The sequence below is a fragment of the Pseudopipra pipra genome, chromosome 3 (assembly GCF_036250125.1).
Source record: "Pseudopipra pipra isolate bDixPip1 chromosome 3, bDixPip1.hap1, whole genome shotgun sequence".
NCBI classification, from domain to species: Eukaryota; Metazoa; Chordata; class Aves; order Passeriformes; family Pipridae; genus Pseudopipra; species Pseudopipra pipra.
Genome location: NC_087551.1, coordinates 19,769,295 through 19,841,383, shown reverse-complemented (window position 1 = coordinate 19,841,383; position 72,089 = coordinate 19,769,295). Strand labels below are relative to the sequence as shown.

Here is a 72,089-nt window from a genome sequence, read left to right as displayed (position 1 = left end):
GAACAGGCAGTGTATCCCAGAGCCTGGTCACCCCAGGCACCCATGCACACCACTCACTGCACATCTTAGGCAAAATTCATGCTTGCATTTCAAAGGAATCTCTGGAGGAATTACTAACATCTGTATCTTCTCACAGTCCACACTAGGAAGAGTTTTCAGGATTGAGTGAAGTTCCACAAAGCTGTGCTCTGGGCAGCCAACCCTTCCTGTCCCTCCCCCTCCATCTCCCCTCTGAACTGATGCTCTTCTCACTCACATACCAGAAGTTTTCTTTATATCAGAGAAATTCTCCCATACCACATGAAAAGCCTTTGTTCTCTCTGCAGTGTTTGTTGAGAAGGATGGATTGCATCCATAGAAAGATCGTGCTAGACATGTGAAAACATACCTTAAACTTAACTTAAGCCTACATTCATTTATAGTAGAGCTCGAGGCTTTTCTATTGTGGATTTCAGGACTTGGTACTTGCTTGCTTGCACGCTGTCAGTTAGTGAAACTATCACATGAATTTGTGAAAGGCCACACTTAACAGGTTTTCTCACTAGCTGGGAGTACTAGCTAAATGTTTTGGGTTTCCCAGAATATATCCTTTTCCTTCTGCCTGGAAATGTTCTCTGGGTAGTAAAAGATAATTTTTCCCATTTGTCTGGATAAGTGAGCCCAGAGAAAAGGTAGCTCTCTGGCTGCCAGATGTACAGCAGCCCCAGGCAACTGTATGTGCAGATCACCAGGTGGATGTACTGCTTCATGTAGTAAGTCAGATGGACTCCAAATGCATAGATTCTTTTGTGCATAGTATCTGTGCCACTCCTCTCTTGGAAAATCTGGAAGAGAAATAATTGAGCCCTATTTAACCTTATTAGCTAAAAGTACTTAGGTTTACATTGTATTGTAGTATAGAAGTGACATCCTGTACTTTTTCGTCTTAACATACTTGTGCCTGATTTTCTGCATCGTCATCATCTCCCTTCCACTTGAAATTCTCAGGCTCATCACTCCCTCTTGCACTGAGCATTTGAGGCTGGTATGATGGTAAGTATTAGATTCAAGTGATCTCAACATGGAAAATCCCAGCCTATGTGTTTGGGCATAAAGTGTGAGAGGGTCTGGTAGTGCTGCTGGGATGGCTCCTACAGTGTCACCTAATCAAACCCATCCACTTTTGTTTGTCTGGACAGCCTGAAGTTGCTGGGAACCAGGCCAATGGTTGACCCACTGAAGGCTGAGGGTGGAACAGCAAACAGACCTCTCTGCTGAATGAAAAGCAATTCAGATGTTGATCCACAGGCTGTGTATCTATGGAGATGGAGCCGGTCGGTGGAATTTGTGAATCTAGCTGTCTATAAGAGTTATCTTGTGAACTTTAGATATTGCCATAAACCCATTTAACTTGTACTCCTAGTTTTGATCACAAACTCACCAGTAAGTAATTGGCTCACCATATGGAAGCAGAGGCATATAAAAAGGAGACAAATGCAAAATGAGCACTAGTGCTGCAGAAAAGGAGGCCTAAGATGTGATGCCAGAAGCAGTTTTTTATGCTTTACTGTGACCACAATTTCAGCCAGCGGGTGAAAGTGTCCACTGTCATGCAGCTGCTGTAATGCACTGGTGAAACCTCCTCATCCTGCCCTACACAGTTCAGCTGTGATCTCATTGCTCTGTCCTTTTTCCAGTGAAAAACAGTAAGTGCTTCTTTTCTTTAAAGCAATAGAGTCACAGAATCTACCTGCCTTCGTTATCAGATTTCCTTGAAGTTGTAGATCAGGCTCTCAAATTTTCTGTCCACACCAGGAGCTAAATGAGCTAACCTTCTGTCAAGCAGCGAATTCTGGGACATTTTTTCCACTTTTGCAAACGTTAGTCAGTTTAAGTGAATCAAGTACTTAACATGGCATGGTCAGGAGGAACCCTGGGGAAAAACTAGTGAGCTCATAGTCCAAAACTGATGCAGTCATAGTACTCAAAGAAAAAGAAAGAAAAAAGCACTCAAATTTTCCACTATGATAAAACCAGAAGCAAGTGCTAGAATAAGTAGTTTTTGACATCCATTGTTCAGTGTCACTAGAGTGTTATTTTTTTCTGTATAGCAGAACAGTGGTTAATTCATAGCTCTTGGGATTTTTTTTGAGCATAAATCACTATAGGGTTTTTTTTCTACTGTATCAATAAGTGGTTTGTAAAAATCTGCAGGGAGAAATAAACCATACAAGCTGGCAAGTAGTTCTAGTGGCATTTAAAACAACTGCGGTAGTTATAAACAGTAAACAAAACATAGTAACCAATTTAAACACTAGAGATTGTTGTATCATAGGAGCATAAATCATTAACTTAATAATTTCAGCAGCAGTGACTCAAATACAAAATTAAGCCAACAGTACCCCCTGTGGCAATAATGAAGTACTGTATTTCTTACAGAAAACAACTGACAAAATTTGTGGTTGCAGTTTGGAAATCCTCTGAATTTGATCCTTGGAAGAGAGATCTCCAAGTAGTTTTTGCACAAAGTAGTTTTAGAAGGAATTATATTCCAGACATATTTTTGTAAACACAATCCAGAGCCTATGAGCAATGGAGATGAGGTTAGAGCTGTTTCGAGAAGAGATGCACACATATAAATGTGATGGAGACCACTGCTGGGATTCAGGCAGTTCTGTGTTTTTAGACAACATTACAGACTATTTTTTTGAAGAACCTAGTGACACATCAGTTTTATGAAGCTGGAGATTAAAGCATAGAAGGGCCTGAAAATGCAATGTTCACTCTGGCTAAACTCCTATTTCGGTAGCACTGACGGGTTCAGTTCCAAATATCCCAGCTGGCCATTTACGAAACACTGAAGCATATCTGAGAGGAAACTACACACTCCTCCCTTCAGCCAAATACATGCTACATCTCCTCTGAATGCTTGGAAATGAAGCTTAGAGTGACTAGGCTTCTCTCTAGGCATTAGTCATGGGTCAAAAGTTATGTGGTTGAATCTTAGCTTTAAATCTCCTTAATTTTCCAAGAAAATTGCAGAACTTCTAGGATACATGAATGTTGCTCAGCCAAAACTTCTTTTAATTATTGTCTTCAGATTTTGATACCTTTTCAAAGAGATGAGAAAATTCAAAAATTGCTGTCAGAGTTGGTAGGGAATGTAATTCACTTTCTCTCTTTTTTAATTTCTTTGCTATCAGTCTTTCCAGTGCAGCATTTTGGTGATGGAAACAAATCATATATTTCTGACGTTAGATGATACTACAGATGGGGGGAAAAATCATGTGATAATACCTCACTTCAGAACTGCCTTTTATTTAAGGATCTCGTAATTCCTGTTCCAAACTTCTACATACAGATTAACACATTTGAAAATATACAGAAAATTAGTCTTGGCTTTGGTCAAAGCTCGGGTAGCAAAAAGTAGGAAATATCACTCTTGACGCATAGAAAATTTTCAGATGGAAGAAACATAAGACAATATTGGTGCCTGTTCACCTTTCAAATAGCTGAAGCAGTTCTACAGTATTTTCTGCTATTTCTGGCTCAAAAAGAAAGCACACATTAGAATTGAACTTATTTTTAATATATTTAAAATGGAAAAAGTAAAAAAAAAAAAACCAAGAAAAAGAAAAATGCAACCATTCAAAAAGGAAAAGACAATCAAATGCTATTACAATAGGAATCAGACAGAAGCTCTGATCTCCTTGTCCATGTTATTAACACATGTCCCAGTCTAAGTGTTGTCTTATTCCCTTTGCTTCAGTGCTATTTATATAGCAGGAACCTTGTACAGCATGAAATAAGGTAACAACCAATGTCCCAGTGAAGTTATAACCTAACGATAAAGCAAGAAACGAAAAGCTGAATGAAAATTTTCACTTACATATGTACATTTTCTCGAGTGTTTTCCTCACAGAAATCACTTGAGTCAAACCTCTCTTCCTCAGATGTCCTTTGTGAAATTTCAGGGTGGTGCTCTGTAATTTCAACCCAGTCCCTTATTTAACACAACGAGATTTTTGTTCTGTTATATATGTGCTCTGACATACATCTATGTTCACAAGAAATATGAAGCCTTTCCCTAAACCCTAGGGAAGACACAAACTGAAAAATAAGGGACTGATTGCAACATTCCTGAATGAGAATCCAGACTATTAACTCAGGCTTACACATCACATGCAATGCATAGGTTAGCAAATAAAGGAGACAAAAGGAATTTGTAGAAACAACATGCTACAGTGCTCTTTTATTCAGGAGTTTCCCCTTCTAAGACTCAACCTTGAAAAAAAATAAAAATTAAGAAATAATAATTATCTGCAATAGTTTTAAGAGTATTACCTTATCCCCTTGTCTGCAAAGTGTAGAACAATATGAGGTCTTTTTTCTCAATGTATCAGAGAAGAGAAGATGCAGCAAAGCACCTCTACTGCTGATAAGCAATCTGGATAATTTCTCTGAGTAACCAGCAGGGACTGAGTCAAGCCTCAGGACAGCCTTCTGAGAATTAAAGTGCAGAACAAGGAAAAGAGACAAGATTCGGGATGGGCACTGTGAAGCTTTAAAGAGAAATTTCTGTCAGGATAAGCAGGCAATGGAAAAGCTGGCCTCCCAAAACCATGACAAAGCCATATCTGCAGGTGACACAATTGCAGTGAGTCCACACACCAGAAGAGCCTCTGGGTTAACTGCGATGGGCAAGTGCCAAGGGCAAATGGGACCCAGGACTCATGCCAACAAGCCCAGATGGTTGCTAAGAACTGAGGAGTCATGCAGGGAAGGGGTACTTTGGTATTTTTGGTGCCTTTAAGATGGTGTCATTTACATGTTAATAGGTAACAGGACAGAATCTTTCATTCTCAATGATCCAGAGTCTCAGGTCACCTTCCAAGGTGATCATTGAAACTTATATCCATTTAACACTACTTTCAGAGTAACCAGTTGCTGTATACATTACCAGTTATCACTAAATCTAAACTCTGTGTGAACTGTGGAAGTGAGATGTGCCAGACTTTGAAAAGGACGAATCCAGTTCATTACACAAATACCTATCCATCATGTTTACCAATAACATGTATGAAAAATATCAAGTACCTTGCCGGAGCTGAGGTTTTTTTCCTTTCAGACATGCCTTAGTGTTTGTTTTATTTCTGAAGCTGCAGTAGCCAAGAAAATCCCGACAATGGTCAACTATCATTGCTGTGTAGCTGAACTGAGGATTAAAAACACATTTAGCCAAAAGCAGAAGGTTTAAGGATGTTTCCCAGCTGAAATATTTTTCAGGTATAAAACTATGCTATAGAACTTCACACACAGAAGGGTTGTGCATCACTCACTAGGAAAAATCCCATCATCAAGAAGATTCCTTGGAGATGACTGAAAACCACATAGATAGCCTGACCAATTACTCAGCTCTAGCTACTAGTAAAAATCTATTTAAGAGGAAGATGTGTTTTGTGGACCTTTGTACTGGACAATACACCCTCGGTTGGGGTTCTTGAGTGTGAGACTCTTGGAATCATTGGTTATCTGAAAAATCATAGATACTGACCAAGACTCCAACTGTGACCCCTTAGGGAGACTGGGAGAAACAAATGCTCTGGAAGTGGGTGCTCCATCCCAGAGTACACCTTAGCCTCCTGGAATTAGTGGGATTTTTTCACCAGGGAAGGCTATATATTTTTGACAGCAGAAGCCAGCTCAGCCTCAAAAGTCATGGTTAGCTAGCACTGAGTAGGGCACTATTTACCTACAGTCAGCTAAGAAGTTTCTTGAGTTCACAGGTTTGTAAAGCATTGTAAATGACAGTCTTTGCTTCAAAATGTAGGCTAAAGTTGATCACAGAAAAATAAGGATGCCTTGTTTTGATGTACATAGGCAGCAAACATTTTCCGACTCTTGGGTCCAGTTTAATACATATCCTTGCAAGAAAATAATTAGGTTGTTAAGTGTGAGTCAAATATCACTTACATTATGAATAGTGCATGTCTGCGTGATGAAGAAATGCTGACTACATATGAGTTCAACCTCTTAACTAAATTTTTAGCCAAAACATCTAGAAGTTACTTAATATGTGTCAACAACATAAACTGTAAACAAAATTAAAGAGGGAAATTTGGTCCCTGAAATACACCCTTTTAGGTCCCAGAGATTATTAAATCAGAAAGTAGGATCTATGATTAATCTATTTTGAATTAAAGTAGTTTGTTTTTGGCCAAGTACATGTGACAGTGTAGAACAATGTAATAAACAAAGTTGCAGGGTTCCAGGCAACACAGCAAAGGTATGATAAAGGGTTCACTGCTGTTCTTCAGCTCCCAGAAACAATGAATCCTAAAAAGATTTATTTTGGAAGCACTGTGTGAGATATTTAACAAAATGGAAAGCAAAATGAGGTAAAATTACAAGGTTGGTATGAGACAAGATGAAAAATACCTTCTTTTATCCAGTTCCTTATAAATGTCCATAAATCTTGTTAATTTACCTTTAGAAATTCAAAAATGCCCTTGATGCTCCACAGTACTTTGTCGCTATGACAGTGTACAGACAGGGAAACAAGACACTTTTCTGTAAGCACCCTTCGGAAAGCACGCCCATGCTTCTCTTCCAAATTCTTATCCAGGACAATATCTCATTGCAAAGAGCTGTCATGATCTTCCTGCTGTCCTTCATTTTTCAAAAGAAAATGCAAAGAAAATTTCACCTAAGATGACAAGTCTGCTTTACCATAACTCTGCTAGAGAACTACTAGTAAGGACTTTTGCAAGCACTTAATCTTAGTTACCAAAAATATTATTCTGATCATCTGGCTCACCATCAGAAAGGGCTAAACCAAACCTGATTGCAATTCATATGTTGTCATTATTTTGGTAACATGAACATTTTGTTGCAATATGGCCCTCTTTTATCCACATCAAACCATCAACTTGTTTGGGTTGCTTTTAGTCTAAGCATTTCACTAAAATTCATACAACCCATATTGCATCTTCTGAATAATCTGCTGTTTTAATGGCATATACAAAACTCCAAATCTCATATATGCTTAAAGTGATAAAGGAAAATGTGACAATTAATATCACCAGGATAATCGAAAGTGAAAGAACTTTAGCTTGCCAACATTACCTTATCAGGAACCTTACACTTCTTTATACTTTTAATATAAGCTTGCTGTCTTTCCTTCCTATTCTTATAGCTTACAGCCAAAATTCTGGGATGGCAGCATCAGGAGCTATACTGTAAATCATATTTGAGGACAGAAATCCATTATAAATGTGTTTGAGCTTTGTAAGTAACCAATAATCTAAAACATAGAACACTTTCAGACAAAGAAAAGCTATTTGTTGTTCATATTTACCACTCCAAAGTAAAGTGAAAAAGTAACCTATTCTCCATATAAAAATGCAGTGACAAATCTTATGTGCAAAGATTGTATCAGCATAATCTTTGAAGATCCTGTATGAGATAAAGAATAATCATTAATAAGCAAGTGTTCAATACTTAATGTTACCTTTTGGTGCTGTTTTAAAATGAAATTTTAATTGAATTTTTTTGTATCAGATATGCCCAACACAAACAGAATGGAAAAGCAAACCCAGTGGTGTTAAGGCAATCATTTTCTTGAGTGCCACAATCCATATGCTTCAGTAATCAGCATTTCTAACTTTCATCCTTGAGTGGAACACTGAAGTACTTCACAAATATATAATGTATCCATATATTACCAACAGTCAGGTATGTCCACAATATCATTTGCATTGACGTGTCACCTGTCAGTGCCCATCAAAGCCAGACATCATACAAGGCACTATTGAAAGGAGAGAGAAAAATCTAGCAGGAAGAGAACGATGCAGCAAAGATGAGAGAAGCAGTATGAGAATCTGCTTTTAAGAAATCACTGAATGTCTGCAGTTAAAGAAGGTCAATCTATACCATCCTCTGCTACTACAACTTCATACTGGAGCCTGATGTCTAGAAAGGGAGATAGACAGTTCTTTTTTTAAAGTAAGTGACTTTTTTTTAGGGGAAAAGCAGTGACTTCTGTATTCCACTATATTAATTTTTTGCCTCTGACAAAATAAGGTATATCGATGATGCAAAAATTCTGTGGGCATTTATATTGTGAATCAGAATGGTAGAGTACACTTTGAGACAATTCACAGAGCCCTGCAGTCCTTTAAGAAACTAATCTTGAGCTTAAAGCCCTTATTATCTGTTGCGTAAGTTACCTGTTCCATAGAACTGGAATTATTCCATAGACTTATGCCCTGTAATTGCCATGAGTCATATGCAAATTTTGCTCACAGAGAGCCCAAATGTTCTTTAGCTTCTGTTGTACTCTCCAGCCTTCTTTAATGTGAAAGCATCATGATCTATTATGTTTCTAAGACAAGGCAAACATCTTTGCACTATCTGAATACGACCAATGGCTGTTCTGTCCCTGAAATGGTTATTTTAAGGTCATTGAGCAGAACTGATCTGGATCATATTATTCAGAGCTCATGCAGACTTTCTCCTTGAGGTCCCTCCTGATTTACATCTGGTCCAGGAAGATCCTGATATTTGAAAGCATAATGCAAAGTGAGCATCTGACACAGGATCTTCAAAGAACTCATAAAGGCAATACAACTCACCAATTTAACATTGGCTACAAGGTAGTTCTGTTACTTTAGGATATCTGCTTCCATATATCATACTCGACCTGCTCAAAACACGGGACACAGGGATTATCAGTCAATTTGCATTTCTGCTATGTTGTCCTAAATCATGTGGGGATGCCTAGAGTGGTTTGAGAATGTCATCCAAATATCCCATTCCAGGAAACACGAAATAATTTTGTAAGTATCATATGCAAAATGAATGTAGTTTTGCTAGTCATCCCCTTCTATTTGGCTTTCTTGAGGGTGCATTTGGAGTACTCTGTCTAATTTTGTCCCTTACTCCATTCAAGAAAGATACTGACAAACTGGAATCAGTGCAATGGAGAGACACCAAAATGTTTAGCCTGGAGCTAAACAGAAGTAAAAGGAGAAACTGAGAGGGTCAGAAGAAAAAGAGGTTAAGGGTGGAATTTAACTCCTGCCTGCTACTCCTTGTGAAAGGGTGATCATAGAAGAGTCAGAGCCAGACTCCTCTCAAGGAACACAGCAAAAGGAAAAGAGGCAACAGTTGCTGGTCACAGGAAATAAAATTGTCCCTGAACATTAGGGAAATAAAAATCACAGAGAAGGTGGCACAGCACTGGAAGAGTCCACAGGTGTAAAATTAGACACCTTCACTATTATGAAAGGAGCCCAGTCACAGGTCACCAGAAGAGATCCTGATCTGCAGGGCCTGATTTTCTCAGAGGGAGTAAATATCAGCTGTTTCTACTGAAGTCTGTAATATGTGTCAACCTTTATTACTGTGAGGAAATTAAAGGTGGGTCACTGATGATTCAAGGACCAGATTTTTAAAACTCCTTTATGTAAGGTACTGGACATTGAAGACAACTGCAGACACATCTATCTGTTTAGGTACCCTAAAATTGTTACTAAAACACCATGAAAATCAAGCCTCCATTGTTATATGTGTCTTTTGTTAGTTAGGTCAGATTTCTTTTGCTATCCCACAGTGCTGTATATGGTGCTGTGTTTATTTTCCAGGTCAAGTAGTTTCATGCACTGGAAATTTAACTTTGAAGAAATAATATGAGGAAAAAAAAGATAATCTTAAATCTACCAAGTTTAAAGGGAAGGGAAAAAAAGTTCAGTTCACATGATTAACTGTCATAAGCACAGTACATACCATCAGAGGTGCCAAAGCCTGACTTGAAAGGTTTTAAATGTTTCAAGCTGTGCAAGCATGCGTTTCTTCAAACAGGCAGAACTGATTATGATGATCACAGGCAAAACCTTAGTTAAACAGAGGATGTGCAATTTTTGTAAATCGTTATACAGCGATTACTAACTATTGAAATAAATGGCTTGTGTGTTTATTAGTATTAGTCTTTTTTCTCTCCTCTGTATCCCTGTGAAGAATAAGAAATGTTGCAGGTGATAAAGACAGTTTTCATCATCAATACAGGACAGGCAATGAGTCTGGAGAAAATCAAACTTGACCAAGCGGTTTTCTTTAGATTTCAAAAAGTTTAGTAAACTTTCGGATAGTTTTAAATTCTGAATAACTTTTTTCCAACAGGTAAGGTCAAAATGCCACAAAAATGCTATTTTTTCATTTTTGTTCACCTCTTTGTTACCTAAAATACATACATTCTGGTCATACCAAGAAGATGAATGAACATCTGTTCTTTAACGTGTCAGGAGCTGTACACACTCTTGTACACTCAGTATTATAGATAAATCAAGGTAAAGAAGCACAGAAACGTTGAAAATAGGGATAAGGGCATGCAATCCATATTATATTTTACTGTTAGTGTTCTTAACTCTAAACAAAACGTTACTCAGCTGAGGTACATATATGTTTTAACAATTTATTTAAACTGGCACAGCCCATTGTTTGGACACTCCTAAATCTTATTTAACTTGCACAAGATACTGAATTGACAAAAAGGTATGAAGCAAGATAAGAGTTTAAACAGAGCTTTGTAAGGGATCAGTTTTGTCTGTTCAAAACTTAAGCTGAACTGGCATCGCTTTAAGACTGTAAAGTATTACTCAAGCCACTTATACCTTCAGAACAGCTAAATGCTCATAGCCCACCTCCAAAACAGCATCTTCACCAACCACCAGCAGATCAGAGAGATGGAAGCATCTGGAGGCAGAAAAGGAAAACATCTGAAGATGGAAAACCTCTTTACCTAGAAGATGATGAGAGTTTAGATCTTCAGTTTAGGTGAAGGCTAGTTCTCTTCCTCACTGGCAGTCTCCATCACATTATATGGCCAAAGGAAATAGTAGTTCCCAGGAACAGAAGGTCTGCATGGGCAGATCAGGTTGCAAACTGAGTCTTAAAACATGTGCTTGGTGTGTTATGTCAGAGACAGAAAATTTAGGAACAATATTGTGAACTTGAACGTATGAAAACAACAAAGAATCACTTTAACTTACTTTCCACAGAAAGACAGATTTTTGTTGTGTTATCATTTGCTCTCCCAGTTACGAGAAAGAGGACTAATTTTTAATAACTGGTGTCCATTTTTTTAATTTTTAATGCTGCAGCCAGATTACAATGCAGCACTCAGGTTATGATTCACAGAACCATCCCATGTTAGGCCGGTCTACAGTTAGGTCTACTGAAATAAGGAGGTGTTCAAACTCTATGCTCATTAAGATATGTTTAGTGCTTTCCTGAGGCAATTCCTGACCAGTTGTGCTAGAGCACCTTGAATAAGCTGGAATTATTGTTCCATTTTTTTGGAATATGAGAAAATTTGATTTGTTCAGGGTGACAAAACAGCCTGATTCCAGTGCCTGGCTCTTAGTCATAGTTTCTCCTTTCTTCCATTTGATGATTTATTACATGAAATAGGTTCTGTAACCAGCAATTAATTTTTTTTTTCTGTAGACTGAGCATCTCATAATAAACTGATCCACCAATTTGCCAGTATCTGACCTCCTCTCCAAATACAGAGGCATACACTTCCATCTATCTATACTTTGCTCTTTCTCATACACGTAGTCTTTAACATATGTATCAATTTCTGCACGTGTTAGTCAGAAGAATAATATACAACCTACAGCATATTGAAGTTGTCATTATACAGTATTCTTAGATTTGTAATGGAAAAAGCCAGATCCAAAGGGTAATCTAAGAGGTTGATTAATACCAGAAAAGGAATAAATAAGATTGGAAACAGAGTGGATGCTTGAAAATCTTACTTGCTTTTACCTAGGGTCACTAACTTAATTTTCTCCTACCGTCCATGTGGTTTTTGTTTTTTAATTTCCAGGAATTCCTGACTGTTTATTCTATAGTGAACCAATGGGATTTTGAGGCCATGGTATGTTGTGGGAAATGTCTCAGCAGTATGTGTTCTTTGTTAAAAGTTGCTGAGAAGCTGTGTTGCTGTAATTGAACAAACACTAACTATCTCACTTTTAAAAGGGAGCATAATCTGCACATCAATTAAAGCCAAATGTCTGTTTAATAATTAAGACACTGCTGTGTGTCATCCTCCCAGTATTCAGCAGTGTTCTGTAAGTGCCCCGAAATCTAATTGCCAGTGTTAAGAAAAAATCTTCAAATAGATTTGTGAAGGCAGATGGCTCTTTTATACACAATTTTAATAAGAACAATGTTTTTCTAATAAAATCTTGTTTGATTTATCCAACTTGTACAGCATGAAAAAGGAAAACAAGGAGCGGGCTATGTGCACACATATACGAGGTTCTGATTCCACAAAGTGCTCCACTGCCTGCCTGAAGCCTGTCCAGTGATGCACTCCCTCTCTCCCATCCCAGCACCAGGGCTGCCTGGATAAGGGTTCGGAGCTGGGACTTCAGCTTTGCACCTGGCAAGATGATGGCCACCCTACTCAGTTTTCCCCTTGCCACATCCCTCCCTGCTTCTAACAAAATCATAATGTTAGATATAGATGAAATCATGAAAGAAATAACAGAGCTGCTGCCAGTTGGTAGATGTCTGTCCCTGATCTGGGTCCAACCTCACTTGTCCTTCCTTGCCTCCTCCCATTGCTAATATTCCTCCCAGTGCTTCACAGATGTTTTCTTATCATGCTACTGAGTGGTAATTTTTCAAGTGGCTTCTCAGAGCAGATGTTCTACAGCCACGTGCTGTTTAGCCCTCTGTTGACGTGATTTCTCTTATAAAAGAAGAGTTACTGCCACACTGCTTAAAAAAAAAAAAAAAAGAAAAGGCAAAATAAACCCCAGAACTTCAAATAAACAACAAAATCATTGGGGTTTTTAAAGACCTGCTGATAATCTGATAATATTGCAAGAGAACTTTGATCAGCCTGCAGTTATTATTGTACATTTCATGAAGCAGCTCCCTCAAAATGTCTTTTGCTCAGAAAGCTCTAGTTCCTATGCAGTTGCGGGACAATTCATTTAACATTTAGCAATAAAGGGCACATCAGAAACAAAATGTGGCACATATACGTTTGGACATACACTATTTCACAACTATATTTTGAATATTTGGTTTAAACAAACAAAATAAAAAGTTCCAAAATAAAATATGCATCATTTAATTTTATGCCAGCAGGTGAATCCATCCACACTCAGTGAATTCTTACTCTGTTCCTTCCACAAAGTTCATATACTGGGACATGTTCTTCTACTTACTTGGTTTTAGCATCTTTCTATTCCACTTTTTATAGTGTATTTCCTTCCAGTTACTATTGCAGATATATTACTTGGTGCAGTTTTGCTCAGGTTTTCACAGGGTGTTTGGAAGTGCTGCACTTACACCCAGTTCTCAGGTCAACACTCAAAAATTAGCAAGGAAGAACTCATTGCAGTGAAGCATCATTGGAGGCTGACTTTCAAAGCAGCTAGCAGTCATGTGGCAACAAAACTAGGTTGGAGGCACTATCTGGGTGGAGAAAAAACCCAAATATCATACAAGTTTGGGAACTACAACCAGTGGCCAGATTTTCCCCAATGAGTATAACACTGAAATTTCTCCATGAATTAAAACTTGGTTTCACAGGAGCTGTGCCAGTTAAAAGCAGCTGAAAAGCTAGCCCACAGCCCACAGCTTTTGGTTTTGACCAAACTGCACTACATGCCCTTGATGTGGAAGTACAGTCTTGAAGAATGAGCACAAGAGCAGAAAATGTTGACTCAAGCCACCTCATGCCTCTGCTCCAGTTGGCCTTTTTATACAACCAGTTTATTAAAGAATACTTCAAGTGACTGATTCATCCTCTTTTATGCCAGTGAAATTGTTGAATCTAAACCAGCATAAAACTGGAGCCACGAAGAGCTCAATTAAGCCCAAGGATTTTGAAAGGGTTGATTAGCTAATGCTTTTACAATTCCTGTTAATATAAAGCACCAAATGTGTTCCTCTTGCAGAGACTTTTTTGACTTGCAGAGACTTTTTTGACATTCAGAAATTTGGGATGTGGGGCTGGGGGAAAGTGGTAGTGTGACAAGGGCAAGTAATCAGGGAATGGGTTTTGAGATAATCTATCTACCAGGTAGCCTTCTGTAACTCTCTCAGACTTCAGCTCTTGAAGAGCACCTTCAGTTCTGCACTCATCAGTTTAGGAAAAAACAAATCCAAGATTTTCTGTTTACAGTTTCTCCCTCCTTAGCTCAACATCACTCCTTTCTCACTGTCCTACATACCACCAAAACATCTGGGGTGGTGGCCCATGCCAGAACTCACACCAAGCTGTCCAATTACTCCCATATCCCCAGGGACTGGACAAATGCCTTGTATCAGATGTCTCTCCATCCTTCTAATAGTCTTGCTACACCAAAAAAAAAAAAAAAAAAAAAAAAATCCACCCCAAAACACAATATTGGGATATAAGCAGCTTGGAAGCTGAGGTAAGGCAAGAAAGAAAATAAAGGTCTAAACATAGTTGCCTGTGTGCATGCATATGTTAGAGAGTCTCTTGACTCTGTTGAAGTTGAGGTCAGCAGTGACAAGGTTGAGTGCCTGTGGACCAGAATCAGGGGGAAGGCCAACAAGGCTGACATCCTTGTGGGTGTCTGTTACAGACCGCCCAACCAGGATGATGAAGGAGATGAATTATTCTACAAGCAGCTGGCAGATGTCTCAAAATCTCCAGCCCTTGTGCTTGTGGGTGACTTTAACCTGCCGGATATCTGCTGGGAGCTTCATACTGCAGAGAAGAGGCAGTCAAGGAGGTTCCTGGAGTGTATAGAGGATAATTTCCTTCATCAACTGGTAAATGAGCCTACCAGGGGTAAGGCCCCACTAGACCTACTGTTTACAAACAGAGAGGGGCTGGTGGATGATGTAGTGGTTGGAGGCCGCCTGGGGCATAGTGACCACGAAATAATTGAATTTTCAATCCTCAGGGATGTAAGGAGAGCCATCATTAAAACCTCTACTCTGGACTTCCAGAGGGCAGATTTTGGCCTATTCAAAAAACTAATTCAAGGCATACCCTGGGAAACAACCCTTAAAGGCAAGGGGGTCCAGGAGGGATGGACATGCTTCAAGCAGGCAATTTTGAGCGCACAGGAACAGGCTATACCAGTGTGCCGAAAGGCCAGCCGGAGGGGAAGACGGCCGGCTTGGTTAAATAGGGAGGTTCTAAAAGAAATCAGGGATAAAAAGAAAGTTTACAGACTGTGGAAAAAAGGGCTGGTTACTTATGAAGAATTTACGAAGAGAGCTAGGTCATGCAGGAAAAAAATTAGGGAAAGAAAAGTGGAATTTGAAGTTAATTTGGCTAATTCAGTTAGGGATAACAAAAAGTCCTTTTATAAATACATTAATAGCAAAAGGAGAGGCAAGGAAAACCTCAGTTCTCTGTTGGACTTTGAGGGAAATATAGTTAACAAAGATGAGGAGAAGGCTGAGGTACTTAACACCTACTTTGCCTCAGTTTTTAGCAGTAAGACAGGTGGCCCTCAGGACAACTGGCCTCTAGAGCAGATAGACAGAGACAGAGACCTGAATAGCCCTCCTGTATTCCAGGAGGATGTAGTTAGCGACTTACTGAGCCAGCTGAATCCCAACAAGTCTATGGGACCAGACGGGATCCATCCCAGGGTGATGAGAGAGCTGGCAGAAGAGCTTGCCAAACCGCTCTCCATCATCTTCCAACAGTCCTGGCTCTCTGGGAAGGTCCCAAATGATTGGAGGTTGGCGAATGTCACCCCAATCCACAAAAAAGGCTGCAAGCAGGACCCTGGCAACTATAGGCCTGTCAGCCTGACCTCTGTGCCTGGCAGGGTTATGGAACAGATCATCCTGAGTGCAATCACACAGCACCTTCAGGATGGACAAGGGATTAGACCCAGCCAGCATGGTTTTAGGAGGGGCAGGTCCTGTCTGACCAACCTGATCTCTTTTTACGATCAGGTGACCCACCTGGTGGATGAGGGGAAGGCTGTGGATGTGGTCTATCTAGACTTCAGCAAGGCCTTTGACACTGTCTCCCATAATATACTCCTGGAAAAGCTGGTAGCCCATGGCTTGGACAAGTATACCCTCTCCTGGATTAGGAGCTGGCTGGAGGGTCGGGCCCAGAGAGTGCTGGTGAATGGAGCTGCATCCAGCTGGCGGCCGGTCACCAGTGGTGTTCCCCAGGGATCAGTGTTGGGCCCAGTCCTGTTTAACATCTTTATAGATGATTTAGATGAGGGGATTGAGTGTATCATCAGCAAATTTGCTGATGACACTAAATTGGGAGGGAGTGTCAACCTGCTGGAAGGCAGGAGGGCTCTGCAGAGGGATCTGGATAGACTTGAGAGATGGGCTGATTCCAATGGGATGAAGTTCAATAAAGCCAAGTGCCGGGTCCTGCACTTTGGCCACAACAACCCCATGCAGCGCTACAGGCTGGGCACAGAGTGGCTGAAGAGCAGCCAGGCAGAAAGGGACCTGGGGGTACTAATTGACAGGAAGCTCAACATGAGCCAACAGTGTGCCCAGGTGGCCAAGAAGGCCAATGGGATCTTGTCCTGTATCAAAAATAGCGTGGCCAGCAGGAGCAGGGAAGTGATCCTACCCCTGTACTCTGCGTTGGTGAGGCCACACCTTGAGTATTGTGTTCAGTTCTGGGCCCCTCAGTTCAGAAAGGATATTGAGGTGCTGGAGCGGGTCCAGAGAAGAGCAACAAGGCTGGTGAAGGGACTGGAGCATAAGTCCTATGGGGAGAGGCTGAGGGAGCTGGGGTTGTTTAGCCTGGAGAAGAGGAGGCTCAGAGGTGACCTCATCACCGTCTATAACTACCTGAAGGGAAGTTCTAGCCAGGTGGGGGTTGGTCTCTTCTCTCAGGCACTCAGCAATAGGACAAGGGGGCACGGGCTTAAGCTCCGCCAGGGGAAATTTAAGTTGGATATCAGGAGAAAATTCTTTACAGAGAGAGTGATCAGGCATTGGAATGGGCTGCCCAGAGAGGTGGTGGATTCACCATCCCTGGAGATTTTTAAACGCAGATTGGACGTGGCACTGAGTGCCATGATCTAGTAAATGGACTGGATTTGGACCAAGGGTTGGACTCGATGATCTCGGAGGTCTTTTCCAACCCAATCGATTCTATGATTCTATGATTCTATGTGCATATTCACTCTCACACACACATACACACACAACATAACATTCTCCCAAAACACATATGATGACCGAGAAATTTCAAGGGTAAGCATAGAACACTACCAAACAGCATAAGAGAAATAAAGTAGCTGACTTTGAAAAGAGTGGAAAGTACTTTTGATTGGACTTAGACTAACTGTGGGAAAGCTACTAGGGGAAAAGTGGGAAATGTTTAAGCAACTGTTGGAAAGAGTGCAGTTGAAATTCTTCCCACTTCAATCTAAACAGGGAAAAGTGCAACATAGACCATTGTGGTTAGGTAAGGAATGAAATGCAAAGAGTTTTACAAGCAAAAAGCTGAAAGCTTTTAAAAAAGATAAACAAATCTGGTGCAGAGGATTTGGAGGCACTGTATGTAAAAATAAGCAGAAGTAAGTTAAAGGATCAAATTAAAGGAGCAAATGGAATTACTGAATGCTAAACTACATAAATATTTCAACTGACAACAATGGGCTCTTTAGACATACTCACATTAAAGAAAAAGGAAAATATAATAGTGGTCTCCTAAAAATGTACAAAAAATGAGAAACAGGGACAAAGGAAATGGTCTAATAATAGCAGAGAAAAGGAAGGGAAAAAACAAGAATTATATTACTGTTCCTGATTCAGAGCCTAGTCCTACAGGATTTGAAATGCACTTCTTTACTTTTTTATGAGCATAGATATCCATCAGGTAGAGGACAAGACAGAAAAGGCAAAATAAAGCGTGCCAATTTTTCCACCTTTTCTCTCAATTGGACCACGGGGCTGGTTCAAGCTCCTGTGCTTGTAAGAGAAGGCATTAAATTCCTGCAGATTTCACCTGGCCACAGTGAAACTAAAGGTATTTGTGAATCACTGGGACTCAGCTCTTTTCTGATCACTTATTAAATTCAGCCCAACTTGATGCCAGATAGCAGGGCACTATACAGCCATTACAACATGATCTAACACCCTGCACTCCAGAGAAATCCCAAGGCAGCTCAGCAACATTTAGGTAACTCTCTACTTACTTTGTTTACACTTTGTGTCCATGAAAGGAAAAAAATGAACCTAAGGAATAAGACAATATTAAATAGAATTATAACGTGAAGAGTTATGGATGATAGTCAGATAGTCAGTGACCTACAGTTTTTGGACCTAGAAGACTGTCTTGCTCTCCATGACTCTCTTCTGTCATATGGACATTCAAAGCAAAGCACACAGAGGACTTACAGAGGTAGTGGGCTATGAAGGCTGTGCCCCCCTTTTCATCAATGTATGCTCATATATGTTTATATATGTTATATATATCTATATTACATACCACCTCCCTAAGATCCTGCTTTATGGTGAACTTGCCACCGCCTGCCACAAGAGAGGAGCCCCAAACAAAAGATACAAGGACTCCCTGAAACAACATCTCAGCCTCGGCCATATTGATCAGCATAACTGGTCTACTCTGGCCTCCAATCGGGAGGTCTGGAGACACACCATCTATAATGCAGCTGTCTCCTTTGAGAACGCACACAGGATCACTCTCAAGGAGAAAAGACAACGCAGAAAGAACCATGCCTTGCAGAATATACCACCTAAGGAGTCTTTCTGCTGTGCTTTTTGCAATCAGACATGCCCGTCTCGTATTGGCCTTATTAGCCACCAACGTGCTTGTAACAAATGTGGATAGAGCCTTTCCCAAATCTTTGTTCGAGAAGCCCAGCCGTGATGATGATACATATATATATATTAAATATATATCTGATGGAGAGACACCGTACTGCAGTGGATAAACTAGTATTTTTCTTTCAAGCTTTCTTTCCCCATCTGGCTCCACATCTGTTATATGTTAAGCATATTTTCAGTGACGATGAAAAACATTTAGGATGACCTAATAGATGTGTACAAAATAATGAAGGAAGTGATAATGATGCACATGGTAAAACATCCTCCCATCCAAGAGGCCCAGCAGCCATGAAATGTGGCAGAAGCATTTTAAACACAAACATGAATAAAATCCGGTAAGAACCTTGTTCCCAAAGATAAACAAACACCTGGATTAAGTAGTGGCACTGGACAATAAAAACAAATTGCAACAGTGTTTTAAGTATTTTTGTATTATAAATAAAAATATAAATGCCTGCAAAGCAGGAATGAGATAAATGCAACAAGAAAATAAAAAGAAGACACTTGAACACATCCATGAGCAATCTCCATATGTAATAAAAGCAGCCATGAAAAAGTAACTGTTCATTATTATTAGAGTTATCACTACTATATTCATTCTTCTGACACCAAAAGTATATGAAGCCAAAGCCAGATACTTAGAGCGGAATTAAGTACATAGATGTTTACAACGTTTGCAAGAACAAGTCCTGATTTCTTATTATGAGTTACCACTGCTGAAGATGTTGGTACTGACATATTATGCTTGACCACTCTTGAAGGATGTTAAACTTTCAGAAGTAAGACCATTGTCACCAAGAATATTTCCTGCTTTCAAAAACTGGCCTGACCTCTCAAAACTAATTTGCTCTATTTAAAGTTAGCCCTGAACCCCAGATCCAAAACATAAAAGAATGGTTCTGTCCCCAATTTTGAAACTTAGCCCCTTCTCTGCACCTGGTTCTCAATTGCTTTATTGGAGCCACATTGGTTTACACTTGCTGAGTGTGTTTCTCTAAAGACGAGCTGAAAAAGTACATATACCCTGGTCCCAAAACACATACATTTTGACACAGCCTTTGAAGGTAGTGTTAAATCCTTAATATCACTAAAATATGGAAGTACCTTTGATTTTCTTTTTTTTTTTTTTTTAAACAGCTCTTCTCTCTCTCAATGCTGTAATTTTTGCCCTGAGGCGCAATGTTCACATGTTCAGATACTGCCCAAACATGCTGGACGACAGCCCTCTGTTTACACACAGGTCCATTCTCGGTCCAAGCTTTTGTTCTCAGTCTTCAGAAGATGTTTTCATGTTGTTTTCAACAGACTGTGTCTCGGGGCAAGAAGCAACATGGTTTCATGATTGCTCTGCTTGGAAGGCTGCTGATTACCGCCCACTGTGGATGTGGGGGGTTGTGATGTGCTTTGGCCCAAGTGTGCTACAGCTCTCTCCCTGTGTCCAACAGCCAAACCAGCAGAAGATGGTGATGACTGTCACTCCCCATTGCCCTCTGCCAGCTTGGAAACCATCCACTGAGAAGCTGCATCTCATTACTGCCGCTGGACAGCGCTGAGCCGCGTTTGCATTCGGTGATTAATTCAATGAATTTGGCATGCAGAAAAGAAATGTCTCAAAATTGCATTATTCTGGTGAAAACACCTGGATACCCTTAGGAAACAAATATAACAACACTAGTATTGAGAAAATATAATCACTAGGAATTTTAAAAGGGGGAAATAATTTGCAGTCACAGCTTTTACGGATCAGAACCAGGTTGGTAAAACAGATCCCTTTGTAGTGTTATCAAATGGTCTGGTACATGGTGACATGCAAACTGCAGGTTTCCTGTTCCACTAAAATATTAGGACAGGGCTTCATTAACTAAAGGTTTTATTTTAATATTAAAAACGTTGACAGGCATTTTCTATGCTACTATGAAGCAAAAACGTATCAAAAACAACTATACTTGTATGTTCCATAAATTAGACCAAAATCTACAATTTTGACTCATAGTCCATTATGCCTCTTTCCTCCTTTCTACTTCAGCTTTTTAACAAGAGAAGAAATCAGATAATTTAAGCATCACTCGGTTTTCTTGCTTCTCCCTGAATAAAATATAGTAAAATTCAAAGCTTTTGTAAATCTACACATCCCATCCTCATGTATCAAAAGGCTGAAAGGTACTGGCAAAACTTGGAAACTAGGGTGTCTAAAACAGTAACTCTCCCATATCATTATTGCAAAGGTTCTAATATTAAACACTTCAGATGATTCAAAAGTGTAATAGTGGCCCAGATTTTTGGAGCCTTTCTAAAGCTGAAGTTCGGAATTATAAAGGGTCATACAATCAGCAAAAAAAAATTGCCTAACAGTCCCATTTACATTTTCAAATAGTTACCATATGGAATGGCAGGGACGAGGACAGAGAGGAGTAGAAGAGAATTTCACCCCAAAATCTATCCAACAGAATTTTATTTGTTGTTTCAATTAAAAGGAAAAACACATAACAGTTGTATGCACTCTGAGATCCCTACTATGTATCTCTCAGTTACAAATTTGAGGACAATACAATCTAATTTCAGCATTCTCAGCTGATTAAATCAGTATGAGAGAGGCAAGTGTTTCCAGTACTTTTCTGTGGAAACCTCTTGTAGCCCATTCTATTTAAAAAAAAAAAGTGAGATTACATTTAAATATTTAATTTCTGTATTCAGCCAGTATAGTTAAGTTCACATATGACCTCATGGAATAAAAGTAAGCAAAAGGGATGATTTCAGAAAGGTATTTATTTTCCATGCTTGTATAGTTCGACTGCTATGAAATCCTATCTTCTCAAGTTCACTGCCTATAATAGCACTTTAAATGAGATATAAAAGGATAATTCATTCTCATTCTGCAGCTTTCACCCAACTTGTAAAATCCTTTCAGTACATACAATTCCATATTTACTTTTCTGAAGTATTTTTTTCAATTCACTGCTTTGATGAGAAGAGCATCTTCTTCACGTCAAAGGTCTCTAGACCGTTTCTCTACTCATAAATTAATTAGGACCAATGATAAGAATACAAGGGTTCAAACCCCACAGTGTTTCTTTAATAGAAGTACAAGAACAATTTGCACTCACAGTCACTGTGTTAAGTGTACATATAAAATGCACCAGGAGCTGAGTTGCACCAATCCTGTCTACACAATTGTACCTCTGTGTATAGATGATAAATGCTTTACCATCTTATGCACCTCAGGACTTTCTCATTCTCTGTATTGGAATAGCAAAACATGTGAGATAAAAGTCACATCATGATTAGTAACCTAAGCTATACTCAAATCCTTACACATTCAAAACAATATTTAAGCACATATAAATTAGTATTTGCTTGTTCAAGATCTTACTGCAATTTTGGATTAGACTCTTCACCATAAAACACTGATTTTGTTCATTATAAAACAAGACCATGACAGAAATCTCTTACCTGATTCTGTACAGAATTTTTGCTTAACTTAAAATTTGACAGCAGCCACTTTTGCTTTCACAATATCTCTAATAAATAGATACACTCCTTTAAAAAAACTTCACCTCAAGTTCATCTTGGTCCTCTTCTTAAAAAAAAAAAAAAGGCATATTTTTTCTTCCTGACCTCTGTCCTAGAAAAGACATATAGATTGTGTGCAGAGTTTATTATGAGATGGATCAAGGTAATTGAGGTATAATTTTCTCAGCTATTTCTGTCATCATTTTTAAAGGCAGAGATGATTATGTTTCGTTCTCACCCATCTGGGAAAGCACACTGTGTTCTCATGTAATTTGAACATTTCAGCAAGGATGTGAGACCATCTTTTTGGATGTAGCTAATAACTCTGTCATTAGGCCATCCTCTCTTGAGACTTCATTTTTCTCATTAATAATTGTCAACACTATCTCTTTTTCAGAAAAAAAACAACCACACCTAAGTCTTCTCTTCCTCTCTGGCACAACACCAGCCAATATTAAGTTAAAAATGTGGCTAGAGTTCTGAGGCTCCTTAAAGATTCACTTGCTCCTTATGAAAATCTTCATAAACTTTTCTACAGCACAATTTTTTTCTTTTTAAGAATGATTGTTGAGCATTTATGCGATAACAAGCTTATTTTTTAAGGTCACCTCAAAATTTAACTCCAAGTCTCGTATTTTTGCTGGAGTGCCTGTACACAAAATCCTCTTCTCATTTATGCCAATCTTCCAGTGCCATAATTTAAGTGAATTACTTTTAATTGCATCTAACCTTTCAGAAAACAAGATCCTGTCTGTCTGCTATGCTAGTTTTCATTCCACCTTTTTTTTTTTTTCCCTGTGTGCTATTCCATTCTGGGTAACTGTGATATCAGTTACCACAAGAAACATTCCTGTTCTGAAATACATTTTTTGTATCCAATATTAGATAATTCTTCAAATTTGTAATGAGAACACACTGTTTCACTGTGACCCCTTATATTTCAGTCTGCTTTAACCACCAGTTTTCTACCCTGTATTTCTACATGAATTTTGCATCAGTCACTTCCAGTCATTAATGCTTGAAAAGTTAAGACTTCAAGTCAAAGTTTTTGCCTTTGTTTACCATTAAGGTAAAACCAAGACACCAAATAGGTTAACACATGCACAAGTGTATATTATTGTGTATATAGTTTCCATTAGTGGTTTGAACCCTGACTTTGTTATTTTTCTAGAACTGGCAGAGATAAAATATTCTTACTGGATTTAAACCCAGTGATTTCCAAGTATGTTCATAACATAAGCATATCTAAGCTTCAGTGTCCACACCATATCTAAGCATCTGTGTCCACATTAAACTTTCTTGTTAATATATATATACAGAATCTTTGATGTACCTTGCACATCAAATCCAGTCATTTTATAAACATAAGCAAATATAGCTGCTTGCTCTGCATTTGACTTGGAGTAATAATATTAATAAATATATACTGTTCCAGCTTACTCTTTCACAAGTTTTTTTTCCTCTACCACCAAAAATAAGGCATTTGAGCTGGATTTTTTTATCAAAATAATTACAAAACTGAAGAATAAAATAAAATTAAGTAGTAAGCCTTGAAAATTTGGATCATAATGGTGGCTTTTAGTCAAGCAGGGCATTTTTCAGGACTGTCAAAATCTCTTCGAATATGAACCACAAATTATTCAGTATCTATCTGGAAAGTTCAAAGAACTTCAATATTTTACCCAAGAGTTTGCCTGTTCTGACTGGCAGCAAAGTAAATATGATGGGTGGTCTGTTTAAGGCACCTGTCCAAGCTCAATCACATTACATTTTCATAGTATCAACATTTGAAAACAGCATAGCTGTTGCATCAACAAAAGTGCATGGGAATATCTCCAAAGCAGATGGCAACTAGCACATCACAAAAACATGTAGATTCCTGAGCCAATTTATATAGCAAAACAGTATCTACCACAGAGAAAAGGGAAGTATAATTAGCATATTCAAATACTCAGAACTTCCCAATTTGACATGGTTGAGGCTAAGTACAATGAAAAGTAATTGTTCTCCCATAACACTGGTTTTAATTTGGACAGGACCTACTTACAGCAGGATTTATTCAACTGAGTAATTCCTTTTGAATCTGAAAGGATACACAATTAATTTGAAAATATTGGCTAAATTTTGCACGATGCAAAACACAGAAATCCAGACAAGGAACTTCTTAACAAGAACACTTTAGTATTTCTTTTAAACCAATATGATTGTAATGTCATGTATATATCAAATTTTATTGTAATTCACAGATATCTAACACAGTTAAAGACAGTCCACAGTTAAAGACAACAGTGAACAAACTGCACCCATATAGCACATAACTCTTGGTCCAGATTTCTTCCCAGTTTGCATGCCTAGCTCTCTTTGCAATTGTTTCTGATACCACTGATTATGTTATGCAAACACAACCTACAATGTTTCCCACTGTCTGAAAATCTAATTATTTAATTTTCTACATAATTCTCTCTATGTTAATTGTCTCAGAATGGAGTCATCCAGTAATCCACAGGTGGCCAATTTTGCAGCTTTCACATGTGTGAGAATTCATTTAGATAAGTAACGGAAAACCTGCTCTACAGCTCAGCTTAGAGCAAATCCAACACTCAGTGGATAACCTTTCTACAGTGACCTGTTCATATTTTTCATACTATAATTCCATAGTTCCTCTACTGCAGGAAACAAAACAAATCCTTATTATTGCTAGCTTGATGGTGCTGATTTTAAAAATGTAGGTATAAGTCCGATATGACAGAACTGGGTCTTTACTATTTTGTGGTCACTGTCATCACACTCCAACTATGAGAGTTTACAGATCCAAACTAGGACCCAATTAGACTTCTGAGCGACACAATTTTCAGTGGCCTGCTAATAATTCTTTGGTCATGACCTGGAATCCAACAATACAAAACCAAAGTAGAAACTTAGAATGCACTTAATCTCACCTAACTTGAGATGTCCAGATGAATACAGCTGAGCTCATGGCCATCAGCATCCTCTACAGATCACAGAGAAGACTCATTGCCTCTACTGACTTCAGAAAAAGGCCAATGTTACAGACTCAGAAAAAGATATCTGTGTCCTTGAAGTCCAGCTAAACAAAACAGTTAGGACTGACCATAGATTTTACCCTCAGCACACCAAAAAATAGTACACCCGGAACTTGTTATCAGGGGTTACAGAACTACTCTTTTGGGACATATTTAATTTGACAAAAATAGTTAAAACATAACAAATGTATATATGATAGTCACTCTGCACACTGCTCTTATATTCAAGCATAAAGCCATATGTAGGAAAAGTGTATTGATGCATATTGCATGTCCTTCTACCACCTCCGATCTATGATGAAAATGACACACCACAGTGTTTTATTCTAAGGCACCATAAATGTTACCTTAAAAACTTGGAGTACTGTATTGCACTGTTCATCTTACCTTAATATTAATATTATATACGTGTTCATGTATAGACAAGCTTCATACTGTTTTGGAAGAATTTGGTGTAGGGACACTAAAGTAATTTAAAATACAGTGCATTCAATTTAAAGAAATGGCATTTCCATTAATGCACTGTCTGAAAATGGTACTATATTTCTCTAGGACACCCTCTGATTTCCAGTTTTCCAAAGGTCACAATATTGTACTGGAAATGTGAACAAAATATTAATTTTCCCAAATGAAATGCTTTAAATTCAGGCCAATATAAACCTTTCAGAATTATCCCTCTATAAGTTTCACCCCAGGGTGTGGCGTTGCACAGCTGAGGAGCTGAGCTAATAAGTGTTGAAAAAAGGAAAAACACTGCTTTATGGCATCATGTAAATCGGCACAACAAAAAAAATGCTTGCTCCTACACCCCAGTCTTGACAAATAAATGCCAAAATGTGGAAGCCATAGAAACAAAGTCCAATTGGTATGAAAGTAAGAAGAAAACAACAAATAGTTCTGTCAGGGAGTTCTGTATTACACATTTCTAGTGTCAATATAAATTTGACCTGCTCAGGCTCAGAAGAGGTAAATTAACCAAAACCAATGTGAATACAGATAATTATCACTTGCAGATTAAAAAAGGTAGCTTCTGCCATTTCCATGTTGCAGTGGCATTACACGACTGTGAGTCCAAAAGACTCTTTGGTTGCATTCAAGTTACCTTTGGGTCAACCAGAGAATTACTCTAGACTGACAGTAATGTGACCAATACCAGATTTTAGCATTTGGAAAGCAAATTTACATTTTGTTGTGACTGTATTAAGTCTTGCCAATATATTTATATGAGCAAAGCCCTCTTTCAGACTTCCAATTTATACTGGCAAAAGTACTCCACATTGGCACAAATACTTTGGTTGGATAGATTGCATTTCTATGGAGAAAACGAGAGAGCTTGTTAGCACAGCTATGTTATTTGAGAGTGTGATGTATTTAATATGCTCAATTCACATATACATGAAGTCAGAATGGGGCAGCACAGCTCTGGTCACCCTCATTTATGAATTCCAGTGCTGTAATCTCACTAGAGTGCTCCTATTAATTTCAAGAATTTCTATTTCATAAATCAGAACTTAAAAAAAAACCAGTAAAAATTGTAAGAGTTTTAAAATATGAATCTTGGGAGTTTTTTCATGCATGTCTGGATTTTAAGGTTTCTGTTTTCATAGACTTTTTTCTCCATTCATAGTGCTTATGTCCTCTTAAAGCAACAAGAACCTGAGATTTGTATTCAATAACATATACGCAAGAATACTGGTCCTCAAGAGAAATACCAAAAAACACAACAAAATCACGAGATGTAACAAACTTACCAGATAAACATATTAAATCGATGAGACATCTTTCATTCCCAGTCCAAAAATTTTACTGAACACTCTAATAATATTGTGGTCCCGGTACCAACATATTCCCACAAACCTCCACTGGAGCCAAACACTTCCACAGCATTTTAATCTTCTGCAAAAGTCCTGAACTCAATCTCCCACACCCAGGTGAGTTCACTACCCAGGAAAAGAATCTTTGAAATATTGACTGGTACATAATGCAGCTCTGCTAGCAACTGTCAAACCCATGTAAAACCAGTCACACCAGTTAGCAGCTGTAGCTCTAATCACCAACATTAAATAAAAGGCAGACACCACTAGTCCACATAATAACAGAAAGCAGCTTCTCTATTTGCTGAGAGTATTGTTAATATGATTTTGGTAAGCCCCAAGCATGTCTGTGAGATTCCTTGGGGAATCCTGGTTGAGGAATATCCCTCCAGGCTTCAGCAGGCTATAAGCTGAACAAGACAAGCCAAGGAGCTTGCCTGGGGATGCCTGCAGATGCAGCGGCTGAGTGGACATCCAAATGAGTCAGAAATAGCAAACCTGCTGCAAAGAACAAGCAGAAGAAACACACATGCACAAGTAACGTAGCCAAGCCTGGATTTGTTCTGGCAGGGTGTTGGCTAGGTGCAGGCTCTGATTTCTGAAGAAGGGAACTGCCTCCTGTGTCCCTGGGACAGAGCCTTCTTTAAACAAATTGTATGGCATGAAGTAAATATCTGGCTCCTCCTAGCAAAATTATCTCACAAGACCCTAAATAATGATTTTCACTTGGGCCAAAAAGAATATGATCTGTTTATTTATTACTTGTTTACCTTGTTCTGGTAACTAGAAACATTGGGTCGATATCCCATAGTGCCAGACAGTATTCAGATGCAGAACGCAACTTGCTTTTCTCTGGTGGACTGATTTCCCTTACCCAACTGCACAGTAAATCATAGCTGAGATGCACAATATTCTGCATACAGCCTAGCCAGGGGGCTTTTTTTTTTTTTTTTCTCATAAGGAACAAGACAAAACAGTACCAAAACATACTTCTTGCTGGATAGGAAAACAACTTTTCAAAGCTACATATTTTGAACATTGATCATTTGCTAAAGACTCAATTTTTTTGTTAAATTAAAAAGTATGAATGGAAACACATTTTTGGTTGGCTTGGTAAGGATAGGAGTAGTTTAGCATGATAAATGGACAACTGGGTTCTGTGCCTGAATGTGGCACTTCCTACCTCTCCTGTGGCAGTTGTGCAGAGCTCTTTACAAGAACTTTTTACAATAAACTATGCCAAGATGTACTCTGAAAGGGGGGACCTAAAATAACCCCATGTCAAGTAAATTCTATGTCAAAGCACTGCCACTGAGTTCCAATGAGTGAAACCACCTGAAAATTAGAGAATAGTTTTTAACTTTTATCAGACCACAGGAACTGGCATGATGGTCTTAAAAATAAGGAACAGACCCTTGAGCCTGTAAAACACTGGGAGAAAGGTAGGAGAGGGAAGAAAACTACAAAAGAGTCAAAGAAATTCAAGACTTAATTTTAAAGCCGTAATAATGAAGAATACAAGTATGGGATAGCTTCATTCAATTATGTGATCTTCTGACACGGTGATGATAACGTCATCATGCTGAGAAAGAAATAAAGGGGGGGGTGGAAAGTTTCAAATACTCAGTATTTTTATCCCCAAATCCATATCAAAATCCCTACTTCTGTCAAAATCACCTAAATATATAATAATATAATCAATTAGAAATCAGATATACTTCTTTGTAATCATCAGTGAAGCACCTGTGGATTAACTCACCTACTATAAAAAAGAACAGTAAGTGTACAATACCTACAAACTATTTTTCAGTATGGGGTGCAAGAGCCTTAGTTCTGCATATACAGTTGTAGCAGCATTTCTGGATGTTATATACGTACACATGCTGAACATAAAAATCACTTTGCAACATACTGCTTTCAGCTAGAGTCAATTTTTAAGTGCAAAGCCATTTTAAATGGGAAAAAGTATCAAAATGGTCGCAAGTAAATTAAAGTCTTCTCAGGTTTTTTTCTGAATAGAGGAAGTGTGAAAGAACAGAACCCAGTCAGCAAGCACTTTGAGCAAGGGCCTATCCCAAGGAACAAAACACAGCACACACTTAACCTTTACTTTCTTTAGAAAACTTAAATATCGCCAGTTATTTACATTTCAATATTTATTTCACATTTAAGTCAATTTAAGTCATTTATTTCATTAAGCCCAGGAAAAAAAAATAAAAAGAGAAGCAATTACAACAGAATATGTTTTTCAGGGTGTGGAATCACATTTTATTAATGTTGTGAAATCTAATAAATTCCTTTTGAAGATGTTACATGTCAGCAGTGAAAGACTTGTAAAACACCATAAGCATGAGAACTTAAGCATATGTTAGTTTAACAAAATTTGCAAGGTATTTCCATATTGCCTATAATTTTCTACAGTTATTAACATACTGGCAATTCATTCAGAATAGTCCTTTCAGTTAATAAGGCTAGGTTTTAGCAGCAGCCATGTTTTTCATGGATTACATCTCTTTGCTTCATAGGCTTCACAGATTTGGCCCAGAAAAACGGTTATAATGTTTTTCTAGTTCTTACCCCAAGCATGTTTCCTCCTTCCCCTACTTCTTTAGGTAGAAGGCAAAACTGGCAGGGAAGGGAACTCTTATTCCTCTAACAACAGAAAACTCCTAGAAACAATAGAATGATCTACTGGCCATTTCTGAGCACTTGATTCAGACCTATCATAGTACTAAGGGGTTTTTGCCATGGGGTTGTTTTTCTGTTTGTTTTGTTGGTTTTTTGGTGGTTTTTTTTTAAATGTAATTAAAATTCATTAATCATTAAATGTTATTTAATGTCATTAACATTCAATATAATTAATATACTTCAAAAACGTCCCAAGAAAATATTTTCCTTGGGTATAAATAACAAGTAAATTTGTTGTCATCCGAATAGTATTACAGCTCTTTTCTGTTTATGTTTTTTGAGAGCTCCTATTCTCTCACAAGTTTCTATGTAGTTGTCTATTTTGTTTCTTTAGTTTTTTTGAAATTTTAGTGTTTCTCCTGAAGCCAGCCCCAGAGTCCTCTCCACTCAGGGAAAGACAAAGTTAGCCCTTTGTTTTCTGACAGAAAAAAAAAAAAAAAAAAAGAAAAAAAAAAAGAATAAATCTTATGCCTTGACTGTTTCTCTTTTCAGAAACCCAACACACAAAATCCTCCAAACCTTGAGTACCACTTATGCATGGTGTGATATTTTATCCTTTGGCATCAAGCTTTATGTGTTGGCACAAAGAAATCTTGTACCTCCAATCTTGTAACTCAGAGGCAGGGAATGATAATCCACAAGCTTTAAAAAGGCTTGATCATGGTTTGTTGCCATAACTGTGCAGAAGAGTTTGTCCAAAGCCACACATCACTGAGGTACCTTTGTTCAGTAACTCTTCATATATAACAGCCCTCAAAAATTACGATGCCATGAAAGATTGTAAGATAAAATATTATAAATAAGCATAATAAAGGAGTGAATATGTCCAACAATAATAACTAAACTTTCCTTCTAAGCTAATTAAAAATAAAAATATAGCCTTAAAATCTCAAATATCACAATTATTTTTGTATACTGCAAGTCAAAGGAAAAGTAAGGTGTGTCTCAGTTGCTAAGCACTGGCAATAGTAACTTGTTCATGGTAGCACTACTTTGCTGAAATTTTGTGTTCTTTAATTGGGAAACTGACACTGTAGAAAACTTTAGATATATCTTTCATCCCTTCCCACCATGCAATTTGTTCATTTCCTCAACTATCAGACTATTTTTCCTTCTCTTTACTTCTTGGCCCCACTGCAGAATGCTTTTAGATATATTAAAAACACAGCTGCATACATTCTAAAGGAGCATCATAACATGCCATTTGTCAGTCTATGTTTAACCAGTGCCCTAGGATTTCATGGCCTAAATATATAGGAAAATAGTAGTCAGGACAGTAATTTGAAAAGAAATACAAGCACAGCATGCTCCTCATACTGCACACACACTGATGTTTCATCTACTTAACCCACAGGCCATTCTGAAGGTAATAACATGCTACCTCAAGAGGCTAAGGTTTCATTACATTTTTAAGAACTAACAGGTGCTGCTCTACGGCTTGCCAAAATACTTTGTGATGAACTGCAAAACTAATCTGTAAACTTGCTGCTCACCCCTGGGTCGCCCTGCACCTGGCTAGTGAAATGGCAATAGTGGAGTTTATGACTGGTCATCCTTGTTCCACTGCCGCAGACCTCAAAGTACTAAGGCAGGTGGTTAATCTGCACAGCACTAGGGAAAAAAAAAAAAAAACAAAACAAAACCAAAAATTGTGATTTTGAGCCTGTATGAGTTACGTAAAAGTGCAAAAGTAAGCTCCTGCTCCTTATCCTCTTACACCAGCTCAGTAGAAACTAGCAAGGGCATCAGAATAGTTGTGCTAAAACATGGACTAGACAAAGGTCAGATAAGCTTTCGAATGTCTACCGGACTTTTTTTCATAGCGGTCCTTGTAAACCCTTCACTTTCTGAAGTGCCTCCAAGGAGACCGCAGACCCCGTGCCTCCTGCCTCCCCTCTGCCCTCCTGCCAGCCAGGCTTTGCCCTTGTAGGCGCAGCCCTGGTGAGGCCGCAGAACCTACACCCGACACCTCCCCGGCACGTCTGACAACACGGGAGGGGCGGCCCCCTCTTTACTGCTGGAGCCCCAGCTTGTCTGCCACAAGGCACTGCTAAATATCCGGTGTTTACTATAAATAACGGGGCACGGCATTAAAAGCGAAACCTGTCCTGGTTCGCTGCCAGAAGGGCCGCTGGCTCCTGAGGAGAAGGGCGGAGACAGGGCGGCGGGAGGCCCGGAACCGGCAGGGCCGGCCCGGAGGAGGAGCGGGGAGCAGAGCGCTGGGATGGCGGCTCCCGCCGCGCTGCAGAGGAGCGTGGTGTCCCCCGCGGGCAGGCACACCGCCTCCCTCATCTTCCTGCACGGCTCAGGTGGCTGCTTTCCCCTCTTCCTTGCCCCGCGGCTGGGGCAGGGCGCAGGGTGCTGCCCGGCGGGGCTCTCCCGGGAGCGGGGCTGGGGTGTCCCTCCCGGGGCTGCGGGAAGGGGGCGGCGGGACGGGGTGGCCGCCAGGCTCGGGGGAGGGGTGTGAGGTGTCGCTGTCCCTGCGGCGCTGGCCGGGAAGGAGGAGGCGGCTGTGGGCACAGAGCGGTGTGTCTGTGCCCGGAGGGCTGTGCCGTAGGGACGGCGCCGGCCCACGCCGCCCTGGCCTCCTGTGCCATGAAAACACACGCGTTCTAGAAGATAATGTAGTCATAGAACGTGCCGGGTCTGGGGGGTTGCTCATCAGCATCATAGAGTCCAACTCCTGCACAGGATACCCCAAGAATCACACCATGTACTTGAGAGCATTGTCCAGTCAGAGCATTCCTGAAGTCAGGCTTGGTGCTGTGCCCACTTCCCTGGGGAGCCTGTTCCAGTGCCCAACCACCCTCTGGGTGAAAAACCTTTTCCTGATATCCAACCTAAACCTACCCCAGTTCAGCCCCACGCTGTTTCCCCGAGTCCTCTTGCTCTCTTAATTGCCCCACTCAGAGGGTAGCCACTGGCAAAGGATGATTTTCACAGTTAAAGTGGCTCTTGGTGGTTTTGAGTCGGGCTGAGAGTATTGTTGTCACCTGTTAAAAGCCCGTGTTGATAGACTGACTTCTCTCTGTTAGAAGGGTCCTGGCCATATCCAGACTGGCTATATGGCCACCACTTAGAGAGGGGAGAGTTACCTGCATCAATGACCAGTCTGAGGGCAGGAGGGGAGTGTGCGTTTTGTTGGTTTTTTTCCTTAAAAGTTATTTCTAACCTGCTAAAAAGCAACACATGAGTTTTAAAAGAACCCAAACACAGTAATCATAGATCTTTATTAGATCAAGGCCTTGGGAATCCATTCTGTTGAGCTGCCCATGTGCATATGGCAATGTGTTCAAATCTTTCAGTGTCTTTCTCTTAGTTTCGCTTTTTGCTGATGCTTCTGTTTAGTTTAACAAAGCTGTATGTGCTTATTAAATTAGTTTTGTTTTTATAACCTAGTTTAATTTTGCTTTTTTAAAATTCTGTGAGTAAAAGAATGAAAGTGAAAGAGTTTATAAGATGTGTTCAGCCCCCTTGTTAATGCTAATGCTTTAATGCTTGAGGAAATAATTTTCTCTAATGTTGGAGGAGTAAGGGAAGATTATGGTTAGAGGTTGATTCCACATGTGGTTAAAGTACTCTACAATTTTTCATTTTTTTTATATGATTTTGTTCATCATGTTTGCAATGGGGAAGTACAAGGGTGCTTTTATTTGGTTTTTAGCAGTTCCGCAGAATAGAATTTAAAACAGAAGTGCTGTTGCTGTGGGCTGGCCTGTAAACCTGAATTGTAAACCTTCTGTACAGCACTTGTGATGGAAAGTGGCAGTCAAGTGGCATGAATCCATTTTGTTCATAATGCTTTCTCTAGACAAATTATAATAAGTGCAGAATAATATGGAAAAGTATTAGAAAATTCCCGGTACTGTACATCCAATTTAGGTAGAGGATCCATTTGATAGCTTTGCAGGGAAGGCAAATGAATGTAACAAATACATAATAATTTTTTAGGCCTAGGATTGCAAATTTGTATGTTGTAGCAGGCACAGAATCATAGGCTGGGAAAGACCTTTAAGATGATCAGTTCCAACCATTGATCAAATGCTGCCAAGTCCACCACTAAACCATGTCCTTAATTGACACATCTACACATCTTTTAAGTACCTTCAGGGATGGTGATTCAATTACTTCCCTGGGCAGCCTGTTTCAGTGCTTGAAAGCCCTTTTGGTGATGAAATTTTTCCTAATATCCAGCCTAAATGTTACATTTTGTTAAACTTTGCGGAGAAAGAAAATTTGGAAGTTCAAGCTATATGTGAAAGGAAAATAATTCATATTTTACTTGAGGAGGGGAAAAAGATAATACTGTTGCCATCAGTCAAAGCAGAATCATCCATTGTTTGCTTCTTTTTGTAGTGTTCAGAAAAACATATGGCGCTAAAATGTAAGAATAGCTTGAAAGACAAACCTTTCAGAAGGTTGTTGGCTTTTGTTTGATGTCACAGTCTTCTCTCTTTCTCCCTCCCATGCAAATTCTGTTCTTAGCAAATCAAAATGGATTATCTGTGCATGCAAGTGCTTACTGCATTTGGGGAGCATTTGGGCCATGATGACTCCTCACACACAGAAAATTTAACAGAAGTTAAATTTTCTCTTACTGAGCTTTTTGTGAACTTTAATGGACAAACTAGCTTCCTTAACTTTAAGTGTTTCTGGAGATCTTTGCAAAGTTTAAGAAGTGTGAATAAATAGTAAAATGCTATATTCTACATCATTAAGGCATTTGCAAAGACCTAATGAAGTCCTGATTCTGTAAGCATTCAGATACTTGCTTAGGTTGACTTGAGGGTTGGTCCTCTGCAACTATTTGCAGAGCCTAGACCTTGGCTTTCTAACTAAAAAAAGAGGAGTGTATAGGGGGAAGAAAAAAAGTTTATTCAAAACATATCCCAAAGATATGTTGCTTGTGAGGTGGCAAGAACCATGAGGAAACCTTTGTACATCAAGAGTGTCTGTGAAGAAACAGAGGTGTGTTTGGACTTAGACCATACTACTTCCATAAGCAAAGTGCTTGTGGGAGTGTGTCCTGAAGCATGAAGGATGTAACTTTGATTTCACTGTTTGACTTCCCACAGAATAACTTTTGTAATGGAATTAGCTTTGCAACCCTGTTGTTTATTTGTCACATGGACCATTTAGGACCACAGAGAACAGTTCTAGTTATGCCAGTTGTACTCGAACAGGAAAAAAAATGCTGGCTTTGAATCCTTCGTGCCTTCTGTTTTAATTCTGAAGATGCATTAATTGTGTGTGTAAATAAGCATCACTGAATTTTGTTTGAGTGATAAAGAGCAAATTTTCTCCATTGAGGACTTTGTAACATTGTAACAATGAACTGGTATATTTATGCAACAGTGTTCAGATGAGCCCATGTAAGGTGGCAGTAAACCTGGCTTAAAGGCAGTGATGTTTTTTCCTCATGGTTTGAGAAAAATAATGTTTTTGAAAAGAATAGGGTGAGTTCTCAAGTCAAGCCAGGCACCTTCAGATAAAGTAGTAGAAAGTACTGTTAACTCGGATTAGCAGTTTGAGTGGATAATATGTGGGAACCTCAGCTTCAGACAAGACTGAAGGCCTGTGGCATGAGTGGCAGTAGTGAAATTCCAGTTTGCTGAACCCCCACCCCGTTTTTGAGGTTGAAAGTATTGCCTGCTATAAACTGTATTCCTTGACGGACTGGTTTCCTCAAGCTTGATGTATTGTTTAACACTGGAGACTCGTGTGTGCGTGCTCGTCAGAGGGGTGGCAGTGGAGTTATGGTGGAAGATAACAGCAATGCAAAGACAAGCTTGAGAAACTGTCTGGTCTGTACACGTGTACTTGTTTGAAAGGAGCATGTGCTGTCTGCAGAAGAGTTCATCCTGCTTACCTGTTCATAGCACTTCAGTCTGCAGAAGTTTTGGCCATAGATTGGGTAGCTAAGATTAGGAAAAAAACATGCTGAGAGTCAGATCTTAAGTAGTTTTCAAACAGAACCACGGGATTATAGTTTCTTTAAGAACCTGCTAGATACTTTAACCTGAACTCATCTCTTGAGTGCTTTTACAAAACACGTTTTTCCCTTAAAGTCCATGTGCAATATTAGCATAATGAAGTGTGGAGATCCTTTTCACTACTCTTGAGTAGGCTTTAAAGTGGGTGAATATTAAATTCTCTAGTATAAGTAATCTTTTGTAAGGGGAGCAGCAGGTATTTTATTTCACTTTTTAAAAATATTCATCAAGATTTTTTTGTTTATCACTTAACAGCAAACAAGGCAAGTAACAGGTAGGATCTTGTGTCTACCTGGGAGATACTTAAGCCATAGGATTTAGGGAAGTATTTATTAAACTTATGCTGTGGTACCTCTCAAGTAGTCTTTTTTAGGAAATTTTGAGTCCATTTTCATTGGAAAGCGGACTAAGATTCAAGAAAGTTCTTTTTTAGCATTTTGATGTATTGACTTTGTGATTTGAAATTAGGTCAATCTGGAATAAATGTATTTGACATTGTATAATTTTCTTGTGAAATGCACAAAATAATTCTTCTTGTCACCTTCTGTGTGATACAGGTGATACTGGCCAAGGAGTAAGAGCATGGATAAAACAAATTTTGAATCAAGACATGGCTTTCCAACATATAAAAGTAATTTACCCAACGGCTCCTGCCAGGTATCGTTTAATATATTATTACAGTAGGATTAAATTACTCTGTTCCTCTACTGTAAAATACGCTTCTGAATATTGGTACAGACTATTGTAACACTTCCTTCTTCTCTCTCGTATGTTTGTTGGCAAAACTGGAGCTCAACAGTGCATTGTTGTCCAGCAACTGCCATTTTAGTGGTTAAGTCTCTAAATGGATAAGACTTTACAAAAGTCACAGCCTCTAGTTGAAACTCAGGTGTTGTCCTCATAGTATCTTTCCATCTCTTTGATATAGACAATGATGTTCCAATATGTGTTGTAATGCCATTGTAGAACTATGTTCTGAATCCCAATCCTCCTGTATTAACTCCCATATATTAACCCTTAAAATATTCTGTTGTATTTAATGCCAGGTTGACCGGTCTATTTGATTAGTAGGATTTGACAGATCTTCAGCAGCTGGAGAAAGGACTCGGAATTTGAAAACACACATTGCTTCTCATTTGAATCCTTATCCAACAATTTCAAAGAGAATTGGGTTCAACATTTGCTTTAAGCAAGAATCTCGTTGTTAAATGACACTGTGTGTTCGGTGGTAGACTGGAAATACAGATAAAAAAATTTACCTACAGGAATTTGAAAGTTTATGAGGTCAAACCTAAAGGCTAAAAATTGGGCACCTACCTCCATATTTAACCATCCAAAGATAATATTAAATATATAATACGTAATTATAATATTATATATGTAACATATATGAAATGTATAATATTAAATTTCAGAGTTGCTTAATTTTTCATAATATAAATTCATTTTTAAGGTGTCTGTGACTCTAAGTTAGGAAAATGTTTCCTTAAAGGGTAATAGGGCTTGAGTTTCTTTCTGAATTTGTGCATAAGTGTGGATGAATGCTGAACGGAAAAGGAAATTGTGACAGTCTACACAGACTTTCGAGGTACAGAGGTTTGAAAGTTAGAAAAAAAATTCTTGGAGGGTATGAACAAGTATAATAGCAGATTTTGTCTGGCACTCGCTAATACGTGAAAAAACCCCCCCTTTCCTTGACCATGTATTTTTTATGGTCCACTTAGGCAGGAAAAAGCAATTGAGAGATTGCAATGTGAATGTACTCACTGTGTTACAGAAAAATCAAGACCGTGAGTGGAAGTCTTTGAAGCAGTGTGTTTTGGTTTGGTAGGAAGTGAACACGATTTTCTGTAAATAATGTGCTCATTACTTCATTGATGGCAGGCTAAAGTGATGCCAGAGTTATAAGTGGCACATCACACATGCTGATGGGCTCCATACCTTCCCTATCAACACAGCAGGTACTGGAGAAATGTAGGAGATTTTGCTTTTCTGTGAAATGATTTTTCTTTGCATGTTACATGCAACCGGGGCACCTCAGATCACATCTGTTAGGCCACTGCTTTGCTTTTCCGTCCCACAGCACTTCTGAGGTCAATCCTTTTCTCATTTTTTCTGGTTTCTTTGGGTAACTATGGATGTAAACTATGTATAAGTGATTAACCAGCAAGATCTTCTGACTCAAGGGAATTTGTTTTTATCTGCAGGCTTTGGATTTCAGGACTTTGGTAAACAGATGGGAAGAAAGGCACTGTTGTAATTAAAAGATGTGAATAAACAGTTTATTTCACTCTCTTTTTCTTTTTTGAGTTGAGGTTACTCTTGTTCCTGTCTACAGCAGATGGAAGTCACATGTGAGTTGATTCAGAAGCGTCTTTTAGCAAAACTGTAAAAAGGTGTATGTTCAACAAATATAAAACGCACTGTGACTGGCAATATGAAGTACACTTGTGCACAGCCTTCTGTTGCTGATAGGCAGCATTATCTGACACAGTGAAATAAAGCAGGTGTTCTTAACTACAGTAATGTTTGCCACTGTTTGCAGCAATGCTGAAGTGAAGTTTGTGATGATACATATTACTGTTTGAAAACAGAAATAACAGGAGCCTTTAAAGTTGTTTTAGTGTTCAAGAACAAATCACACTATGCTTTTTGAAATGGTTTTGTAATAGATGCTCTCCGTTCTCTCAGAGAAAAGAAAAGCAAGGCCTAGAATATCCAAGCCTGAATGGCAGACATTAAAATAATTATATCTGCACTAGGAACTTGAATATATGTGGTGATTTTATGTGTGTGTACATATTTATATGTTTTGATAAGAATTCAAAATGTTTCTGCCACCAATGGGGGAATTCAGAATCCTTGATAATGAGACCTATAGCCAGACGGTTGTGGACATGCAGATATGCTGAAGAAGATTCTGATTCAAGTTCTTTGATCATGTAGAGAAAGAGGGATGTGCTGGCCAAAAGTTAAGCTGATGTGAGAGAGCCTCTGTGGGTCTCTATAAATTGCGACTGTGCTGTCAGGTTATAGGGGCAAAGTGCAAAACTTGGCTGCAGGGTCTTCAAAGAAAAGCTTGAAGTTTGGCAAGACCGGATTAGGATTGCTTGGCTAATGTGCTTCTCTGGCAAAATCCTGTTAATGTGGATGTACTTCATGCTCTATAAACTCTTGTCTTTCCCAGCATAACTTTGCACATGCACATTGAACGTTGTCTGTCAGTTTTGCCAGTAAAAGCAGGTTTGATGATATGACCGCAAAGCTTGGGGCTTTGGCAGGATAAACTGCAGGTCAGGAATACCTCTTCACATTTCTGATGGATATTATTCTGCTGCTAGATCTATAGATATGATCTTACACATTCTTCACCTCTGTTAAACAGAGTTCTGAAAAGCAGTGGAATTCACATTTTTCAAGAAAACATTGAATTCTTTTTTTCTTTGTGGAGGATCGATGGGGTTTATATTTATGTTTTATTTAGATTTTATCCCCGGCACTGAAACGTGCATATTTTTGATTTGTACAGCATCAGAGATTCAGACATATTTTGATTCAAGACTCAGTATATTTGAAAGTTATTTTGGAAAACCAGTCCAACATATAATCGAGAAGAATTCTGAAATACGTCCTTTGGCTTCACTAGCATTGATGTCAGCAAACACTAGAGAGGATTATAGGTAAAAGCAGTAGAACATTACAGGACTACATTTTATAAAGCTGTTTTTAACTGTTGACTATAGATCTCAGTAAAAAGTCACACATTTTTTAAGACATTTACTTTAATCATTTTTATAATGTGCAGGGTCTGTATAGAGAATGATCACTGGATATGCCCTGGACAGGTAAAGTGTTTGCAGCATTTTGTCTCACTCATTCCCCGTCACTTCGGAAAGTGTGATGAGTCTCATATTTGTTTGCTTCCTGAGCACAAATAGAAGAATGTAGATAGTGAATTTTACTATTAAAGAAGAAGGTCCTGCAAAAATACTAAGTAAAATGCATATGGTAAAAAGCATACTTAGATAAAAATGGGAAAAATATGTGGATTTGAAGCCTCAGTGTGATGTAATGAGAGTAATGACACCTGAATTTTGAATATGTTTGTAAATTAAATGCATGTACCTGGGGCATGCAAATTTTGCTTTACAAATTAAAAGTTTTATACATTGCTTTGAGGTTCTGGGGTTTTTTCTCTGTAAAGTAGTCTACTGGGATACTTAAAAATTAGTAGAGAACTTGTTTTAACTGTTTGATTTAGCTTTCTTTCACTGATCAAGAAGATCAGTGCTTCTGTACATAGATTAAAATTGTTAAACACAACAGAATTCTATATTTTCTCCATCGTAATGCTAATATACATCTTTAAAAAAACCAAACTCCAGTTGTAGCCCTAGCAGCTGATGCAATCCCTAAAGCCACGTCTACACTAATAGTTTTAAAGGAAAGGGTTTCCTTTTTCCTTTTTTATTTGGGTCAGGGTGGCTACAACTGAAATACTGTTTCAGCTGCTACAACTGTGACTTAAACGTTAGGTTTCTATTGAGTTTCTAAATCAGAACTGAATACCACCCAATTTAACCTTTTTTTTTTTAATAGAAAGTGATAGTTTAAATTGGCATTGCAGGAGCTAACGTGGTAAATTTAAAACCATTTAGGCTCCACTTGTTTTAATACATATACCTTACCTTCTTTAATTCCCTGAAAAAATCTAGGCCAAAGACTCTTTGTGTTGTCTTGCATTCCGTTCTGACAGTCCTTCTCTTTTGCAAGTCAGAAAATAAACTATAAATACTACTTTGCCTATTTTATGGATCTTTTTGACATTCACTCAACAAACCTTTCTGTGGCACATAATTCTCTGTGCAGAGCTTGTTGTCTGGTTGGGTTTTTTTCCCCCAATTTGTTCTAACTTCCCATATCTTTACGTGGCTGATAAGGACTACTCAGCATTATATGGCATAGTACTCCATCCTTTCACCTAAGTTCACATCTTTGCTCAGCTCATGGTGGAAATGAGTTTCATCTCATCACAGTCCCCATTTGGCTGTATCGCAAAACCACCAGACAGTTTGGCACCATTCAGCTCCATTGGCAGTCTCTGCCTGTGAGAGGCCTAGGACTGGAAAAGCAGCAGGGGTGTACTGCAGGTCGGACTTGAGATGGATTGGCGGAGCTGTGGAGGGGAGTGTGCACAGTGCCTATCATACTGTTTTTGGCTCAAGCAAATGTTATTAATCCTTGACTTTTGTAAGCCCTAACCTCATTCATAAATTTAACACAAAGAAGTCTTTTTAAAGGTGGAAACTTAAGGGAGAAATGGAAAAGGTTTGGGTTGGTGTCATGGGGTGGTTCTTTCATCTCCTTTAAGTAGAAATTTAACATGTTCTGCATAATAATGCTGGAAGCATGCTTAGATAAACTTTGTATTTTCCTTTTTATTTCTGCTCTTGAATTAGGTGAAGAAAACTTAACAAATATGTGTACATCTAATGCTTACATCAGATGCTAAATACCATGTGGAATGCAGATACTGTAGTCATGCTTGGGGAAAACAAATTAGAACATGATGGAAATAATCTTGGATTTCTAATCCCTTCAACTACATTGTGCTCTTAGGCATTCTTCCTCTTGTTTTGATTCTCTCAACGCTTTTCCTATACAGAAGAATTGGAGACAGAGGTTTTTATATCACCCTTCTAGTGAGCAGTTGTGGGTTTGTAAATTATGTGTCATTCTTGCTCTTGCTTTATAGTCTTTTCAAGGGTTTCTGTGCTTAACTAGTGTCATTCATCCATCCTTGGTGGTGTTTGCCACCAGCTTGTGAAAGATATCACTTTGAATCCCAGAGTGTCTTTCAGACTCCACAATGGAGAACTGATGCAGATTGGGCCCTGGTTTCCCTCTTGCCACTTTCTTTCTGTGAATTTGTAAAGCAGGCAATATTTGTTGGTTGCTGAGGAACTGGCAGTGTGTATGAAAAGTCTTTTATGGCCTTTTCAACCATAACATTGTTGCTGTTTTCTGATTAGTACAAATCCCCATAATTTACGCCACCCACTCGAAAAAAAACCCTGAAACAACCAACAAAACCAATCCAGCAAACCAGTAGAAACAAAGAAACAGAGACAAACTCTTAATTTCTCCCACTGTGTTTTATGCCAGCTTCTATTGTGGCTTCCTTTGTCTTAAATGATTAAGATTTGTCTCAAGTAACAAAAGCTGTCAGCATAGTATTTCTTCAGGTAACCATTATGTACTGGTTCAGTCAGCTCTCATTTCAGGCAGTATACATCCAGAACAACTCTATCAAAAACATTTGCATGTGGTTGAGTGAACAGGCACAGCCTTTACTGAAGAACAGCCAAAATTAGTCCTCATGGAGATGACTCTTGTCTTACCTTTTGCAATTTATTTTTTTTAAAGTATAGCTCCAAGTCGAAACTGTTTGAATTTTGGACATGTCTTATGCTCTGTTTCCATACCACAAGGCTTCATTGTTAAGATATGTTAAACCTCGGTTTTAACATAAGATATACCTTGGACTAGAGATTTGATTTATACTTCTCATTTGACTAGCTGGATTCTCTGCTTTCTTCCCCATTTCTTTTCAAATTTGCTTTCTGCTTCAAGAAGACAGTGGGAATTAAAAAACAGAATTATGTACTAAATTTTCTATTGTGATGTGGTATTGAAATTCAGCAGTGAGATTATGCTATGAGAGAATTTGGGACTAGGGAGTAACCTTGCTTTCATTTGAAAAACCTACCATCACTTTTAAGAGAGTCAAGACTTACTTCTAGAATCAGTCAATATTTTGGGTTGAAAGGGATCTTTAAAGATCACCTAGTCAAATACCCCTGCAATGAGCAGGGACATCTTCGACTAGATCAGTTTGCTTGGAATCCCATCCAGCCTGACCTGGAATGTTTCTAGGGATGGGGCATCTGCCACCTCTCCGGGCAGCCTGTGCTGGTATTTCAGCAGCCTCATTGTAAATAAAGTCTTCCTCATATCTAGTCTAAATGTACCTCCACTTAGTTTAAAATCATTCCCATTGTTCTATCACAACACTAAGAGGATTGTTCCCATCTTGCTTATAGGCCCCTTTAAGTACTGGAAGACTTCACTAAGTTCGCTCTGGAGCCTCTCTTCTCCAGACTGAACAAATCCAACTCTCTCGCCTTTCTGCATGGGAGAGATGCTCTATCCCTCTGATCATTTTTTGTGGCCCTCCTCTGGACTTGCTCCAACAGATCCATATCTTTCCTGTTCTGAGGGTTCCATAACTGGATGCAGTACTCCAGGTGGAGTCTCATCAGAGCAGAGTTAAGTAGAACCTAGACAGTGTGGTAGTGTACTCTGTAGATTTTCTTGAAGGGGTGCGCAATCTTCCAAAAGACAACATTACAATGTCTCTGTGCCTCCCAACTGAGAGAAGATGAGTTTGGGAAGGAAGAAAAATTGAGGATTTTATTAGTTTTGATCTTTCTCTGTCCTTATTTGAGTCTCGAAGCCTAACTTCACTGTAAATTTCCAGTTCTGTCTGACATTTCAGGAAGTTCTGTCTGGAACCCTGAAAGCCAGCACCAGTGGTCTGGGTTTTATGTGACTGCTAATGCAGGGTGATTCTAGCACTGAGCGTGAGGGCAGTGATAAAATTGTGCATCAGGAGAAAGAGTCAGGGGAAGAATATTTACTATTTATCAACGTGCTGTCTGCTACTCTTATATTTCTTATTTAAAGCAGCTAGCACTGCTGGCTTGTCTTTTAACTTAATATGTTGGACAGGCACAGTGACTTACTGGATAATGAACAAAAACACCTGTAGCTTTATGTGAATCACTTTGCTAATAACCTCATTTTGGAGATAGAATTTGTCATCGGTTTAGATCTGAATTTGAACCCCATGTAGCATCATTTGGTTGCTCTCCACTTCTTTTAACTTAGGATAATTTCAGACTAGTTAGCACATTTCTAAATGTGATTAAGCAGGTCTAGAGTTCATGCTTCAGGAAGGTGGAAAAACATGGTGTTACTGCTGCCTACTTTATATTTTCCTCATTACTACAGAACTCACATTAGCAGAAGCTAACTGAAATTACATGTATTGCTTTGAAACTTTGAAGTCAAATCAACAGTGAAAATTACTTCCATTTGAATACACATTTGAAAAAGACTGAAAGGATGATAAGTACTTTCAGAGATAGTATAGGATATATTTTGCTTTTAAGATGTTGAAGTATTGTGTAGGATCTTCTTGAAATCGCAGTGTCATGCAAGAGGTGTACATGTGAGAAAACAATACTAGGTCAATGGACACCCTTAAAAATAAGACCTATAAAGTAGTCAGAAAACATGATCTAGAGTGATTTGAGGATATTGGGAAGCATTAAAAAGACTCTAATCCTAATAGTGCCTGCAGTTTCTTAAATGATGTTTGATACTAGCCATGTCTCCTTTACGTCATCTTTCCTCCTTACTTTTAAATGTTAAGAGATAAGTTCATATGAGCTTTTCCTTCAGTTGTCTCTTAAAAATTGATACAAGTTTGGAAGCTGGATATACCCAGAGAGGGTTCTTGATTCTTGTTTTCTTATATGGATTTGAATCTTTCATGTGCTCCAGAACCAAATAAATTAAAAAAAAGAAGGCTTAGGGGACTATATATTTTCATTACCAGTTTCAACAGCACACAGTTTTAGAGACACAGAGCTTTATTTTTAGTATAATTTTTAGGAGAGGATAAAGAAAGTGAGGCACAGAGGGACTAATGTTATGAGTTGTGATTAAACTTAAGAAAGCAAAAAATCCAAACTTAAAGTACACAATTTGTTCTGTCACTGTCCTTAACTGACCACATAGATCTTATCAGATGGAGTTTTCACTCGCTCTGTATTTCTTTTCTTTTGCATATTTCAATCCAGCTTCTCGTGTCACTGTAACAGGGATTTTTTTTTTTTTTTTGTGGTTTAATTGTATGAAAAAATTTGGTGCTGTATTCTTGGAGCTATACAGATGGTTCCATGCCAAACATATTTGTTTACCGTGGTAATGTCTGAGTTGTAGTGTGCCAGCTAATAAAGGGATTATTTAAGGAACAAGGTGAATGACTAAAACAGATGTGCCAGTTGGGTGAACCATTAAAAGAATCTTACTTCTCAGCTTTATGTAAAGGTTATTTTTAATGCATTTCTGAGAAATCAGGAGTTGTTGCAAGGATGTTTTTGAGGCAGCTGAAAGTCACTTGCCTGTTTGCTTGGGGGTCTTTTCCTGTGGGCTTAAAGCACATTAGTCTTTCAGCTATCTTATTGAAGAATTTACAAAGACAGCAGGTAGAAGTCTTGAGTTTCGTCTCCTCATAAAGTATAACAATCTCATAGTGCAATTTGTCCTGTTTATAAATGGCATGATTTTGTCTTTTAGTTGTGGGGAAACCTGCTTTAATATTTTCGTAATGTAAAAGTAAATATCTGTAATGCAATACATATATATATATCTTTGTTCCATGGAAATCTTGGGTCAGTCTGCTGTAATAATACTAAAACCTTTCACATCTTTTCTCACAAAAGTATTAGGTACTCTGACTTTACCAGAAAATGAAGCCCTTTGGCTGCTAAGCATTTAACCAGGATTGATGTACAAGTGTTTTAGAGAGAACCATGAATCAAATGCTGTTTGCCCAGGCATTTAGTGTGCTGTACATCACATTGACCAAGTGACTTCCAGAAACTCGAGTAATTCAGTTCTTGATAGATTTGACTGAAATGTCTCATTATAGAAATTGACTTTTGTGAATTAGAGATTTGTAATCTTGTTTCTTAGATGTTGAAAAACTCATTTGGCAAGAATCCTGGAGACAAGATTCTAAAGAGAATTAAAAAAAAAGGCAAAAGCATTTGAATAATATTTTTTAAACTTAACCTTAGCTTGCTGGGTGTACAAAATATTTCCACTGAATTTCCTTTAATTTAGGTGCTTAAGTATATGATTTGTTTTGAATTAAGCAAATGAGGGGTTATTTAAGGCACACTCTGTACTAAACTTGACCACATATTGTATGCCATTTTGAATAACAGTACATTTCAGATACTTGGTCCCGAAGCTCTGCTCAGAAAGATGAAACTGTAGTGTATCTGTTTGTTGCCTCTTTCAATATATTTGTCTTACTAACTTTAAAGTCATGGAGATTTTTTTTCACGTTCATTGCAACAGGCAGAAGAAAATTTATGTTTTCTCATGTTTTACTTTTAAGACTGAATAATGAAATATCTTGAACTCTCGTCTTCGTGGCAGTACTGCTTTAGAAATAGCTGGTTACTATGTGAAGCCTCTCTGGTATTAATAAAGGCAGAATTTGTTCCTTCATTAAGAGTAATTGAAATAATGCCATTCTCTTTTTAGGTTAGTTGTGTTTTGGTTCAATGCTAGTACTGAAAAACATCCAGGGAGAGCACAGAAGTGAACTTTAGCATTTTCAGTGTGTTCCCATCCAGACATTTGTCAAAGGCTGTCTATCTGTGGATGACAATTGTAATCTGATCTGAGCTTAAGTAAAATGAAGAATTTGCCCCCTGATTAAGCATAACAAATAAGGATTTCAAGTGGCTTTGTTTGAGGTGAAGGATCAATCTCCTAGCAGTATGTTTTGCAATATATTGTAGAGCCATTGCAAGGCAATTAGATCACCTTCCTTGGGATTTCAGGGCTCTATTAATAATTTTTATTTAAAAACAGAAAAGGCTGCTTTGTATTGTAGGTTTCTTGATTATCTGAGGTTTGGGCAGCATGTTGAAACACTTAAAAATACTAATCTGACAACACAGTATTATGGTGCGGAATATCATGTCTCTTGTTCGTGATTGTGTACCAGTCCAGTGAACACATGGCATTTCTTTCAGTAATTTTTATAAGGTACCTGCCCCATTAAAATGAGGATGGCTGTGTTTATTTAACAAAAAGAAAAATTGGCAGAATACCTAGGGGTTCATAATACCCATCTCCTGTCAATTTTGTCAAGAGTTAGACAGTTTAATTCCATAAAGTTAGTTCCTGCAAAGCTGTCTTTTTTTAGCTGTTACTTCAGTTTGTCATATTCCAGTGTGGATTTCAGCCCTAGCTTTGTTTAGGATTAAGAAGCTCTCGGCAGGCCTGAGATTTAAAATTTTTGGCTGACCTGACCAACCTTAACATTGAACTGACTGAAAATTGCTTTTTACGTAGCTTCCAAATGTTGACTTCATTCTTGAAGGACCGTGATTTGAATGCAATGAAAGGCAATGTGACTGGATGCAAATTGCATTAGCCCTAAAGGAAGTTTATTCTCTTCTTTGCTGGAAAGATACTGAATTGTTTTTATTTATCATGTATGCTGAAAGCTTTTGATCTTATGCTTGGTTAATCATTTGTTTTCTTCCCTTCTACCACTCCAGGCCATACACACCTCTGAAGGGAGCCTATTCCACTGTGTGGTTTGACAGGTATAAGATTTTTAATGACTGTCCTGAACACATTGAAAGTATTGATTCCATGTGCCAGCAGCTTACAGACTTGATCAATGATGAGATTAAGAATGGCATTGCAAAGAACAGGATACTAATAGGTAAGAGAGATTTATTTATAATGTGTTACTTTAATGTTTTTTTTTAATTGTTAAGATATCATCTACTTTGATTCACTTTAAAAAGTACATGTTTTTACTATTTTCTTTTAGCCCTTTTCAAGGATGGAAAAGTATACTTTCCCAATATGAATTGCATTTTGACGAGTGGAGATGTAGCATGTAAATAATCAGGAACTTTTTCTTACTGCTCTAATAATTTTGTGTTAAATTAATTAATGGAGAAAAAATGTGCATGTTACATATCACTAAAGGTTAACACTTGATAACAAGTGAAGTATTAGCTGTCATAGTTCATATGTGTCCATCTTTGTCTTAATTTCCACAATTTTCCAGTAACTTTCACAGTACTGAGAAATAGGTAGTGGGATATTGAGTCATAGGAGCTGAGGGTGATGAAGTAGCCTATGTCAGAGGGGGAATGAGAATTCACAAGTCCTTGGCTCCCTGTCCCATCTCTAGACCACAAACTATTTCAGGTTGGGGAAAAAACTCTTAATGTGGGAACTTATAAATTTATGGCCAGCTGAGTCATGCCATCAAAATCATGTGTGGTGGAACCACTACCATGCAGCCTACATGTTTTCTTGGTGCAGCCCCGTGTTGCTCTTTGAAGGCCTGTGCTTACTTTCCCTTTCTGGCTCATTGCCCTGGCTGCAGAATGCATTGTTTTGGATGGCTGTCAGCACAGCCTCTTTGATCTGTCTTTCCCATGTTATACCTGATAACTTGGAATCAGTGGAAGAAGTGCAGGTGCATTGCTGTACAGTGAGCTGGCAGATTTTCTGTGTACAGATGCAGTGTGCTACTGGGCTTTTCTCTTTTTTCTGTAGCCTTCAAAATTAGAAATAGAGAGACTGTATGAAAGTTGTTCTTCAAGTCATAAGCAGAGTAAGGAAGTTGGTATGCACTGATTGTTTCAGTCCGTAGATTCTTTGGAAGTCCCCGTCTCTGTGTGTTTGCATTCCTCATATATAAATCAGAAATAATTATACTTGTTTTGTCAAACACTTGGGAGCTTTGTTTCCTCACCTGACAGAGGCTACATGCAAACATCCTCACAGTTGAGTCCAATATTTGTGCAAGAAGCAAAATAAGACAGTCCTGAATTAGCTTTGTCCAAAGTACAGGAGACCCATGTGGTTGCATAAGAAACTTGCTAGAGGAAAATTAATTCTGTCACTTAGGACTGTACAAGATTAAGTGTTCTTCCATAAGAACTGTGTGCCTTTTCTTCACTGGTACTGATAATTAACCAGTGTGTGATGCAATAGACAGTGAAGCTTAGAGGTCCTGTGAGGTCTCTATGCATAAAGGTGACATTAATCATGTTAATATGTGCAAATAATTGTTCATCTTCTGGCATTGTTTCTTACAGGAAATTAGGAGTTATGTAAGGGCACTGTGCAGCTTTATAATATTCAGCCTGGAGAAGAGAAGTCTCCAGAGAGACCTTATAGCACCTTCCAGTACCTAAAGGGGCCTAAAAGAAAGCTGGGGAGGCATTTTTTACCAGGGCATGTAATGATAGGACAAGGGGGAATAGCTTTAAACTGAAATAGGGTAGGTTTAGATTAGAAATTAGAAAGAAGTTCTTACTGTGGGGGGAGGTGAGATACTGGAACAGGTTGACAGAAAAGTTGTAGATGCTCCATCCCTGGAAGTGTTAAAGACCAGGTTGGATGGGGCCCTGAGCAACCTGCTCTAGTGGAAGGTGACCCTGCCCATGGCAGGGAGTTTGGAAACAGATGATCTTTAAGGTCCCTTCCCAGGCCATTCTGTGATTCTATATTCTTTTGATCAAAAGAGAATATGAGGCCAAGTCAGTATGTCTGAACCAAACTGTAAGGTACACCGGAAAAACAGAAATGGGTGGCCTGAAATTTTTCTGAATTTGGGAGATTGCTCTACAGGAGATAATAGAAAATATGGTCACTTGCTTAGAATGTCAGATAGCTAAGTCCTGTCAGATCTTTTTAGATTTTTCTTTTAAAAGTCAGGAATATCCATCTGGTGCAAGATGAGGCTTAAGGAAACAGGTGGGGAGCAGACAGTGGATTTGTGACTGCTGGTACCATGGAGTTGGAGGAGGCAGCCTTTGTAAGGTGAGGGGAAAATAAGATGTTTATAGCAGAGAAAACCATGATGAAATTTTGGTATGAATTTACAGTGCATTCAGTGTCATGTTGGAGATATGGAAAATAGAGACAAAATAGTTGAGAGAAGAGACTGGAGAACTCTGGAGTCTGTGAAGAGCAGCAGGGGCCTTTTCTGGTAGGTCACAGAAACCAAAGAGCAGAGCAGTCGTATGAAGGTAGTTACAGGGAATGAAATGTTTGTTAAAGGGTTAAGGAGAACTGGGTTGGGTGAGCTGTTTTGTAATAAGTGGGAGTTTTAATGAGTGGAAAGAAAACAAAATGAGTATGAGGAGGGTAACAAGATTGAAGGTTATGGTTTTATATGGAATAGCAGACTAGAAATTACAGGCTGAGGATGAGTGTCAGATATTGTTAGATGAGGGTGAGCAAGGTGTTAGGCAAGCAGGAAGGTGGGTAGCTGCTGACAGCTCAGAGGTGTGGGATAAGAAGGCAAGATCTGAGGGAGCACTGTGCAAAGGTGAGCGAGTGGGAAGAGAGGGGAAGCAGGAGTGGGCCCTCAAACAGTGGAAAATGAGAAGCCCAGCACCTGGTGTTCTGGAGGATGATTCTCCTTGAGCAATTCAGACTTTCCACAAGGCTCAAGATTGTGGGACAGTAAGATCATTTGCTCTGAAAGAAATTATAGCCTGCGTTGTTTGTTTTGATAGCACAGTTAGCTCTGAAATCCACATGTGGCTGCTTGTAGGGCAGAATTCTAAAGCTGAGGATGTAGTCCAGGTTGTACAGTGCCACTTCTCTCTTTCTTTATGAAGAAAAATGTTGGTGCAGCCTTGTTTTTAACAGCTGCTGGATGAATCTACCTATAAAGATTTAAATTACTTAATTTACTGGATGTAAATGAAGTCTTACTATTAAAACATCCATATCAATTTTCTGTAACAACTAGCACACAGTAGTACAAGGCTCATATACCCATTCCTATTCCGTGACTATTTCATGAGTTGCTTTCCTATTAATACAAGTCTTTTAAAGGAAGCAGACTTCTGATTAAGGTTTGTTTCCCTTGACCTTAGAGGAGGAAGGAATGGAGACTAACAGCAATATGTAATTATTCAAAAAATAATTATATCATCCCCAGAATTTGATAATGGTAGTCACCTTTTAGCCAAACATTCTTGTTGAGTTACTCTTACTGGTCTTCCTGGCTAAAGCACTTCTTGCAAATAATCCTGTAAGTAGGCTTATATTGACTTTGGAGATAAAAGAGCATTATAAATTTAGTCAAATTCTGACGGAGCTTTGATAGTATCCCTTCTTAAAAACTTGATGTATTTCTTTTTTATAAATGCCTGAATTCATTGCTAAATTAGCCAAACAAACAAATAACCACAGTTTGAAATGTGAAACAATAATTCCTTTTTCTATTTAAAACTGAGTTGGTTTTTCAGGTGGTGGTGGTGGTGGTGGTTTTGCTTTGTTTTGTTTTCTTGTGTTTGGTTGTTTTGTTGTTGTTGTTTTTTAACTGCTTCCATGGTGATAGTGCACTGTAAAATAACTCCACGTAGGTGGAAATTGTCAAAGATTTCAACAGTCTTATTCAAGAATATGTTAGAAGCTCTTGAAAGAAATGGCCACCTCGTTTTTGGAGCATTTAGATAGGGCTCATTTTAGTCAACTACTTCAGTGAAAAGCAGTCTTTTTGTTCTTTTTTTCTTCTTAATTTAGCACTACTTTCCTACTTTTACAGGTCACTTCTTTTGTAGTTCAGAAGTGCTGATCCAAGCGTGTTGGTCTCTGCCACCTGTAGTCATTTGTGTAAGCAGCCAGTGCAAATAAACTCTCCATAACAGTCCTGTAGGTTTGACTGTATGCCAAAAAACACATGCATGATTCCTGACCCCTTGTACTGTAACAATAACACAAGACGCACAACCACTTTTTGTTTATTGCTAGACTTCTTACATAGCTACTGAACCATGGTGGAAGTAACATGAAAGCTCTGTGCTTCTTGTAAATATTAGCATTTCCATCTCTCTCAGTGTGTGTGAGAATGGGATAGGGAAGAAATATCTTTGCTTTGACATCGCAGAGAAAGAGGATTCTGTAAATATGTTAGGATAAAAAAACAAGAATAAATTGTTAAAGTGTTGAGCAAACTACTTCACCTACAATCTTGACATTTTAATGTCTTTGGCTTCTAAGCCTTTTGCTGTCACTCACCCTACCTTCTATCTTCTGTCTTCATTAGGAAAACATTGTCTTTCATTTAGAGGTACTTACTGCTTCATTCTCACCGAGTAAATTCACAGGTTTATACTGCCGTTGTCACTGCCATTCAAATGAGATTTCTCTTTCTGTACCTCCCCTTGCGTGGCTTTGTGGTTTATCTAAATTTTGCCTGAGATACTGGGCTCAAAGCAGTACTATTAGTCCATCTGCCCCATATTACCTGCAACATTTCATTAATTTTCAGTCAAAGTGTAAATTTGCATTGCATTTATACTTCAGGTAAAATGTTTGCTTCTCTTGTGTTTTTTTGTACCTCAGCTGGCCATTTATTTTTCTTTGGAGCTCTCCTACTCTAGCTTGTGCATCAGGAAGTAAAAAGAGACACTAACAAATGGATGTTTCTGTTTCCTTCATAAGTCGTTCAGTAGGAGGTACAAATGCTAATTTTAACCAGAGAGTAGGATCCACCACTGGTCACTTTGTTTCCCAGCATTTGGTGGTGTCCATATTAATGTATCTAAAAACGAGGGACTCTGAAAGGTGGCACATACTCAGTTTTGTTCTGTATTGTGAATGACAGGCTTAGCAAATGTTAGTGAAGATTAGGAGTAAATAATCAGTAAATCACAGGAGTAAATCACAGCAGTAAACCCAAAAGTAATTCAATCTTGGTATCGTCATCACATATCAGATAATGACTGTGATGAGAAAATAATTATAAAGTGAATCAAATTCTGATCTTTTCAGCCTTAATAGAAACTGTCGAAGACGTGTACTTACTCTTCTTTAATAAATGCCTGAATTCTGTGCAAAATTAAATGGATGAATGGGCTTTTATAATGCTTGGGAGTCATGTGTAGACATGCCACAGGATTCAGATTAACCTATATTTTCTTCACAGTCATGCCTACAGAATCATAGAAGAGTAAGGCTTAACAACATTCACTAATCCATGATTATGTGTCAGTGCAGGTTCAGCTCTATTTAGGCGAATCCTTACCATTGCCTCTCTGACTTCTTCTGAAAGATCTCCACTAATGGAAGGTTCACATCTCTAAGACAATCTGCTTCAGTGCTTCAATATTCTTTGCTTTAGAGAGCAATTTTCTAGTTTCCTTTCTGTGATTCAATTGGAAATCATAGATACTGTGAGCATAAAGAATAGGTTATTCTCTTCGTTTTTCCCATGTTGCACGGTTGTGCTGAATGTAAAAATGATAGTTAAGTGTTGCAGCAGGGCTGTGCTGTCATCCTCTCTAGAAACAGCCAAGGAAACACATTAGGTAAACGAAGCAAGGCGTAGACTGGGGAGTGTAAGACCTTAATAAAAATTGATTTGAGACTTTTCATGGATTTTATTTTCCTTCCAGTCCTAAAAATTATGATTCCTTAGGTACACGTTGGGTTTCCCTCTATTACCCATAACAGTTGAAAATAAAACTGTAAGTGGTTCTGGTTTTTCTGCAAGTTGATACGTTAGAAACTATTGTACACTTGTTTTTACAAGAAGGTAGTAAAACTTGTACCACTTAAATATGCATTTCAAAATGTGTTTTGGCTGGTCAGAAAGTTGGGGAGCAAATTGTGTCGTGTTCCTAACAAGAGCAAGTGGCTGAACCAGTCAAGGGAAGTTGCCTTTGTTCTAGTAAAGACTTTCAGTCACTGAGTAACAAACAGAATAAAAAGGCTATCAAAAGTGGAAACCATCCATTGCAGTTCTGCTAGTGTGAAAGGTTAGTGTTTGGTGAAGTTGCTTGAATAGATTAAAAGGAGACAATCACTGCTGTGAGTAAATTCACTTGAGACAAAGTACATGCTTAAGCACTTAACACAGGAGCAGTGTTCAGGGAGTTCTGTGGAGAAGAGAATTTGCTGTTCTAGTGGCATTTTTACTCTTTGCTGATATTCATTTATGAACACTGTTAAATGCATATAATACTTTCATTCATTGATGAAAAGGGAGGGTCAAACCAGAAAGTCAGGTTCTTTGCAGATGATGTGTAGAACAAGGTTTTGCTGTTACCATTAATAGAAGGTAAATCACTGGAAGTCCCCAGGGGAGAGCAGAAAGTAAACTGAAATGTAGCTTTAGGGAGAAATTCCTGATAACAAACTAATTGAAGTAACTCTAAGTTGAAATACTAAGAAAGGAGAAATTGAGAATGAAAAATGCTGTGAGAATGGAAAGAAAATGAGGCAAGAGTATGTAATGTATTGTGATGGTAACAGAACAGGCCAAGACAATTTCTAACTGTGCTGGTGCAGCCTTATACAACAGAAGAGTGTTTGTCTTGTGCTGTGCTGGCACAGACACTGTATGCCACTTTGTTACCAAAGCTGTACTGACAATTCTGAAGAAATACAGGGAAGATGAAGAACAACTACTAGAGAGAAACTAGTGAAGAAATACTATTTAAAATAAACAAGCCATACCACACCCCTGCACCCAAGTCCTAATTCTTATCTCATGGAAGTCGGGAGTTTAGCTTCTCCTCCTCCTTTTTTGTTTCTGTGCTGTAATGAAGCAGTTTCTAACTTTGCTACTCAAGTTCATATGAGAAGAGCTCCATGTCTGTCTCTGCAAAGAGCAGAAGATCTGTATTCAATGCAGATGGCAAAATTTGTGCACTAGAGGTGATTAATAACTGATTTTTTTTCCCATGGCTGTGGTTTCTAGTGTGGAAAAAAACTTTGAGCACATTTAAAAATTTTAATTGGAAAGAGCAAAATAGTGATGTTGTTTGTTATTCCCTAGTTCCATAATCATTATAACAAATTGTTTAAAGCATTTTACAGACAGATCTATGTGATTCATGAAGCAATCAGCAATGTCAAACCTGTGTGCGTTAGAGAGGTGTTTTTTTCTGTAAAGAGGAATGAAAACCTAAAGAACATTCTGAACTTGGGAATAGATTGTTGCAGGCACCAAAGTGGAGCATGGGGGAGAAGGGAGAGTTTTGAACATTCTCTTATGTATACAGGACAGGAGAGACAAAATAAAGAAACCTTTGTGCTAGATACTTGTTAGTCATTTTCTGAGATACAAAACCAAACATTGTAAGGCCAAATACAAAGAAATTAATAAAGCTCAAGTTTGACAGTAGGTAAATATTTGGTTTCCTGAACCCCCTATAATGTTCAAGTATCATCATGGACCAGATTATCATTTCAGACAAATACAAATGAGGAGCAAATTAATACAAATCAAGATCTTTAGCAGAAGTGAGCTGAAAGTTTGCTTAAAAGGCTCCTAAGGCCATTCACAAGCTCTGGAAAGAATGTTTTATCACTGAAAAATGGCAACTGTGATGAGGGTTTCTATTCTATTCAAACAGGAATCAATTACATGTGAGAAATTCAGTCTTCATTCACTCTGTTCCATCATAGTATGACTGTAACATAGTTGCAGATAATATTCCAACAAAGACTTTTTGCAAGGGAGTTTTGGTTCCATAAAGTATTGCAGCGAAGTTTCTTTCTGATTGAAATTCTCTAATTTTGGAAGTGTGACGATTGTGCGATTTCAGCAGATCTTTCTCAACTAGAAAAGCAAGTTGCAAGCAGCTTTCTCCTTATTGCAAAGTGATGTTACCTAAAAATCAGCACTACACTGAAGCACATTTGAGGTCATAAATGCGTATTTGAGTCAATTTTCTCTGCAACGGAGTTTTATTTAATTGTGTCTGTTTTGTATGTGCTCACCTTTTAGCCTGCACATATTTGTAAGGCAGGAAAGTTAAAACAAATGCTTTCCTGAACTGGTATGCTGACCATTGTAGAGCTAACACTGTTCAACTGTTTTGAAGCATTAATCACAGTTCTCATTAAAATAGATATAAGGGGAAAATTGGAAGTGAACATACTTTTTTTATTTAAAACCTCTGGGCAAACTATGAACTTCTGTGCACAGCCTCTGTATGTCTTGGAAGTAGATTGGTCTCAAGTGAAGAGCTTGTGATGTTCTATCCATCTAAGGATGAAATGTTGCATGTTGTTTTGATTTTGTCTAACACTCATGACATGCTAAGTAGGGTTTATGTATTCTTTATGCTGAGATAATTTGTTTACATGTACTTTTCTTTTTGCTTTCTGTTTTGATTACATTCTGACTGTCACTTCATACATTTGTTTTGTGCAATATCTGTACCTGCCTCGTATTTTTCTTTAACCCAAAATTTGAATTCTTGTAGAAGTTTTCGACAGACAATGTGTTCTATGTGTTATGTCAAACATACACTTATACTGAAATGCTTCTTGTAATTGAAAAAAATTGTCTGCAGCTACAAATGCTCATTCAAATTGTTGGTTTTGAAGCATGTAACATATGGCATTTACCTGGAGATTGTTGTGATACCAAGTGATAAACTTCAGGTTTTCCCATGCAAACCAAATTCAAAGAACTAGTCCTTTGTATTGCATTTTGTCATAGTAGTATGATCTACATAAAAGAACCATTACCTAATGTACTTCTAAACAGAAGGTGACTGCATTGTCAAAGACTGCTGGTGAGTAATTGCAGACAGTGTGCCAGACTGTGACTAACTGGGTACAAAATTTTAAGATTAAATCATTTAAAAACTAGTAATGAGTTTTCAATGCAGCTTTTCTTCCTGTAATCTAAAATGCTTAAAATGGACTTAATTTTAAATGTTAACAAAGTATTATCTGTATTTATTTGTAAGCAAATGCAAAATGGTCTTAGAATATAAGTGCTCCTTTTTGAGTTTGGGGATGACAGCATTGTTCAGATTGATCCAGAGGAAATTAAGTAAATGGTCAGATTCCACATAAGAAAATAAAGGAAATATCACTCTATATGGATACAGTCAATATAATAGCCTGTGTACTGTGTCCTTTTGAAGTAATGTGATAGTCTAGATTTTTTTGCTAATGAATAAGCATTTGTCATGTAAAAATCATCCCTGAGGAAGTATCTCATGTAAGGAATTAGTGCAGTTGAAGAGACATGGATTACAGAAGGCCATTAATTCAGAGATCCTGTTAGAGCTCAGGTGGAGTACATGGCATTTTTTCCCTATTCATTATATATCCCAAGGTGTAACAACAAAACTATCCTCAATGCTAGTCTATTGTGAATGTTCATTGATTATGTGCAATAGTGATAGAGAGCTTTCATGTGTGAATGCTGCTAGCCTAGGGGAAAAATAAGTTGAATAAAATAAGTGGTGAAAATTACCTGTTCAGAGTTTTGCTTTGTTAATGTCAGAGTATATATGACCACAGTATTCAACTACCTGGCACAAATGGCTTCTAAAATAATGGCATTTTAGCTGGGGTTTGGGGTTTTTTTTCTCTTTCAGTAATGAAACTTCAGCAGTACTTCAGCTATCCAATTGCATTGACTTAAGCCTCAGGCTATGCCAGGGAAGGTTCAGGTTGGACATCAAGAGGAATTTCTTCATAGGAAGGGTTGTTAAACATTGGAATGGACTGCCCAGGGAGGTGGTAGAGTCACCATCTCTGGAGGTGTTCATGAAATGACTGGATGTGGCACTTGGTCCATGGTCTATTTGACAACACGATGATCAGTCAAAGGTTGGATTAGAGGATCTTAATGATTCTGTGATTCTAAGACCATTGTAACCTTTATGTTACTCAAGATGTTTTTTGATTGCATTATGTATAAAAGAAACAAGTCTGAAGATAAAAATAAATTGAGTGCTGGGTTACAAAGACTTATAGAAAAATCCAGTCTTTCTTTTGTTGCATCCTAGGAGGCTTTTCGATGGGAGGTGGAATGGCAATGCATGTAGCATATAGGTTTCATCAGGATCTGGCAGGAGTCTTTGCACTGTCTAGTTTTCTTAATAAAGACTCTGCTGTTTACAAGGTGAGTATGTGGTAGACATTACAGAAAAACTGCTTAGCTAAATGGAAAACATGGTAATTAAAATTGAATATATCATGTTTATTCATCGGAGGCAATTGATTCATATTCTAAACTTATGCCATTTCCTGGAAATAGATAAGCAGACTGTTGGGGAAGTGAGACTTTAAAGCTGTCCATACATGATCTTGTGTTGCTTTTTTTGCATAGACAGTACAATTATTAGAAGTGTAGAAGGAGATTAACAAATGAATTTCTTCGCTAGTTTTCCTTAGTTGTTAAAGAGTCTGTGTAAGCAAAACTGTGCTTTGAAAATTTGTGATGAATTATAATACTCATGGGCTCCATCTGCTGTCATGAATTTTTTCTCTTTTTCTTATTTGGAGAGGGGTATAGACCTTAAAGTAAACCTTATCATTTGTCAAGAGTTAGCATATTGGAATTTAAAGGCATTTTTTTCCATTATTTCCTTGTTTACTTTTGTAGAGATAGTACAGTATGACCACTAAAATGCAGATTAATAAATGCAATGCTATGTAAGTTGTCACAATGTAATTGTAACTATTCTTTTAAATTTTTTAGCAATATGTCTGACAGTATCTCCTTTCCATCTAGGCTTTGAAAAGAAATGAAAGTGTTCTTCCAGAGTTATTTCAGTGTCATGGAACTGCTGATGAACTAGTTCTCTACTCATGGGGTGAAGAGACCAACAAGATGTTAAAGTCACTGGGGGTATCAGCATCACTTCATACCTTTCCAAACCTCAATCATGAGTTAAACAGAACTGAAATAGAAAAACTAAAATCCTGGATTGAAAAGAAATTGCCTGTTGAAGCAGCAAAGGCAAATGAATAAAAGAAGATCCAGCCTCATGTAATTCTTGATTTTTGTGGGTTTAAGATCACGTGTGGAAGGTATATGGGTGTCCCATATCCATTATGTAAGCACAGCTTCAAGGTAGACACTCTTATTGTCCGTAAAGTTCACCTAAGTGGTAAAATGATGGCGCTGACTATTAAAACTGATTTTATTATATGGGTTCCTTTTTGTATTCTCTTGTCTATTTTTTAAATACATATCCACATCAGTCTACAGAAAACAATGACCAATAATATTAAAATAATTCCAAAATAATGAAAACAGTGTTCGGGAAGTGTTGCTCTGAATCTCCCAGATTTTTTGGGGGGGAAGGGTGGAAGGGACTCCAGGGGTTGTTCTAGAATGGAAAAATACACAGTGGTATGGTTGTTTATAATGACATTACAGCATAAAAAGGCCAGTTATTAAAATAATGCATATGTTCAAGTTAGTTCAGGGAGAGGAACAGTTGGATTCTCAGCATATGGCAGTGAACCTACCTCAAAGCAGACTTGTATGTCACCTCAAAAAAAATGAGGTTTATGTTATATTTTTTAAAAAGTCCTAAGTAGCTGTGTCTAGCTATACCACAGGCCCTTGTTATTACCCTTTCTCATTGTTTTGTTACTCAGAGATCTAGCTTTGTTTGAGTTTCTTGAGCCCTGTGTGGTTTATAGTGTAGGTTTAAAAAAAAGAAGTGCCATCATGATTGTTAAGATCTGTCCTGTTTTTGAAGAAATCATTCTTTGGGCACTGTTCCTGTAGAAACTTATTTTTACCAAGAGTTTTCTTTTGGCCTGCAAGATCACATTTTAAATAAAAAGATGAGGATACTTGACTCCTTCGTGAATATTTAAAAGTTGTAAATAATGATTGTGATATAAAGAAAACTTGTATCCCATTATTTTAATAGTGGATGATTCATCTCTGTGTCAGTTTGATAAATTAACTCAGAGTATAAATATCTATTCTTATGTAATTGTAATGCTTTTTTTTTTTTATTTCTCCCCCCTCTGCCCCATTTTCTACTCCCCAAATTCGGTAATTTTTTTAGCATGAGAAGGTATTCAGCCTTTTGCCAAAGCCAATAGATCCAAGTCTCTTGCTTAATCTTTTCCTTTTCCTTTTTCTGAGGAGTGGATCTAGGACACTGTTGTTTGCTCTGTCACAGCAGATTGCTGCCAGTACTGACTATGACTCCAGAAGTATCAGCCAGCTCCAGAGGACTGAGAGTTTTATTTGAATCCTCGTGCACTGAGACCTAAGCCAGCTTTTACCTATCTTGAAGAATAAGCAAAGGGGAAAAAAATGTCACTGTTCAAGTACAAGGCATGTAATTGGCAGTAGCAAGTAACAACTTCCTGCTGCTAAAAATATTTTGCTTTATTTCATTTTCCTAGCATTAGCAAGTCAGCAGTCTGTTCTGAAAAACAGCATTTTAAATGGCACATGAAAACTCAGCTATTTGAAACAGTAAGTGAACAGCAGTTTTTCCTGGTGCCCTAGGCTTCCTAATTACTACAAATTAAATTGAAACAGGTGTGTCCAGAGGCAGCTGAGCTAACATTGCCTTGGCCCAACTCTAATTACAATCCTTGACAAGTGAAGTAGTAGCATTTTAGCAATAATACATCATTTTGAGTTTTGTCCCATTTTCTGCTCTTCCTGCAGTTCCTATCAAGAGGCTATTTGAGTCACTAATGCAAGGTGGTAATTCATTTTGGTGACAAGTGCATTCAGATGGGAAAGCGGCAGGCTTCTGGCAAGGTGGCTTTTAAAAAGGTCAAAGCGTAAAACAGTTGAAAGAAGATTGTCAAGGGAATAGAAATTATTACCAAGGCCAGCTCCTTTGATTGTGTTTGAGGTGTCAATAATTGCAAATACAGTGGATGCAGAGTTTGGCTTAGTTCACTTGATATAGGCTGAGAAGCAATTACAAATGTCTGCATTTCATGACATCCTTAGAAAATAATAAATCCCCAGTTTGCTTTCTTCCATCTTCCTTGGCTTGTGAGTGAAATGCCAGCTAATCAGGAGATGCATTGTGGCATAAGACTGTAAATCTATTGGGTATGTGTTGTAATGGAGTCCCAAATCTCAGAGTTTTTGAGGTCACTTTCAGGATGTTGGAAAACTCAGTAGTTTTCCTTCAGTCTGCAGGTAGCTACAGTGAGGACACTGTGACTCGCCGATCCCATTTGCTGAGGATGGTGTGGCTCTGTGTCCCAGATGGTACCTAGCTCATATTGGACAAACAGATTGAAGTTTAGCCCAAAAAAATTTGGACTGCTGGTTGGTATTGAGAAGCAGCCAGAGGCAATATTAGTCCTTGAAGACAGTGGGCCTGCTGTTAGATCTCTAGTCAAATGAAAACTTTAGTAGTCAAAATTAGCTGAGCTTCTTGACAGCATGTTTCAGAAGTAATTCAGATAGGGGTTTTTTTTGACCTGGCCCTTTTTACCACACTTTTTAAAAAATCATTTTTAATTTGATACTGGAAACAGGGCAGGGGTTTATTTGCTGAAAGGACATCTCAGCAATGCTTATGGTACTACAGCTCCAGAACCTGCCTGTTGATTTCTGGGTGGAGTTTGAAGTGCTTCATAGAATCTTTGAGGATCAAAAAGAGTTCCCTTTTAACTGGTTGCATGTTGTTGGGTCAGAGTTTCTGTAGCAGGTGCCAAGAGCCCTGAACTGGTATGTCTTATCAGCTGAATCTTGATTCAGATGAAGGGAATGAAAAAGAACACAACTGTTTTCATTCACCTCTAATGTTTCACTCCTGATCATACAAAAATTTTACAGATGCCATCTTCTCTTAGGAGGAGCGAACTCAAGGTGCTCTCCTTTTTCTGTTTTCCCCTTTGTACATGAGCTTTCTCCCGTTTCTGTTCATGTTTAAATATACAGTCCTGAACAGCATTTTGAGGAATAAATTGCAAAATTTTAGTGCCAAGAATGGATCTGTGTCACTTGAGTTACTGAAGATATGAGAACATAACTTAGGAAGAAGATGGCTCTGTGCTGCTCCAAAAGAGGTAGGAGCAATTAGTTGGAGTGCTGGTTTATGTTCCTATTGTAACTCTTTCGAGGTCTTTTTTCTTTCCTTTTAAGTTGAGATAAGAGTTTGGCTTTTAAGTATGAACTTTTAATACCGTTTAAAAATATAACTGGAATAACTGTAAATCCGTACAGGTTGATATTATTATCTTGGGGCTTGATACTGTTTTGGTGAAACACACAATTCAGTAAGCAAAAGAAAACTAGTTTAATATAAACTTTAACTCTCTTGGGCTCAGTTACTGTGTTCCATACTGCTTCTAAAACAAAGCAGTAGTGTTTGGACTTTTTTTTTCTTTCTACTTTTCTGACTCTACACATTTGTATTTCAGATGTTTGAAATTTGTGACTAGATCATTACTGTGAACTTGGGTGCCTTCTGAGTAATTAATGTGTTCATACAGATGTATAGAGCCAGAGAACAAATGTGACTAAGGCAGAAATTGGCTGATCAATGTGGGAAGCCAGAAGTCATTGGTAATGTAATTTTGACATTAAAGTAAGAAGTTCTTTACTTATATTAATCTCTTCTCATGTTAGATCTTTCACTGCCTTTTTAGTAAATCATCTTTAAAGTCATTTAACAAGTCTCTACAGATGAAGTGAGCCAAGTGGGTGAATGTAACTTGTATTTATAAAGATGAGATCCAGATGGCAAAACACGGAAGCAGGAACCTAGTGAGCGATGTTAGAATGAAACTTGTTAAGATGGAGGAAAGCGGATATGAATTTACTTTCCAGTTGACACATATGCTAGGACAGCTGAGAAGATTTTTTGGGAGATCTTAGAAGAGAAACCTGTTCTGTGAGTTTTCTGGCTTGAGTCACCCTTCATTTGTGATACAACTTAAAGGTGCTCTAGAGAAAGGAAATAACACAATTACCGATTTATGTGGTTTCCTACATTTGTTTATTTTCTAAATCCTCTTCTGTTGTGGGAACCTGATATCAGTACTCAGAAGAAAGAATCCAAGTTGTCTGTTCAAATGTTTCTCTATACACTGCGATGGGACTTAGCAACATGCTGTTCATGTTCATATCGACTGATCAGTAGCACCCAGCTTATGGGAGACAAGTGCTTTTCCTGTACAGAGCTGTGAGTGAAAATATTTTTCTTTACAAATGAGAGCCAGAAGGAAAAGGCAGTGGTTTCCCCACTCCCATTCTGTACTTCAGCGGCTAGTGTTAGCTAAAGATGTGAAACCTCTGCCCGTCTGAGCACATTCACCTGCGTGCCAGGACTTAAAATGTTATATGGTCAATTTATCTAATACCTTTTTCAGTATAGACCTGTATCATTATTCAGTAAACCAGAGGATTCCAGATTTTGCTTTGCTTAGGTCAGTGCCTGCAAAATAATTATGCTTGTTCTCCATCTCTTACGGAGAGGTTTAACTGTTGCAGTTGAAGTAGAGAAGACAGTATCCAACATCAGTGTGCTAATTACTGGTTTCCGTAATTTCCTGGGAGTGTGGGATGCTGAACTGCACCCTCTCAGGCAGAGGTGGGAAATGAGCTTGTTCCCTGTGCCTTGGGTGAGCATTATGTTTACTGAACAGTTAGATTAAAAAAAAAATAAATTTAGAAGAGCCAATGGTGTGGATCTAGTAAGGCCCCTTATTCCTCAGGGCACAGTGTTAAGCCTGACTGCCTTAGCTAACCTGCTGTCATTGAGGTAGGTTTTGTAAGTTTGAAGTACAGAAATTCCATCCTTTTGTTAAGCACATGAGGGCTGTAGACCCTGCTTTAGTGAGGAGGCATCTGAAATCTTTTGTGGGTTCACTGTGTGAATCTATAGGAGGCCTTAAAAATGCAAGTAGAAGTTGGTTTCTCCTTATTAAGTGCTATAGAACAGTTGTGTAATGAGTGCTAGACGTTATTCTTGGATCATTAATTTCTAGTGACAAGGAAGTTAGATTCCTGAGAACAAAGCCAATGAGACTTTGTAACCTGGGCCTTAATACATAGACCACAGATTCACCACTTCAAAGGGCCAGTATTTTGTGGTCAGAGGATATTTTGCCCAAGGTTCTTGAAAGTAGTTATTGGTTTAAGTTAAATTACATGAAGGAGTAATAATCTAAAGTCTGCAGCTCCAAATAAAAGCATAGAAGAATTAATTGTTTGCTTGTGCTGTCTTGGTGTAATTAAAGGTGTTTGTTAGAATGTATACTGGTAGACATCAAGTACATCAGATCATAGTTCGAATTGAAGCCATCAAGATGTTACTGTCATGTATACAGTAGAAAAACTGTAAAAATCTGAATTCTGCTGCTTCTTGGCCTCTAAAATATGCATAACTAAATGAGACTGCAAGGATTACCTGCTGTCATAGTTGATCTTAGTGTAAAAAATCCTTTTTGGATCATGTTTGAGCCAAATAATGATATTCAAGCATGTGAACAACCTCTGGTGCCTTAGAGCCTATGGTTCCCACTGATGGATCTATGTGGAAAGTCTGGCTTCAAAGATGGAGTTTGTTTTGTTTGAGTGTGGAGGATTTGGGGTAAAGTTCTTAATGTAGCCAAGGTCTTGTGAGGGGCAGCCAAAATAATTATGAACCTTAGTCACAGTAGTATGCCAAAAATGCAAAGGCAGTGATTTAATACTTCCAGAGTAATAAGAATGGTTGAATGCTCAACCATCCTTCCCTTCCATAGCTGTGTTCTTTAATTGCTAATCTCTATCCCACTTAAGGTATGCTTATATTTCTGAGGAAGGTCTCTCTTTCGTGTTTACTTTTTTATGAGGTGTAAGTTGGAATAATTTGCGGGTTAATGTGATACAGGATTCAGGCAACAAACTTAATGCTACTTAAAACAGAGCTCTTCCTTCTCTTTGCACTGCAGAAATAATAATGGCTGACTGATGACATTCTGGGCAAGAAATATTGCATTTCCATCACTAGGATTTTTCCAAATATGCAATAATTTAAATCAGGTTTATTCATTGGCCCATTTTGACTTAAGCCTTGATCCTACACTTTTCAGAGAAAAAAAAAGTGGTTTTCAGTGTTTCCACTGAACAGGTTACACTCTAAATCTGTTAAATATATGCCCAGTGAGGAGCTGGAGTCTCAGAAATGGGATGAACCCTTTCTTTGGTTTGCAACAGAGTATTTTCCAAGTAGGACTTACAGATGCCTGTCTGGCTGCCACCTTTCCTTTCCCACTGGTTTAGGAAGGGAGAGGAAATTTGTTTGGAAGTAGGTTCCATCTCCTTTTGGACAGTCAACCTGTGGAGAAATGTTTGATCCCATAACATATCCTATCAGATCTACACTACAACCATACAGATACTGGAAGAGATTTTTGTACTGTGGCCACCTGCAGCATTTAAAAAGGTGATGTGGAGTGCCATGTTCTAATTTAAAATAATTTCCTAAGAAATTAACTAGATTGCAAATGAAGGATAGTGCTGCCAGTATTTACAATAATATATTGACATGGTTTTTTGGAAACAATGTGGCCTGTGCTTCTGTTTGTATTTAGAATTTAGCATTACTCATAACCAGAAGTCAGAACTGTCCTGGTGAAAAGAATGGACATTAATATTAAAAGTGCCAAGGCTGATTTTGTATATCAAAAGCTGACAAAAAAGACAATTTGCAGAGGTTTTGGTAAGTGCATCATTAAATCATCCTTGGCTCCTTCTCAATTTTTTTTTTTAAACAATGCTTCTCTAAGCAAAAATATAAACATGTGAAACACTGAAGGTGACTTTCTTGGAAGAACTGAATTTTTTCCTCACTAAGGAAATATATTTTTTCTGAAGATGTCCAATTGATTAATGCCAGACCTCATGGAATTACTGAGTGAAATCCTCAAGATGTTCTAGAGTTTTTATAGCACAACTTGTCAGTGTTTTTGTGTATATGAAAATATTTGGCAGCTTTGTTGACCAGATAGGCAATGGTATGTGAATTTCATATTTTATATAAAGGCCCTTGGTTTCATATCTGAAAGTTAGGGGTTTAACTTTCAGCTGAGACAGCAGTTAAGTGATTGCCTTCATAATTTCTGTAATGTCATGAGAAGGGAGAGCCTCGTGTTGTGCTCCACTCCACCAGCACTGAATATTTGGTTTTCCTGAAGGCAGTACCGGATACAGCAAGCTGTCAAGCCTGGAATTGCCTGTAGTCCTGCTGGCCTCAGTGGCTCTGCCCATGGCCTGTGAGAGGACTTAGGTCGGCTCTTCCAGCATTACAAGCAAGTTCTGTCTTTGTAGTGGAACCCCCTTACTCTGTTTGGCATGAGCAACACTGAGAAACATACGTATTCTATAAATTCCCTTCTTGAAGTACTACCAGTACTTTGGTTAAGCCGCTGTAAAACTACTGGTATGCATTTGTTCATAGTTTGGAAAATACTGTTTTCATTACAGTAAACCAATATAAACATCAGCAATATTCCTATCAAACAAATTAGTTCTCATATGAAATGTATGGTAAGTAAATTTGTTGTGTAGCTGAATACAATGTTATTTAATGGAACTTGATTTGGTGCCAAGAAAACATATGGATCTTTAAATGCATTTTCCCTTGGGGCTGTGTTGAAATCATCCACCAATAACATGGGCCGAATTCCCTTCCAGACTTGCAGGCCGGCTGCCCTTGTTGTACGAGGTTTTGAAATGCGACCAGTGGTTCAACAATTTCTGGTTTGTTAGGTTCGGGGTTTTTTTTTAAATTTGCTTCTCTAAAGTTTTTTTTTTCGACCCCCCTCCCCCCCACCACACCCTGTTTCTTTCAGCCTGGAAAAGAGTTTTAGTTTGTCTGCAAAAGCCATAAAGGTTCTTGGTTCCTTTGAGGATTTTTTCTCCATTTCTCTTCTAGTTCTTTCCTTTTTATCAAGAGAAATTGATAAAAGGGCAAGAGGGGACATAAATGGAAGACAGGGAAATGCAGGTAAATATTCTTGTCTTTGTCTTTTTACAGTATTAAAATTATTATTGTAGGAATATATATTTCTGAAAAAAATATTTTTTCAGAAAACACGGAATTTTTAATTTTTTTTTTTATTAAATTCCTGTTCTCTGACAGGAAGCCATATTGACAAAGCTACTTCAGCCATCATATTTTTGACAACAGAACTCTAATGGGCTGCCACAATAGGTTACATCACACTTGCAGCAGAAAAGAATAGATCCTCGCCTACCTAATGCTTCTGTGCACACTTGCATTGATTGCTCTATGTAGTAGTATTTGAAATCAATGTCATTCCCTTTTTTGAAATGTACAAAAGTGTCAGAGCTTAATAGTGTTCCTCCATAGCACTCAGTGTATTAAGGTAGGCTTTAAAAATTACTGTACTGTATTTACCTCAAGTCATTTAAATTTAATTCACTGCAGTTTCTTTAAAATCTTCCCCTTGAACTTAATCAAATCTTGAAGTGGTGCTAAAAAGGATGGGCCTCATTTTAATTTGTCAGATTTCCTCCAGTGCTACAACCACGAGTGATTTGTGTTATAACGATTTACTTACACATCTGCATGTGCTAATGTCTCTTGTAGTCAAAACTGTGTTTTGGCTTACTGAGACAATTAAATAGCATAAACTGTGTTCCTAGATTTGTGCCCAACATCATATTCAGAGCTTTGAACACATTTAGCTTCTGGCTGGCTGGCCAAACCTGGTAAGGTTACCTGGCGGTGGCACACAGAACTTTCAGGCGTTCAAAAACAGCTTAACATCCAGCTCCAGGCTGTGGATTGAGACCACCATGGAGAGACTTGGCTTTAGGAGAGCGGCAGGAAAATAAAATGTTCTTTCAATAAATAATTAGGAGGACCTGTTAATGCTATACAGAGTAGAGCAGAGTTGTCTGTGCCAGTTCCTTCTGTGAGCTGGTGTAGCTCACTGACCCTGTGCCAGTTGAGGATCTGCTCCTCCTGGATAGTACGTCAAGTAGGAGAGGATGTCAAAGAGGCAATTCAGTAGTATGATTTTGTATTATTTTCTTTTAATTCTCAAGAAAATATAGGTGAAATGGCTGACAGCTGGAGAGGGGGCACTTGTGTTGGAATTAATACAGCCACCACTGGAAAGCTGAAAGATGTTCTTACTCCCTCAAAAACAAAATTAAGGGCTAATTTTAGATCCACTGATGTAATGGGAACATTTTGACCCACCATTATTGTCCTAATCATAGTTGTAAGTCTGGTAAATTAAAAGGTCTGTGTTTCTTGCTTTCTGCACACAAATTCCATTTCATAATAACTTTTTGCATTATTTCAGGGAGGTTGCAGGGCTCTGAAGGTGATTAAAGTTACTCAGTCATCATCAGTATGACTTGTAATCCACCCAAAGGCTTCTTATAGCAGTATTGCTTATTATTTTCTTATTTCTTCTGAAAATTCCTTAGTTGAAGGTGAGATGCAGTCTAGGGAACCTTAAGTGTTAGAGTAGAAAATTATAACTTAGTGAAGCTACTACGATCTACTGTCTATTTTGTTAAAATCTTAGTGAGAAGGGGATAATGAGGAGTGGAAGCAGTCTGGGGGGATTAAGTCATGTGTGTTGTCCTCCTGTGGTGCAGCGTGGAGCAGTGGCTGTATTGTAGCAGTGTGCTCTGTGGGGCACTGTCCAGAAAAGGACCCGCAACAGCAAAATCTGTGCAGTGCTGTGACTTCACTGTGTAAATCCAAACTCAGTCACCATGCTTGCTGACACATAGACTTTGTGAACTGTTTTTAGCAGGTAAGTGCACCAAATCTGTCTGCCACCTTATACTTAGGCCCATTTTTTTGCAAGAAAACTTTGGCTTGTGTCTCGGACCATCTCTAGTAGCAATTGACTCTTGATCTGTTTCAGGGCAAACCCAAACTTTCGGTATAGTCTGCACTGTCAAAGATCACTTAAGCTGATTTGTTCAGCTGCTCACCTTAGGCTCTGTTTGGTCTTATCTGGGGAGAGATACCTAGTCCCTTCCCAAGGTGTTTTCAGGTTGGACCCCAGCTCTCTCCGTATCCACTTGGTGTGCGCAGTGGTTTGGACTCAGAGTAGAACTGCAGAAAAGGGGCAGGAGCCGAATATTCATGTTGTTTCTTCTGCCTGTAGGGGTGTGTTTGGTACATGAATGACAAGGGTATCACATGTCTGGTCAGCATCAGAGTAATGTGAGCCTGTCAGCATGCTGTGGGTTGGTTGGCTGCAAGTTGGTTATGATCTTGCCTGTTTAGTCAGTGATAAGCTGGGCTTTACCTGCACAAGCCAGATGCAGAGACAAAACATGTAGGTCTTGAGTGTGTTTGGATCTGGTGTTGCAACTTGAGAACTGAGGTGTACTGAGAGATGTGATGCCATAACAGTATGCATGGATGAGGAACAGGGTCCCAGAGGATTTGACCTCCTAGGAAGAAAAATGACATGCACTGCTGTTTTATTTTGTGAGTTGGTTTGATTTTTTTATTTTATTTTTTTTTAGGATCAAAAGCAATGAATAATACGGGGAGCCAGGGTAGTGTTTGAAGTTGGCAGTCAATACTTGGGAAGCAGATATCCGAGATACCAGGCATGATGTAATTCAGTGAGACATGGATGGAGAGGGTGAGGGAGGGCAGCAGAGACGGTGAAAGATCCTGGGGGCCATAAGCACTTTTCAGAGGACACGTAATAATTACAGGGACCAAAGGGGGAGTGGAAAATGTCAGAAGCCTTTGAGAGGGCTAGAAGGTTAGGATCTGTTCCCCAGCCACCACTTGGAGATAAGCTTCTCTTTAGGAAAGGATCAGCAATATTAAAAATTTACGTGATGTGCGTGAAGTAAAATGCTTTGTCAGCTGATACCTCAGCCAAATTTTAAACATGGTCAGAAGGTTTTCAAAGCTTCATAATCTTTTAAATTATAAATCAGTATTTTTACACTGTATTAAAGTTATTATAAACTCCCAGCCTCTGTGATAAGCTACCAGAAAAATGACTGGAAGTCAGTTATTTCTTTCTAATAATCTCAGAAGAAGCTCCTAATTCTTTTCCAAAAGACTGAAAAACTTGATTCCCAAATTCTCTTCAAACTGATGTAGATAACTGTTGCTTTGGTTATATGGGGTGTAATTCTTTGGGTAAAGGCTAGAAGACTGCTAGTTAAAAGACAGCTAAAAGTATGTTAGGTTAGCAAAGTGAAACAAAAGACGTGCTGTAATAAAGAGAAACCACTCAGTCTAGTTTTTCTGTCCCAAATAAAGTGTGGAGAGTAAATCAACTGCATGATGGAATAAATGCAGAACTAAAAACTCTAGTCATTTTGTTGCAAATTTCATGATTTTATGATATATTTCATAAAGCCGTAGCTCACTTGAAGTCATGATCCTGTGAGAATTTTTACTCACAGCATTTCAAGTGTTAAGTCTGAATTGCAGGAAAATTGTAAATGTGCTCTAAAAACTCTGGAAATCCAAAGCAAAGGAAAAAAGATTAATATATCATTAGTAAAAAAGGTAATGGGAGGATTTTTTAAGCTGGTCATACAACTTTGGGGTATATATATCTGAGTACTATATTTGGGTAACCTGTACTTGAGTGCTACATTTCACCACCAACTTCAAAGTGATTATCCAGCCTCGAGAGGAATATTTGTTGAGTAATATGACCAGGTCAGTATAAGGGTGATTCCACTGCATGACTTCACTGCCATTTGAATTTACAGACATGTAATTTAAAACTTCATTCTTGCAGATAAATCCTTTTTTTCTTACTCTTTTTGAAGTGAACCTGAAAAACATCTGATCACCATCCTCCTTACAAATTTTTTTTTCCTACTTGGGAAACTTATCTCTTTATATTCAGTTCTTAGATGACATCTAAGTTCTTCAACCTTTCCTTATGTCATGTTTTGTAGGTCTGTATAATTTTTATTGTTCAATATTGAAATTGGTTAGAGTCCTCTGGATGAGGCCTTGCTATTGCAAAGTTGCACAGAATAACTACTGCCCATCTCTTAGGAATGTTTTGTTCACATTTTTAATGCAAACCAAAAAAGAACTTTGCCCTCTTGCAGTGTAATGATACCGAATTGCATGTGGAATTATATGCTATAATTTCAGATCCCCCAATTTAATCTATATTTTGTAATAGTATAAAAAGTGGCAAAAAAATTACCTTTTTTTAACTGAGCTGGCTCAAAAATAAGCAAATTCAATTTAACTCTCTCCTTCAAAAAAAAGATGGGGGGCAAGGAGGAGTATAATTTTTTTTGGGCGGAGAGCTTTTATTTCTAGTTTCATCCCAAAGCAAATTTTTATGGCTGAGTTATAAACCCCTGAAAATTGCGGTTCATAATGGAAACATTGGCAGACCCTGAACGGCACTGCTGTAAAGTACTATGAAGCTTTAAGTTTTTCCACTTTTAGACCTGGAATAAAACTAAATTACAACACTTTCCATACAGGCATTTGATTTTCCCCCCAGTAATTTCTGCTGGATCTGTCCAGTGTTTCCTGACTTCCTGTGTTGGCATTGGACTTTTTCCTATTGACTATGTAATTGGTTTCATTCAATCAGTAGATTTACCAATGGAGATGCTCAAACAATGTGTTGTTTACTGGGGTAGAGAGTGTTAGGAAATTTAATGCTGTCTTGAGGAAACTTATGCTGAAGATTTATGGAAGAAATTTACAGCAAATGGGTTTGGAATAAGTGTTATGGGACTCACAAAACATGTGAAATGATAAAGGTTCTTACAATATTGTTCTGCAGAATAGAAATGTTCTTTCAGACTCCATCCAAACCCGTTGACCAAGTGGATGTAAAAGCACTCTAAGATGGGAATATCAGGATTGTTTTTCTTTCCCAAGGCAGGAGAAATAGAGCAGCAATGTGATTTCTCATAGCATTGCAATATGCTAGAGTATTCCAACAGGAGCAATTTTATCTGAAAGTGGATATGAAAGCAAAAGGCAGAATGGAAGTCAGCAAGTGGACAGGGCTTTTTTCTGGAATTATTCCTGGAGTCATTTCTCATACTGGCGCAGGCTGCAGGAAGCCGAAGATCAGCATGTGGGTTATTTATAGCCATTTGCAAATGATCTGTTTAGCTACTTCAGTCCTTAGGGCAAGAGTTGCAACGCCACTCGTTTGGCCCCACAGTACTCCTCTTACAAATTATGGAACCAGGGTGTACGCCAATAATATATCCTTGCTTTTCTGGTTTAGGTCCCTCTTCAAAGATGAAGCTTTTTGTTTATTGTTATTGCAGTTACTGCGTCCCGATGGATCTGTGGTGATTTCTGGCATGAACAACTCAGGGCTATGATATATTCCTAGCTGATTTGTATTTAGCTGTCTTGTCCAGGCAGTTTTGCCTTCAGCCTTATGACAAGTCCCCAGGCTGTTGGGGCAGCTGGGACTTTCGCAGGTGGATGTTCTCCCTGTTTCTGGAGCTCTCCGTGGGCGGCAGGTAAATTGCTTTGGACTGTAATGGGAATGATTCTAACACAAGATATGAGACAGGTGTCTGAAAATTAGCTTTAAGGTCATAGATAAAGACTGTTCTGAAAGGA

At 38.3% G+C, this 72,089-nt stretch overlaps 1 protein-coding gene across 3 annotated transcripts; it reads left to right on the top strand.

Moving 5' to 3' along the window:
• The first annotated feature begins 31,912 nt into the window (after positions 1-31,912).
• Positions 31,913-58,714, top strand: LYPLAL1 (lysophospholipase like 1). Of its 3 annotated transcripts, none has more exons than XM_064648175.1 (5): positions 31,913-32,193; positions 36,435-36,534; positions 47,310-47,479; positions 57,561-57,676; positions 58,289-58,714. In XM_064648175.1, exons 1-5 carry the CDS (start codon positions 32,109-32,111, stop codon positions 58,526-58,528), a joined length of 711 nt encoding a protein of 236 aa, XP_064504245.1. In that variant the 5' UTR covers positions 31,913-32,108; the 3' UTR covers positions 58,529-58,714. The 3 variants fall into 3 exon arrangements, with proteins under 3 accessions (XP_064504245.1, XP_064504246.1, XP_064504244.1); XM_064648176.1 differs by lacking the exons at positions 31,913-32,193; positions 36,435-36,534 and adding exons at positions 37,328-38,231; positions 39,407-39,557; XM_064648174.1 differs by lacking the exons at positions 31,913-32,193; positions 36,435-36,534 and adding an exon at positions 38,892-39,557.
• Positions 58,715-72,089: the final 13,375 nt, after the last annotated feature.

Coding starts and splice junctions, on each gene's coding strand:
- LYPLAL1 (XM_064648174.1), top strand. CDS start 39,334: ATGGGGTTTATATTTATGTTTTATTTAGATTTTATCCCCGGCACTGAA. Junction 39,558..47,309: donor AACACTAGAGAGGATTATAG/GTAAAAGCAGTA, acceptor CTACCACTCCAG/GCCATACACACCTCTGAAGG. Junction 47,480..57,560: donor AAAGAACAGGATACTAATAG/GTAAGAGAGATT, acceptor GTTGCATCCTAG/GAGGCTTTTCGATGGGAGGT.